The following is a 71,758-nucleotide window of genomic DNA, read 5'->3' on the forward strand; positions in this document are numbered from 1 at the left end:
GCAAGCACCTTGCTCTCCAAATTGGTCAGGGCCGTCTGCCACTGGAAGAGCGGAGATTGGCCCCCACTTCTTCTTACAGAAGCTGCTTTGGAGGGAGAGCCAGCACTGCGTGGGCCCTTGGTTCAGCTGGCCCTGGCTTTGCTCTCCTTTTCATACTCTCCAAGCTGCTGTCTTTAGCTCCCGGCCTTTCCTTCTGCCTTGCATGGCAGTCTTTGCCCTTGCTGGCCTCAAGGCTGACTTTCGGTGGGTTTTTTGTTGTGCTTGCAGTAAGAGAACTGTTGGACATGGCCAGCTCCCGTGGCATTCCCGGGGCAGCAGCTAACCTGGAGCGCGCCCTGCACTGCCTGCACCGGGCACGCGGCAGCGTTCCGGTAAGAAGCGGCTGTTTGGGCGCAGAGAAGAGGGCACAGGGAATGCAGAGGGCCCGGGCACTGGGACAGCCTTTCCTGGCTGCTCTTTGAAGAAGGGTCTTAACAGGGAGCAGAGCACTTGCTGCCTGCTGTGTCTCCTCCAGCTGCGTCAGGGCTGAGCCCAAAGGGCTCCAGCAGGGAGAATCTCCCTCCTGGAGGCGGCGGCGGCGGCGGAAGGTCCTGCTGCCTTGTAAATGGCCTGGAGAGCTGGCTTCTCTAAGACATTTGGAGGGGAAATTCCCAGAAGCCTCAGTCAGCTGAGGCCATTCTGGCTGCAGGAGCAGCAAAATCCTTAGGTTGGTGAGCAAAAGGCCACTCTCGGGGACCAGGATCAAAGGGTTGGGCAGCAAAAACCAGGGACTTGGAGCAAATGACAGTGTTTCACCCACATGGGATACAGTCGCTTGAATGTCTGGAGAGGCAAAGTAGCTGCAAGGCAGCACCTGTGATTTTTTGGCTCATTTTTAATGTGGTGGGGCGGCTAAAGCCTTTTCCCTCTTGATCTTGCAGGAGGCTCTGGAGATGCTGCTCTCAGAGGGGCCTGCAACACCTCAAGGCCACCCCATGGCTGATTATCATTACGCAGGTAAGCAAAGCAGAGCTTCTTGCGTCCCTGACAGATGCTGCCGTCCCCTTCATTGTTGTGGCAAGGGTTTCTGCTTAAAGCAATTGTGCTTAACACCAGCACAAGGTCTTGTCTCCTCTGCGGGTGGGGAAGCACCAGCATCTAGTCCTTCAGCTTTACTTCTTTTCCAATCCTTCTCCCCGGGCAATGCCTGCTCTTGTCTTCATGACCTTCTGAGGGAGCAGACACGTACACACACGTGAATGACGGCCTGCCACCATTTTCTTTCGGCAGCCAGTGGGATCTACTTGGTGTGGATCAAGGGATGCGTTTACTACCCGCTGCTTTTTCTTGCCAGGCTCTGATAGATGGACACCTGAGGAGAAGGAGTCCTTCCAAAAGGCTTTCCACACCTACGGCAAGGATTTTCATCTCATCCAGAAGCAGGTAAAGCCACGGGACATTCTTTACCCGAGCAGATCGTCAGGAGGAAAGCTTGGTTATTTCTGGGAACAAGCCCTGGGCTTCAGTCTCTCTCTTCTCAAGTACCAAGTATCTTCAAGAAGTAACAAAAGGGGACATCAAAAGCCTGTGTCAAAAGGATGATCCTGCCTCTCCAGCCCTTTTCTCCAAGCTCTTTTGGAAGATGAAGCTTTCTTCTGTCAGACTTGTCGCACAGGTCTGCTGCTGCTTCCACAAGACGGTGTGCTGGCATAACTGGAGGGAAGCGGGGAAAGAAGAACTGTGCTAGATGGATTTGTTGTTGATCTGTGCATTGCGTGTATTACCACCTAGCAGAATACACGGTTTAAGACATTGCATGATGCCTCTCTTTCCCCATGTTGATTTCATTTTACACCCTGCTCCATTTACTTCATGCTTTTCCTTCCTAGTTCACTCCATATTCTACTTTTTCCCCAGTGCACCCGACACCATTTTCGACTCCTTCTTTTTCTCTTCACAACAGATCCAGACTAAGACCGTGGCACAGTGTGTGGAGTACTACTACTCCTGGAAAAAGGAGCATAAACTTGCCAGCACTCTGGCTCAGGTGAGGGGCAAGAAAATCGAGACGTGCCAGGAAGGTCGAGAAACTGGCAGAAGGGGAGAAAGCTGCTGGCGAGCCATGCCAGACGCCCCTTTGCCAGGATCACATCGTCCCATGCGCTGGGAAAGGCACAGCAGATGCTGCCCGGGGCTTCCTTGTGCTGCTGCCCTGAAGTATGCAATTCTGGAGCCTAACTTTGACCCAAGGAAGCAGCAGCGCCACCAAAATGGGCTTTGACTCTCTACAGATGGGCTTCTCAAGGGCTGGCACCCTCGCTGACTCCAATCAGACCCTTAATTCCCCACTGCTTGCTGACATCAGCAATCCAGGCTGCCTTTGTGGATATGCTGCAGATTTTCAGGGAGTTTTTCTAGCATCGCAGCATACTCCCCAAGAAGGAGCTGCCGGTGCCGTGGCTCCCCTAAAACTTTCCTTACCGGCAAAGAGCAATTTGCTTCACATCATGTGAGAGAGAGAGAGAGAGAGACAGGGAGGGAGATTATTTTGGGGACTAGAAAATGGCTAACCATGTGTCTACCCTAATTGGACTGAATTTAAATGCCATTGCCTAGACATTTGTGGAGGAAAAGCAGAGAGAAATAGATGTTAGGCAGAAAGGTAGAAATAAGAAATGTAGAGCTCTAAATAGGCAGGTATTTATCCCACCCCTTTGGCCTGTAGAAAAGAGGAGTATTTTCCTCCAAGCTCTGGGTTGGCAGCCCGCCGCAGCCCATTGGCAAAGGCAGCCGTTTTCTCAGCTCTTGAGGGTCTGGAAGGATTTGCTTAGGCCGATAGATTTTTGTGCTGGATGCTCTGATTTCCAGCTTTGTGAGAGGAAGGAAGCATTGATAAGGACTCTTTGATTTCCAGAGTGTGGGCAAAGCAAAGAGGAGGAAAAGCCCTCCCAGAAAGGAGAACGGGGAGACAGGGAAGAGAAGCCGCAAGAGGGCTCGCAGCGCCGAGTGTCCCTGCTGCCAAGCGCGCCAGCCGCCCCGCTCGGCGGGAGGCCCCTTTCCCTGCGGGCAGTGCAAACGGTGCGTAAGTTCCTCCTCTTTCTGCTCAAAGCTGCGCCTTTGGACTAAAACGGGCTGACCCTTTTCAAAGGCACCGCAGGGGAAGCTGGGGGCACTTGCAGCATCGCCCCCGGCAGCCGTGGTCAAGCTTAACACCCACCTCAAACCCAAAGAGCTTAGGTAAAACCCAGCCTTCACAATGAAACCTTGCCGTGCCCCAACAAGACACAGTTCATACAAGTAGGAATAGATCCATCAAAGCTTGGTTTGATGCTGCTGGTCATATTCAAAAGAGGATGCAGCAAAAGGAGGAAGACATTTCAAGGCATTGAAAGTAGAACGATCAGACTCATGGTGCTGATCAATTCACAAATGTGCCACTGCCCGAAAAGACAGAAATTCCTACTCAAACGGAGATCTCGGCACTTGGTTTCATGGTGTGTACTAAAGTGAGCAATGGATGGTTTGTTTCCTATCTTGCAGGGTGTTTGAAACCGTGAAGGAAAGGAACAACCACAGGAGAAGACATCGGCCTCGGAAGGCAGCAGAGCCTCTCGCCAAGAAGAAAAGACCAAATTAGACAACCCTGCAGGTTGTCCAGGGCTAGCAAGAGTTAGGTATCAATAGGACTAGATAGGAATAGGACTGTTTTTTAAGCTTTTAGGGTAGTTTAATCTTCTACTTAGTTAGTTGACATGATAGGAATCTCCTCAATGTAGTCGTTAAGATCCATTAGTATTATTCAAGATTCATTAGTTTTATTAGATTTATCAATAAATTTCAAAGGTTGGGTGTTGTCTATGCTCTGCCTTTTGTCATTTTGCCTTTGTTGAGAGCCAATGGGTCTTTATCATTAAACCAAAGTTTGTTCCATTTTGTCTTTTTGTCTGTATGAAAACACTCTGGCAATGTTTGTTCCATTTGCCTGGTGTTGCAAAGACGGCACTTGCCCTGAGAGAAGAATCTGGGCAGGCGCCACCTCCCCCAGGCCCAGCCCCTTGCTCAGCTGGCAGGACTTACTGAGGTGTGTCTCCTTTACTGCCAGTGAAATAAGGCTGGGGCTTCAGCCTTTGATTCCTCAACATCTCAGCTGGGAGTGGAAAGGGAGGCTTTGTTTAATTCACGGAATTGGATCTAGATGAGTGGTCTGGTCTCACCATATTTTCTGGCATAAAAGCAGCGGCTTTAGTCCTTTTTGGAGCCCAGCAACATAACTTTGTTTCATTTTGGGGGACTGATGGAGCTGACCACCTTGGAGGACGTTTCTAAGCCCTCCGATTCTATCCAATTCCTATCGCATGCGCCACAAAGGCATGGCTAGTTCAGTTTCAGTTTCTCTCGAAAGGACCAGTGTCCCGCTCTGGGCCTCCAGCAATCTCCTTAGCTAAAGCAGAGCGGGTGTGATCATTATCCTCTGACTTCTCACAGCTCGGGCACTTGCGCCAAAGAAGAATCAAAGGCACTCTTTCTTCGAGGCCAGCAAATGGCCCTGCCTAGCAAGGCTTTGGTGGCAGGGGCTGTGGAGGGTGGAGAGGGGGCGAGGGAGGGGGCAATTGCCAGGCTGCTTCTGGGAAGCCGAGGGAAGCTTGCCCTTGTCTGATGGAGGCGGTGCAGGTGGGCTTTGGATGCTACAAAGTATCTGCCTTGCAGTGGGACTTGTTCCAGCTGCCCCCTCAGTTTGCTGGCCAGTGGCTAACGTGCAGGCTGGGAAGGAAGCAAGATTGGGACTGAAGCAAGATTTGCTTTTCCTTAACGACAGGCAGGAAAGCAGCAAAGCTGCCTGGGTTTTGTCATATCTGGGATCTAGGCATTAAAACCAATGTGAAGGCCAGCAGTGTGGAAAGGGAATTCTGTTAGTGTTGCTTTCTTAGAGGAATGGCAGAGTCTTTTGGGGACAAACACCGAGCTTCTCCAAGGGAGCTGGAAGAGGGCTATAGAAATTCTGCATGAATGTTTGCTAGAGAAATGCCCGTGTGCTGTCCCTGTGTGTGTGTGTGTGTGTCCCCATCAGTTGCCCTGAAAAACATCCTGTTTCTCCAAGTTTCAAGGGAGGAGTGATGAGGTGAGAGACCAGCTCAGAGGCCCAAAGGAGGGAAAACATGCAGTGACATTATTGGGCAGCAAAAGGAGACTTGAGAAAGGGGGCAGGATGAATGGCTCCACTTTGAGAGGAAGCTCTGGAGTTGGCTCTGCGCTGGACAACTTGCAAATTCCAGCTCCTCTCAGAGCTGGAGGAGAGCCAGTGGGAGGAGCCCTTCTGGTTCTCCAGGGCAGGAGATGAGGTCTGGGCCCTTGCACAGAGGCAGGCTCCTGTGCACGTTCAGCTGGAGGCACCTTGCAGAGAAGCACCGGGAAGACCCAGGGCTGTCCCTGCACTGCTTTTGCCCGTCTCATCAGACGACTGAGGAGAAAAGGCCCCATGGGAAGCTTCTCAGAGCAAACTTGCAGCAGAAGAAGTACAAGGGCCAGAGGCGGCCCATGCCTCTTTCTGTCCCATGGCTGCCCTGGGGTTCTAGATGGAATGTTGGGCTGTGCCCATAGCAACTGTCGTTGTCTCCTGCTCCTGCGGCCCTTGCTGGAACGCTGGTGGAGCAGCGCTGCAGCAGCAGCTGCAGGATCAGCTCCTGGGCTGTCCCTGACCAGCCGCCTTCTGCACTCAGCGCCAGACCCGGCCTCTGCACCGACGTCCTGGTCTCCTCGTCTGCCTCCGGGCATCCCCAGAGCACTTGGGAACCGTCCAAGGTAAGAAAATCCCCGTTTGCCCTCAAAGCACTAGCACAGGGGCAGGAGGCTCCAGCTGCCTCTCCCACCAAGCACGACACACAGGCTGCGTGCTCACTTTCCCCAGACGAGCTTCCACGTGAAAGCAGGCTGCAGCTTCTGAAGGAATCATGTTGCCTCCAGGGGAAACACAGACCTTTCCATAGAGGACCTAGAGAGGTGTCCCAGTGCAGTTGCAGATCCTCGTCCACGGATGACCTGATTAAAAGTTCTTGGCACCCATTTCAGTCCTCAAACTATCTTGTGCTGACCCCAAAACAAATTGTTTGTGGCTGAGCACTTCAGGGCTTCAGTGTCAACAAATCCCCTTATGCCCTGACTCTGCTCACACCCGCTCCAAAGCTTCAAACACCAGAATGATGGCACTTCTCCTCTGGCATCCCTGTCGTTCAGGGCATAGAAGCATTTGACTGGGCTTCTCCTCAAACACAGGCTTTCAACTTCAAAAACCATCTGGGATCAGCAATTCTTATATACTGACGTAGTTCCATGGCTTATAGATCCATGCTATTTTAATATCTTTATAGATTCTTTTTCCAGTGCACGTAGGGCTGGTTCTACCTCATGCTCAGGGGCGGCCGTCAAATGCCATCTCCTCAAGAGCACAATCACAGTAGCACAGAATTTCCTGGCTTGGAAGGGATTCTCAAAGATCACTGAGCCCAAGTCCAGGGCCTGCCCAGGGCAGCCTCAACAATCACAGCCTGTGCCCAAGAGCAGTGTCCAAACACTTTTGGAGCTCAGTCAGGCTTGGTGCTGTGCCCCCTTCCCTGGGGAGGCTGTTGCAGTGCCCAAGCAGCCTCTGGCTGAAGAACCTTTTCCTTCTATCCAACCTAAGCCTGCACTGGCACATCTCCCCTGCCATTGTCTGTGCTCTTCTCAGTGGCCCCGGGAGTGAAGAGAGTAGTGCATGGCCTTGTGCTTGCCCTCCTGAGGAAGCTGCTGACTGCTAGAGGGTCCTGCCTAGGACATTCCATGTCAAAAAGGCGGCAAAGAGAAAGGAGCTGGGACACAGGAGCTCGGGCTTTGCAATGATGAGGATGAGAAGGAAGGATTTTTAACTGGAGCATTGCTTTGATCTCTTTCAGGTGGAAAGGAGAGGCACAATGAAAAGGAAAGCAAGAGCCCAGATTCAGCCGTGAGTTTTGGCATAGGGTTAAAGGACAGCAAACTGGAGGAATGGCGAGGAGGAGAACTGCTCTTTCAGAGTCAGGGTGGCATTGGTTCAAGCCTGTGGGTGCACAGGAAGGCTCTCTTGACCACCTGCCTTTCTCACCTCCACCTCCTTCTTCCTTTAGACACATCAATGTTGGCAGCGACTTTCAGGCTGAGCTGCCAGAGCTGCAGAGCAGAGCACCAAGTGAGGATGAAGAGCCTGCAACCCTGGTCTGGAAGCCCTGGGGGGAGGATGACTCTGACATGGAAAAACCTGACAGAGGTAGCTTTGCTTCAAGCTTTTCTTCCACCCCTGAGCTACTTGGGTCTTTAAAAGGCTCCTTTTGCGTAAAAAGGCAGCCTTTTGCAGGCTCTGCTTCTCTCCTTGTCTCGCCCATCTTCCCATGTAGAAGTGTTAGAGGCAAGGAGCAAGAGCAAGCACCTTGCTCTCCAAATTGGTCAGGGCCGTCTGCCACTGGAAGAGCGGAGATTGGCCCCCACTTCTTCTTACAGAAGCTGCTTTGGAGGGAGAGCCAGCACTGCGTGGGCCCTTGGTTCAGCTGGCCCTGGCTTTGCTCTCCTTTTCATACTCTCCAAGCTGCTGTCTTTAGCTCCCGGCCTTTCCTTCTGCCTTGCATGGCAGTCTTTGCCCTTGCTGGCCTCAAGGCTGACTTTCGGTGGGTTTTTTGTTGTGCTTGCAGTAAGAGAACTGTTGGACATGGCCAGCTCCCGTGGCATTCCCGGGGCAGCAGCTAACCTGGAGCGCGCCCTGCACTGCCTGCACCGGGCACGCGGCAGCGTTCCGGTAAGAAGCGGCTGTTTGGGCGCAGAGAAGAGGGCACAGGGAATGCAGAGGGCCCGGGCACTGGGACAGCCTTTCCTGGCTGCTCTTTGAAGAAGGGTCTTAACAGGGAGCAGAGCACTTGCTGCCTGCTGTGTCTCCTCCAGCTGCGTCAGGGCTGAGCCCAAAGGGCTCCAGCAGGGAGAATCTCCCTCCTGGAGGCGGCGGCGGCGGCGGAAGGTCCTGCTGCCTTGTAAATGGCCTGGAGAGCTGGCTTCTCTAAGACATTTGGAGGGGAAATTCCCAGAAGCCTCAGTCAGCTGAGGCCATTCTGGCTGCAGGAGCAGCAAAATCCTTAGGTTGGTGAGCAAAAGGCCACTCTCGGGGACCAGGATCAAAGGGTTGGGCAGCAAAAACCAGGGACTTGGAGCAAATGACAGTGTTTCACCCACATGGGATACAGTCGCTTGAATGTCTGGAGAGGCAAAGTAGCTGCAAGGCAGCACCTGTGATTTTTTGGCTCATTTTTAATGTGGTGGGGCGGCTAAAGCCTCTTCCCTCTTGATCTTGCAGGAGGCTCTGGAGATGCTGCTCTCAGAGGGGCCTGCAACACCTCAAGGCCACCCCATGGCTGATTATCATTACGCAGGTAAGCAAAGCAGAGCTTCTTGCGTCCCTGACAGATGCTGCCGTCCCCTTCATTGTTGTGGCAAGGGTTTCTGCTTAAAGCAATTGTGCTTAACACCAGCACAAGGTCTTGTCTCCTCTGCGGGTGGGGAAGCACCAGCATCTAGTCCTTCAGCTTTACTTCTTTTCCAATCCTTCTCCCCGGGCAATGCCTGCTCTTGTCTTCATGACCTTCTGAGGGAGCAGACACGTACACACACGTGAATGACGGCCTGCCACCATTTTCTTTCGGCAGCCAGTGGGATCTACTTGGTGTGGATCAAGGGATGCGTTTACTACCCGCTGCTTTTTCTTGCCAGGCTCTGATAGATGGACACCTGAGGAGAAGGAGTCCTTCCAAAAGGCTTTCCACACCTACGGCAAGGATTTTCATCTCATCCAGAAGCAGGTAAAGCCACGGGACATTCTTTACCCGAGCAGATCGTCAGGAGGAAAGCTTGGTTATTTCTGGGAACAAGCCCTGGGCTTCAGTCTCTCTCTTCTCAAGTACCAAGTATCTTCAAGAAGTAACAAAAGGGGACATCAAAAGCCTGTGTCAAAAGGATGATCCTGCCTCTCCAGCCCTTTTCTCCAAGCTCTTTTGGAAGATGAAGCTTTCTTCTGTCCGACTTGTCGCACAGGTCTGCTGCTGCTTCCACAAGACGGTGTGCTGGCATAACTGGAGGGAAGCGGGGAAAGAAGAACTGTGCTAGATGGATTTGTTGTTGATCTGTGCATTGCGTGTATTACCACCTAGCAGAATACACGGTTTAAGACATTGCATGATGCCTCTCTTTCCCCATGTTGATTTCATTTTACACCCTACTCCATTTACTTCATGCTTTTCCTTCCTAGTTCACTCCATATTCTACTTTTTCCCCAGTGCACCCGACACCATTTTCGACTCCTTCTTTTTCTCTTCACAACAGATCCAGACTAAGACCGTGGCACAGTGTGTGGAGTACTACTACTCCTGGAAAAAGGAGCATAAACTTGCCAGCACTCTTGCTCAGGTGAGGGGCAAGAAAATCGAGACGTGCCAGGAAGGTCGAGAAACTGGCAGAAGGGGAGAAAAGCTGCTGGCGAGCCATGCCAGACGCCCCTTTGCCAGGATCACATCGTCCCATGCGCTGGGAAAGGCACAGCAGATGCTGCCCGGGGCTTCCTTGTGCTGCTGCCCTGAAGTATGCAATTCTGGAGCCTAACTTTGACCCAAGGAAGCAGCAGCGCCACCAAAATGGGCTTTGACTCTCTACAGATGGGCTTCTCAAGGGCTGGCACCCTCGCTGACTCCAATCAGACCCTTAATTCCCCACTGCTTGCTGACATCAGCAATCCAGGCTGCCTTTGTGGATATGCTGCAGATTTTCAGGGAGTTTTTCTAGCATCGCAGCATACTCCCCAAGAAGGAGCTGCCGGTGCCGTGGCTCCCCTAAAACTTTCCTTACCGGCAAAGAGCAATTTGCTTCACATCATGTGAGAGAGAGAGAGAGAGAGAGACAGGGAGGGAGATTATTTTGGGGACTAGAAAATGGCTAACCATGTGTCTACCCTAATTGGACTGAATTTAAATGCCATTGCCTAGACATTTGTGGAGGAAAAGCAGAGAGAAATAGATGTTAGGCAGAAAGGTAGAAATAAGAAATGTAGAGCTCTAAATAGGCAGGTATTTATCCCACCCCTTTGGCCTGTAGAAAAGAGGAGTATTTTCCTCCAAGCTCTGGGTTGGCAGCCCGCCGCAGCCCATTGGCAAAGGCAGCCGTTTTCTCAGCTCTTGAGGGTCTGGAAGGATTTGCTTAGGCCGATAGATTTTTGTGCTGGATGCTCTGATTTCCAGCTTTGTGAGAGGAAGGAAGCATTGATAAGGACTCTTTGATTTCCAGAGTGTGGGCAAAGCAAAGAGGAGGAAAAGCCCTCCCAGAAAGGAGAACGGGGAGACAGGGAAGAGAAGCCGCAAGAGGGCTCGCAGCGCCGAGTGTCCCTGCTGCCAAGCGCGCCAGCCGCCCCGCTCGGCGGGAGGCCCCTTTCCCTGCGGGCAGTGCAAACGGTGCGTAAGTTCCTCCTCTTTCTGCTCAAAGCTGCGCCTTTGGACTAAAACGGGCTGACCCTTTTCAAAGGCACCGCAGGGGAAGCTGGGGGCACTTGCAGCATCGCCCCCGGCAGCCGTGGTCAAGCTTAACACCCACCTCAAACCCAAAGAGCTTAGGTAAAACCCAGCCTTCACAATGAAACCTTGCCGTGCCCCAACAAGACACAGTTCATACAAGTAGGAATAGATCCATCAAAGCTTGGTTTGATGCTGCTGATCATATTCAAAAGAGGATGCAGCAAAAGGAGGAAGACATTTCAAGGCATTGAAAGTAGAACGATCAGACTCATGGTGCTGATCAATTCACAAATGTGCCACTGCCCGAAAAGACAGAAATTCCTACTCAAACGGAGATCTCGGCACTTGGTTTCATGGTGTGTACTAAAGTGAGCAATGGATGGTTTGTTTCCTATCTTGCAGGGTGTTTGAAACCGTGAAGGAAAGGAACAACCACAGGAGAAGACATCGGCCTCGGAAGGCAGCAGAGCCTCTCGCCAAGAAGAAAAGACCAAATTAGACAACCCTGCAGGTTGTCCAGGGCTAGCAAGAGTTAGGTATCAATAGGACTAGATAGGAATAGGACTGTTTTTTAAGCTTTTAGGGTAGTTTAATCTTCTACTTAGTTAGTTGACATGATAGGAATCTCCTCAATGTAGTCGTTAAGATCCATTAGTATTATTCAAGATTCATTAGTTTTATTAGATTTATCAATAAATTTCAAAGGTTGGGTGTTGTCTATGCTCTGCCTTTTGTCATTTTGCCTTTGTTGAGAGCCAATGGGTCTTTATCATTAAACCAAAGTTTGTTCCATTTTGTCTTTCTGTCTGTATGAAAACACTCCGGCAATGTTTGTTCCATTTGCCTGGTGTTGCAAAGACGGCACTTGCCCTGAGAGAAGAATCTGGGCAGGCGCCACCTCCCCCAGGCCCAGCCCCTTGCTCAGCTGGCAGGACTTACTGAGGTGTGTCTCCTTTACTGCCAGTGAAATAAGGCTGGGGCTTCAGCCTTTGATTCCTCAACATCTCAGCTGGGAGTGGAAAGGGAGGCTTTGTTTAATTCACGGAATTGGATCTAGATGAGTGGTCTGGTCTCACCATATTTTCTGGCATAAAAGCAGCGGCTTTAGTCCTTTTTGGAGCCCAGCAACATAACTTTGTTTCATTTTGGGGGACTGATGGAGCTGACCACCTTGGAGGACGTTTCTAAGCCCTCCGATTCTATCCAATTCCTATCGCATGCGCCACAAAGGCATGGCTAGTTCAGTTTCAGTTTCTCTCGAAAGGACCAGTGTCCCGCTCTGGGCCTCCAGCAATCTCCTTAGCTAAAGCAGAGCGGGTGTGATCATTATCCTCTGACTTCTCACAGCTCGGGCACTTGCGCCAAAGAAGAATCAAAGGCACTCTTTCTTCGAGGCCAGCAAATGGCCCTGCCTAGCAAGGCTTTGGTGGCAGGGGCTGTGGAGGGTGGAGAGGGGGCGAGGGAGGGGGCAATTGCCAGGCTGCTTCTGGGAAGCCGAGGGAAGCTTGCCCTTGTCTGATGGAGGCGGTGCAGGTGGGCTTTGGATGCTACAAAGTATCTGCCTTGCAGTGGGACTTGTTCCAGCTGCCCCCTCAGTTTGCTGGCCAGTGGCTAACGTGCAGGCTGGGAAGGAAGCAAGATTGGGACTGAAGCAAGATTTGCTTTTCCTTAACGACAGGCAGGAAAGCAGCAAAGCTGCCTGGGTTTTGTCATATCTGGGATCTAGGCATTAAAACCAATGTGAAGGCCAGCAGTGTGGAAAGGGAATTCTGTTAGTGTTGCTTTCTTAGAGGAATGGCAGAGTCTTTTGGGGACAAACACCGAGCTTCTCCAAGGGAGCTGGAAGAGGGCTATAGAAATTCTGCATGAATGTTTGCTAGAGAAATGCCCGTGTGCTGTCCCTGTGTGTGTGTGTGTGTCCCCATCAGTTGCCCTGAAAAACATCCTGTTTCTCCAAGTTTCAAGGGAGGAGTGATGAGGTGAGAGACCAGCTCAGAGGCCCAAAGGAGGGAAAACATGCAGTGACATTATTGGGCAGCAAAAGGAGAATTGAGAAAGGGGGCAGGATGAATGGCTCCACTTTGAGAGGAAGCTCTGGAGTTGGCTCTGCGCTGGACAACTTGCAAATTCCAGCTCCTCTCAGAGCTGGAGGAGAGCCAGTGGGAGGAGCCCTTCTGGTTCTCCAGGGCAGGAGATGAGGTCTGGGCCCTTGCACAGAGGCAGGCTCCTGTGCACGTTCAGCTGGAGGCACCTTGCAGAGAAGCACCGGGAAGACCCAGGGCTGTCCCTGCACTGCTTTTGCCCGTCTCATCAGACGACTGAGGAGAAAAGGCCCCATGGGAAGCTTCTCAGAGCAAACTTGCAGCAGAAGAAGTACAAGGGCCAGAGGCGGCCCATGCCTCTTTCTGTCCCATGGCTGCCCTGGGGTTCTAGATGGAATGTTGGGCTGTGCCCATAGCAACTGTCGTTGTCTCCTGCTCCTGCGGCCCTTGCTGGAACGCTGGTGGAGCAGCGCTGGAGCAGCAGCTGCAGGATCAGCTCCTGGGCTGTCCCTGACCAGCCGCCTTCTGCACTCAGCGCCAGACCCGGCCTCTGCACCGACATCCTGGTCTCCTCATCTGCCTCCGGGCATCCCCACAGCACTTGGGATCCAAGTGTCCAGAATCACTGGCAGGTCCACTGCCAGGGGCACAAAGTGTCTGATCCAGAGTAGGAGTAAGAAGGATAGCCAGAAAACGGCTGGGGTCAGAAGAGCTCCCTGGGGCCTAGTCACTAGCTTGGTGCCAGCCTTCTGCTGAAGCAGAAAATGCTCAGCTTTTGTCTTTGGCACAGTAGGCAGCCTAGGCAGAGCCAAGCCAGGCCCAGCCGCTCTCATAGGCAGCAGGAACTCCCTGAGCGCTGCCGCACTGCCTCAAAGCACAACAACAGCTTCTGCTGAGGGGCCTAAGTGCCTTTGAGTCCGAGGGGCAACTTCTGGCGCAGCCTACACCCAGACACGCACACAACACACTGCTCTGGCAGACAAGAAATGCACGGGACGTACTCAGTGTCTTCAGGCCCTGCTCCTCCCTCATCTCGAGCTGCTGGGCTGCGCTGCTGCAGGAAGTGCCAGCAGCGGGGGGCGAGCTGGCTGCTGCAGGCCATGCTGGTCCAGCGGCACCAGGTTGAATTGCAGAGCCCGTCTTGAGCTGGGACAAGAAAGGATTGCCCGTCAGAAGGGTGGCTGGCACAGATGCCCTGTGGAACGCACGGCAAAAGCAAGGCCTTGGCAAGGTGCTGTCAGCCACCGCCGGGCCTCTCCAGCTAGGGCGTTTCCCATGTCCCCTTCTCAAAGGCAACTTTGGGAAAAGCCCAAAGGCTACTTGGATCCAGCCCCTCAGGGACACTTCCATGCTCCACGATTGCAGCTTTTCTGCTAGACACTGGCAACAAGGTATCACTGAGGCTGCCAAGATCCAGCAAGAGATCAGAGCATGGCCCCAGAGCCTTGTTGCTTTCCTCCTCCTGTCTTTTCCTGGGCAATGAAATCACCCTGCAGCTTGCATGCAACGGTCCACTCAGAAGCCCGCAGCGTGTCCCTTCTCTGATCTGTTTCACGGATTTCCCCTCTCTATGACAGCCTTTAGGGAGCGGCCCTTTGGAGCCACCTTCCAGCCCCGCCCAGACCCACCCGCCTTTCACAACGCAGGGCTGACGAGGATTCTCCTCTCCAAACTCTGCTTTGACCGGCTGGAAGTGAAGCACAGCCTGAAGCTAATTAGTCCATTAGGAGAGGGCAGGTCCCTTCCAGGGCCCAGTGTGATCCCCTGCAAGGCTGTCAGCTGCGTCTCTGGGCCGCTCCGTCTGCTTACCGACCACGGGCAGCCTGCACTGACAGTGGGCACAAGGGGCTGACTCCTACGCTGGGAATCATGGAATGCTGCCTCTTGTCTGATCCCAAGAGACATTCTCGGGCCCTCTCAGCATCCCAGCTTAAATGTCAAACTTCAGAACCCACTGGCCAGCACTTCTTAGGCCCTCCTCAAGCAGCACTACGTCATGGCAGGCACACCGCCCCCAGCATCTTCGGCCACGAGCAACAAGGGCTGCTCCAAAACGGGAAGCCTGGCCCTGCACCAAAGGCAGTGCCAAGCTCAGCTGCCACTTACCGGCTCTGCGTGTTCAGGCTGTGGAGGGACAGCAGCTGGAGGCTTGATGTTCCTTTGCTCCTCTTCAGCCTCTTCCTCAATGACAGAGGCAGCTGGAGGAGCTGCTGAGCCAGCTGTTGAGCCCTGCAGACAGACAGAAGTGAGAGAGATGGGCAAAAGCCAATCCCTTAGGAGCTGCTTTCTATTGAGCTGGGAAAGGACCCAGAAGTAGGGGAAATCATAGACTTTGATACACGTGGGACTCTGAGTCGCGAAAACTCGAGGAAGATGGCTGCATGAGGTGCTACTCCATCTTGCTGTGCATTTGAGCTTCCCTGCTGGCTACAAGCAGAAAGACGCCTTGGAGCCGTCCCGTTTGCCTTTCGTCTCTTGAAAGGCTCTTCACTGGAAAATCAGCAAACAGCCAGGGCTCCCTTTGCTACTGCTGATGCCACCGGGCAGTTGGCCTTTCTTTCAGCCTCCCACGCTGGCACTCCACACTCAACTGCAACAGGCCAAGCTGGCAGAATTGCTGCACAATTCTCACACGCCAGCAACCTCTCAGCTTCCTTTGCCACTCACCAAAGGACTGGCTTGTCTCCACCCACGTGTCAGGTGACCTGCAGCGAGCAAGGCAAAAGTTACCAGAGGCCCTTAGAAAAGTGCCCGTGCTGGCGACTTTCACAGCACGAGGCAGTCCCAACACAGAGCCACTTTGCCAACGTGCCTCCAGGAGCAACAGCTCTTTCCCACAGCAAGCAAGAGAACCACAAGGGCGCTATAGTAGGCTCTGTCTACATTTGGGCCTCTTTTGCCAAGAGAGAAATAGAAACACGGTGGTGGAAATGCCCGTTGCTCTTCAAAAGTTGGAGCTCCTGTTGTGCCCAACAGCTCAAGCAGCATTTTCCTCTTCTCTTTCCTGCATTTTAGATCTCTATTCTTTTAAATGGCATGCCCTAATTCCCATTCGTTGGCTGAAGATGATAGCCCAGCAAAGCTTCCATAAAGGGCCCCTGGGCTGCGGCAGCTCCCTGCTGAAGCAGCCCAGGAACAGCTGCTGGGCTCAGCAGCAAACCCTCCATGCATTGGAGTTTGTGCTGCATCGCCAAGGGAATCACAGTCTTGGCACAGCATCAAAGGGTCAAGTCACGCAGCCAAGGCCTCTAAGGGGCAATGTTGGAGCAAAAGGCGCTTTCCTTCACTCCTGGAGAGAACCACTGAGTTGGTAGAAGTACTTCTACAAATCTCTCCTCAGAGTCTGCAATTTGCAGTTCGTCTTGCTTGAAGCAGCAAGCTGAGGAAATGACGGACTCCGCTGCCACGCACTCTCCCGGGGAGGGAAGGCAACCGCTGCAGGTTGCACTGCAAATACTCTGCACCTGCCACCCAGTACAGATGCCCCCTTTTTAGCTGATGCTGCTGGCAGGACATTGACCAAAGCGGTGGCATCTTCATGGCCATTTTGTTCCCAAATAAACTGGGTCACTAGTGCGGCATCAAGAGCAGAGTGAAGCAAAAGCTGGGCGATGCCAGCCCCAGGAGAAACCTTTACTTACGAGTCAGCTGGGTCAGGTAGTAGCCGGAATAGACAACAGAAAAGACAGTGCAAACCATGGCACAGACTTGCCTGATCATTTTGGCAGTGCTGCGTGGGTTTGCACGCTGAATGCCACCCAAGGGAAAGCCAAGACTCCTCTCGGGGTGCAGGCCATCCGCTGAGAACTCCTTGCGCACGAGGATCCTCCTGCAGGGAGCGAGCGGAAGAGCTGCTCTGGATGACCAGGCCTTGCGCGCACTGGGACAACGCTGGGCTGACAGCACTGTTGCACCGCTCCCTTGACCTCACAATAGCAGCTGCTCTGTGGCTTTCTTGTGCCCAGCAAGGCAACCTTCTGTACAGCTAATGCGAAAGAAAAGCCTGGGAAGTTCTCCTCATTCATAAAGCAGCAGAAAATGTCCTCCCAGCCCATAAGGCAGTGCTCAAGGCATCCCAGGGGAACTCAGAAAATGCGCCAACCCAAGTGGCATCCAAGGAAAACCCAAGCAAACCAGACTTTTGGTCTCAAAAGCTTTGACTGAAAGCAAGTCTGCTTCTTCTAGGTGGCATCCTAGCTGGTTCTGAAAAGCCTAACTTCTTCAATGAGATTTAGGGGGCAAAAGAAGCAAAGAGAATAAATTTCCAGGACTCTTGTAGGCTGCAGTTCCTTCTTTAGAATGCGGGTACATGCTTACCTTTGCTCTGACTCCATTTGCAGGCTGACCTCGTTTTGTGGCAGGGAGATGCAAAGCTCCTCTGGTCCTGCTTGCTGTTTCTCTGGCAACTGAATGTCTCCGAACATCCGGAAGATCCGTGCACTGATTCTTGGGCTGCCACACTTGTGTTGTGTTGGAGCTCTGGCAGCAGCCTGTGGCCCACTGCTCTGCAATGGCCTGCAGATGACAAACGCGAAGTAGACCCCTTTGGAACAGTCCAAAGCTGCAGTGGAATATTGGGGTGCATGAGACAGAGAGTACTTTGGACCTTATGAGCATAGGAGAATTGATAGATAAAATGCCTTGGCAAAAGCAAACGGAACTTTGAAAATTAGATCTAGATAGCAAGAAGATTTAATTAGACAGGTTTACCAGAAAAAGAAAATCCTATTAAACAACGTAAGCACGAGGTGGTGTTACATGAATAAGTTTGTGTATGTGATTTCAACCTAATCATTGTAGTATACATTACTAGTCTCCCTAAAATAGTATATAAGTGCTCAGTATCCCACAAGAAAATCGGATTCTGATCACCGAGTCAGTCTCCCTGTCTATCTCCATCGCCGACAATTGGTGCCCTGTGTGAGGAAATGAATCTGCCTGACAGGCGGGGAGTCGGCGAGCCCCTGGAACTGATGGTGACGGTTAGAGAACCGCGTTTGGGCCTGCAATCCCTGTCTGCTGCGCTTTGACAGGTGAGCCAGGGGAACTAAAGGAATGGGAAAGGAAATGTTCAAAGAGAGAGACGTCTATGAAACCGTGCTTGCCCTTCTGGGCAGGCGTCGCTCCCCCATCCCAAAGCACGACCTTAAGTCATTTTATGATGGGTGTCACACATGGTCCCCGACGCTACCCCTTCTTCTGTATTTAGTCTCCGCTTCCGGGACAAGGTCGGAGTAAAGCTCTATGACCTTGCGACACTGCCTGGCCACGAGCCAGAGCTCCGAATGCTTCCTGCTTGGAAGGCAGTCATGGGCGCAATTAAAAAAAGTGGGAGGCTGCGGGGAAGACTGTGAGGCTACAGCCTGTGAGGCTACCCTGAGACGGCCCCAGCCGGATTGAAACCTGCCCAGGTCCCACTCTCCATCTCCCGTCTGCACGCCCTCCCCAGCGAGTGCCAGGGATAGAGCCCGGTCGCCACCCCCAGTCCCACCGCCACACTGCCAGCCATCCCAGAGCCGCCGCACACTTATGGCTTATGCAGCAGACACTGACTCTAGCAGTGAAGGGGAGCTGGACTCTTTCAACCCTGGCCCTGAAAAAGATGCGAGCTTACTCCCTTTGGATACGTGTAACAATTGGTTACAGATAAAAAGGAAAGCCCTTAAGGACAGAGACCTTGACACTACTGCAGAAATCTTTGTGGCCCTTGTGCAATTCGGCCTGAAGGGGGAAAATCCACAATGGGAGCCCCTAGATCACTCGGAAGTTAAGGAACTGCACCATACGTACCGCTGCGCAGGAATATGGACTGGGGTCCCCCTACTTTAGTAATTTATTAAGAGCAAGCTTTACTACTCACCTCATGACTCCTCACGATGGTAAGTTTTTGGCAAATCTGTTGCTCACACCAACACAATATGCTATATTTATGCCACAATGGAAAAAAGGGCTGGAAAATTTAATTGCAATGTATGCATGGCATGCCAACCAAGCCCTGGCTGCCTTAACTATTGACCACCTTGTGGGGGAGGGGGCGCATACCAAGCCTAATGGCCAAGGCACCTTACGGAGAGAAGCCCTACAGGATATTAGGGCAGCTCACCTGGCATTCCTAAAGGTTCCTGATTGTGGGATCTCAGCACATCATTCCTGATGTTCAGAGATGCCAGGAGAACCCTTGGGGGTCTCGAAAATCCTGGAATGTTGCCAAGAGTGTCTGGTGGCTTGATTTTGATCCATCCAGAGAAATAACAAGAGTTTGAGGACAAGAGAATCACTCTAGAGTAAAAGGTGTAAAATAGACACATTTAGAAAGTGAAATATAGATTTTAAGGTTTTTGGGTACAGGGGGGTTATGGAGACAAGATGGAGGGATCAGGGCGTGTCTTGTCCTTCTTCTTCCTTCTTCTTGTCCTCCATCTCCTGTGGTGATGTTGGCATTTGGGGATTGGTTTATGGTGAAGGTGCACTTGCCAACATGGGTGAAAAGCATTGGGAAATAAAGGTAAATATTGTGTACGTAGATATTAGTATAAAAAGACATGACTGCCCCGTGGGTGGTCAGAGAGTGCCTGTGACTGCTTGCAGATCAGACCTCTGTTGGGCAGACAGAAAATTTTGTAGATAAGAAATAATAAACAACCTGAAGACCGAAAAGCTGAAGAGTCCAGACTCGTCCTTTAAAACGCGTGCCACCCAAGAACCACACTACCCGTGTCGGGGCAGAGACAGACAGCCGAACCCGACACCTGATGCCAAAACTACGCAACAGTCCTTCATGAATATCAAACAAGGTCCGCAAGAGCCTTACTTGCAGTTTGTGGACAAATTGACACAAACATTGGAGAGACAAATCAATAGCGAGCAAGCCAGGGAGATTATACTCCTCAAACTGGCCGTCGAGAACACCAACCTGGACTGTAAGCAGCTTTTAAAATCTTTACCCCCTGAACCTGAACCCACTTTACTCCAAATGATACAAGCGTGCCACCGCTTGGGGACATTAAAACACACCACAGCAGTCACATATCAAGCCGTGGGGCAAGGCATAGCGAACGCTTTTGCCACCGTGAAACTAACCCCTGGGAAACAGGTGGCTTGTTTTGGCTGCGAGAGATATGGGCAAATCTGGAGAAACTGCCAAAAACGCAAAAACCTAAAGGTCCGGGTGTATGCCCTTGCTGCTGGAAAGGCCCTCGCTTTGCTAATATATGTCGCTCCAAGTTCCACCACAATGGCCAGCCTTTGCAGGGAAACTTCTCTCGCAGCACGGGACGGCGATGCACGAGGATGCAAATTCCGCAGCCGACGCAGCAGCTGGGAGCAACCATGAACTTCCAATCGGCCCTGCCCTCGCCCGCCGAGCAATTGTCGCTGACTTACAACCAGCCACCCCAGGCAGCGCAGGAATGGACCTGGCAACCTCCGACACAGTAACATTGCTTGATTCATCTGTCCATTTGCTTCCCACAGGAGTTTTCGGACCGCCAGGACAGAATATGCATGCTTTGATTATAGGCAGATCTTCCACCTGGATAACAGGGTTGTTTGTTCTCCCTGGAGCTATAGACTCTGATTCCCTTGGGGAAATAAAGATCATGGCTTGGACCCCCCATCCGCCCTGTGTAGTCCCGGCCGGGAGCAATATAGCTCAACTTATAGCCTTTCATGCAGCACCCCTGCCTGCACCCCTGATAGATGAATAAAGGGAGGAGGGGTTCAGTTCCACAGGGGTGCCACAGATTTTATGGACACAAAATATTTCCTCTGAGCGTCCAACATGCCAATGCAATGGGACTCTGAAAGGCAGAGACACTCCTAACAGGACTCATTGATACAGGAGCCGGTGTGACTGTTATCTGAAGCAGCCAATAGCCCAATGAGCGGCGATTAACGACTCGGGGACTCTCCGGCGTGGATGGAAGGAGCGAAAGCCTGGAAAACCAACACTTGGTGCAAATAACAGGGCCTGATTGCCACAGTTAAACTTTTTGTGATGTCTGTGTCCCTGGTTTTGTGGGGGAAATATTTTTTAACAGAGTGGAGAATTTTGATGCATTTCAATTTTGTACACGAGTCATTTGGGACACTCGACACCCCCACAATGGTCCCCAGCTGAAGTGCCCCAGGCACTTTCAAGTATTGGAAGGAGCAGCCCAGCTATCAAAAGCCACAGTTCGTACAGATCTAAAGCCCTGAAGGACACCTAGCCCTGGTCAGTTTTCCAGTTACTTGCCTTTTTTTTAACAATGTATTTGTTAATCATTTTTTGGTACAGCTGTTTAGTACTGTATTGAAATAAACACAGGCAGGGGACCTTCCTCCTCCTTGATGCCTTTATTAAAACTGATCAGCTCTGGTGGGGAGAACCTCTGGGTGGGTCCATGCTCATAACACTAGTGTTCCCAGGAGCGACTCACAAAAGGAGGAAGAGCGCAACTTCGTCCACTGATCCGCAGACTAGAGCTAGAAGTTCCATCCTCAAGACAACATAAGGAAATCTGCTGCTTTTTACTTCAACATTTGAGGTCTTGTGTGTAGCTGACATCTTTGAGATCAGGGTGATGGGTAAAAAGGCCTTGGTGGATACTGGATTCTATCCTCACGTCTAGTCATCACTTTGATTCGTCAATTTTGTGTTGGCTCGTTGTTTTAGGGGTTTTTGGCTTTGTTTCGTGAGGGGTCCATCCCGTTGCATGCAGGAAATGAGGTCATTTGAATGCCGACTCGATGTCCCTTCCCCTCCAGCGTCTGGGTGCCCTCTTCCAGGGAGCAGCAGGGCGACGCTCGGCTAAGGGAGCCGTCCAGCAGCTGCTCCCGCGGGACACGGCGACCCGGGCCGGTACCCCCGGCACGACCGCGACCCGCGCCGAGGCGGGAGCGCCCCCCCGCTCCCCGGGGTCACCCCCGGCACGGGCGGGCCCACGCCGAAAGGTGGGGCCCCCGCCGGGGCAGCGGCGGGCTGGCTCGAGGCACTATTAAAAAGGAAACTGTTAACAGGAGATTACAACATGCAATTATTAACAAGAAATAGCTACAACTCACACTTGGCAGCAATTGCTTTAACTTGAGAACTCTGCAACCTTTTAAAAAATGGGCAGCTTTTTCTGCTCAGAACAATAGAACTAAATCTCTTTTAGTTTAGCCTTCAATGTTTATCTGCCATTACTCTTACGAAGCCAAACTTACATCAATCCTACAAGCAGTCTTTAAAAGCTGCTGCAGGGGGTGCAGCCCCACCTGCCTGGCACCAGCCAGTGTTGAGATTTACCTTCTAACTTGTGATCTGTGATTTTTAACAGGGTTGTTACTAGAACAATTCTAGTGTTGGTATAGAGGTGGTGTCTTTTTACCTATTAATAACATAGCAAAACTGCATGGTTCACTGAGAGTAATTAGATAAGTCATAAATTCAAGATTCTTTAGCTCACATTCAAGACAAATCTTGAACTTTATCTGTAGTAATTTTTTGAGATTTAATTCCACTGTCGGCTTTTTTAGGTGCTTGCTTTTTACTCCATAGTTCTAACAAGGTAATTTTATTGTAAAGATTTCAGTACAGTTGTTTACTTGCATGTTGTTTACTTTGATGTTTAACCGTTATATGACAAATTTTCAGTAACATTTTTGTAATAATAGAGTTTAAATAAGTTAATTCTTGTTAAGATTGAGTTTTGTTTAGTCTGAGCAATGTTAACTTTAAGTTCTTTTAGAGATACTTTATTAAGGTTAAGTTTTAGTGAAGTTGATTTTAAGTTTTGTTGAAGTATACCTGTTTGAGTTATAAGACATAATTCCTTTGCTATAACAAGTGAAGGACATAAAGTCTGAATGAATTTTTGTCAAAATTTACTCCTTTAAATTACAAGATAAGATATTTTGCTCTAGAAATAAGAACAGTTTTTGCTATTTTATTTTTTATAAGTAATACTGAAGAATGAGAAATAATTCCATATTAGGACTGTAATTAGTTATGAGTTATTTATTGCCTTCTTTTACTTTTTTGCTTTAATGTCATATATGTCTAGGGAAATAGAACCTCAATTTCTTAAGACCATTTTTACTGATATATTAGGTAACCCTGATTATGGTGTTGATTTTGTGATGTGAATTTGCTGTCTTTTTATAACCAACATTCCTTTTTTCATTTGCTATTTGTCTATGGTACCATTAACTAACTATTTAACTAACGATAAATGAGAAAACCAGCTACTTTTCAAACCTTCACTTATTGTTCTAGAACTATTTATAAGACATCTATTATTTTTCTAACTACTAAGAGGTTTCTAAAATATATTAAAAAGACTCTTCCGGTTAAAAGCCGTGACCCTAGCCAAGTCCTAGCTTTAACTAGTAGAGAAAATTTTCTGCACGAAAATTATATTCAAGTCATTTTGGCTTACCAAATTTAGACGTAGAACAGCTAAACCTCCGTTTAAGATGAACTTAGAAATTTTACCCGAGAATGATTTTTCAAGCCCTCACTTTAAAAAAATAAAGCTTGCCGATTACTACAGACTCTAAGTAATGGTACAATATTCAAGAAATTGATCATGTATTGTTTTAAAACACCATTCTATTTCTCATGTGCTATAATTGTATCTATTATCTGATTAATTTTTACTTAGTAAAAGTTTATCGTTATGTTACATACTGTTTTGCTTTGATGTTACCTTCTTATGTTCATCATGAGAAACACACATGTTATTAAAAAGCAAAAAAAAACAGGGGGGAATATAGCTCCTCCAGAACTTTACACTATTTTTTTTTTTTCTTTTGAAAGCAGATCAAATCACATCAAATTGGATCCCTTAACCTCATGAACCACCATTGGTGGAACCCCAAGGATTAGAATTCCTGGGTTCTGTGAAATTGGATTTTTGTGTTCATTTTAAATACATGGGAAGGAATCAGTCTAAAAATGCTTCTCCCTATCACCCTATCTATAAGAATTAAACTTTCAGTACAATTACACTTCTGGCAGACTTTCTAAATCCAGTAATGCAGCTGCCAGCAGGAATGTTTTTAGTTTATAAAGATCAAGCCTGAGATTTTAGTGGCTGGAGTTTTTAACTAAAAGATTCTTTTTAGGATGGGTATGTATGTGGTAATTTTGATAATAATTATATTAATCATGATACCTTGCTTGCTTCAATGTGTGCAGAGATTAATTAATAAGACCATTAAAGGAGTGGTTTTGGTTGACACAGAAGGGGGAGATATGATATTGGGGTGCACAAGACAGAGAGTACTTTGGACCTTATTAGGATAAGAGAATTGATAGATAAAATGCCTTGGCAAAAGCAAACGGAACTTTGAAAATTAGATCTAGATAGCAAGAAGATTTAATTAGACAGGTTTACCAGAAAAAGAAAATCCTATTAAATAATGCAAGCAAGAGATGCTGTTATATGCATAAGTTCGTGTAAGTGACTTCAACCTAATCATTGTAGTACACAGTACTAGTCTCCCTAAAATAGTATATAAATGCTTGTATCCCACAAGAAAATCGGATTCTGATCACCGAGTCAGTCTTCCTGTCTCTCTCCATCGATGACAAGCAGCCATCTCAAAAGGCAAACAAATGAGGCTCTCCTGCACTTAAGCTGTGCCACGCAGCTACACAGCCCTGGGCAGACATCGCGGAGCACAGGGACAACAGAAGGCACAGTAAGAGGGACAAAGCCACTCAAGCACACAGACTTTCCATCATTGCTGAGCCCCAGACAACCTCAAGTGCAGCATCACCCACCAGTCCTGTACTGTTGACAAAGAGCAGGTACAGCGGGTGCTGGCCAGGGTCCTGCCAGGCACTTTCTCTCTGCTCTCCTGCACTGCCAGCAGACGTGCCTGCCTTCTTCGGTGCACTCTCAGAGCCTCATACCTATTAGCCACGGCCACCTGGGAGGCGGGAGCAGTCACAGGGGAGACGTGCCGGCTACACCGAGCAGGAACCAAAAGCATCCATGGGCACAGCTGAAAGCCTGGATCTGCACAGGATGTTCTGGCTGTGTCATGATCCGCTCACGCGAGCAGGGAGCTGTGATGGTTCGTTTTCCTGATCTCAGAGTGCAAAACACAACACAGTGGGGATTTCAGTATTAATCCAAACAAATGCACCTTTATTGAATGAGCACAGCAAATGCCATAGAGGGATTAAGGGAGAGGAAAAAGACAAAAGAGGAGAGAGAGAGAGAGAGAGAGAGAGGGGATATAGCTAGCAAACGTAGAAAGACAAAGTCCTTGTAATCCAGCTGATGGAGTTCACCAAGTCATGTTGGGAAGCTCTCAAAGGTTCTGGTTAACTCAAGATTCTGTTATAGTCCATTGCTGAGGGGGGGAAAACAGATCTGGAAGAAAGTCTATTGAAACCGCTGAGGGGGACAAAGATCCAATAAAGAATAGATGTAACAGGTAGTCCATGTTCTCAGCAGTAGGCGAGGACCAATGTCTTCTTGGTCCAATGGCCACACTTGCAGGCAAATATCTTGCTGTGGTCAGGTCGGCTCCCCCACACAGCTCCCCCGTGTTGGGGCTTTCAGTCTCAGTCCTTGGGAGGGGGGAGCTTCTCATGTCTCAGTCCTTGAGAGAGAGGCTTCTTCCATCTCAGTCTGTCTGTCACGGTGGTTGAAAAGCAGATGAGGGGTCTTCTTTGGACCACCAAAGGTTACCCCAGAAAAGTCCAACCGGGCCAAGAGGTGGGAAAATTCCTGGGCTATTGTCGCCAAGCAGGTGCAAGCACATGGGGCGCCTCGCCCCCTGGCAGGCCCTGCTGGAAGCAGTCACTGTAGACACAGCTGTGAACAATTGCTTGGCAGGCCAGAACTCTGCTCAGGGGCCTCAGGATTTCTGGCCTTTATCCAGCACCGCAGACCAGGATTCCAATCAGGCTCCTCAGGGTCCCAAAGTCGGTCCTTGAGACAGTCATGAGGCAAATGAGGGGAACTTCAGACTGTCTCTCACAGGCTGCCCTGCTCTTCACTGGCTTTTGGCTGGAAATGCATTTGCATATTCTTCCTCATCCCAAAGTCCTCGGCTGGGCAAAAACTGGCCAATGGGCAGCATTCCAAAGGCAGGGTAGGTTGGAGCTGATAAAGGAACGGAGACTGTTCCCAATTCCAAACCACACCAGAATGCCCTTAGGAAGGACTTTCCATCTTTAAGAAAGAATGGCCAATTCAGAAGTGAATGTAGAGCCTTATTCCCTGGCTGACAAGGAAGGGAATCTTCCAACAGGCTTGAGGGTGTGTAGGACTATTATTGTGAGTCCAGCTCCAAGCTGCCATTGCAGAAAGTAATCCTGAAGTGGTCCTGATCATCTCTTCTGCTTCCTCCATTGCTTCGCTGCACGTTTCCTTCGTTTTCATTTGAAAAGCTCTTAGAGTGGGTGTTGTGGTTTGTTTCTAGAATGTTCTCTCTCCCCCATGTTATGGTGTTAAAGGTTCTGCCTTTTTCCACAGTTACTTGTCAATCTCCCAAGCCCTTCCCAGTTGCCCCAGTTACCGATGTATCATTTTAATTCCCCACCCCCGGCTGCCTGCCAGTCACCTGGCACTCCTGCCTCCATCTCTAGAACCTTCTAGCCAGGGCGTCAGGTGATTGGTTCAGGGGCCGGGGCCCCTCCCTCAGTTAAAAACTGAGGGCCCCTCCCTCAGTTTGTCCCTTTATGTCTGTCACCTATGTATCACCCTTCCCCAGACTCTGATTTCTTCATGTGTTGTTACCACCCCTACCTCCCACTCCCTTTAAAACCCAGTGTTTCCCCACCCTCGAGGCTCTCTTATTCCTGGATCCCTTGGGTGCACTTGGTCCCTCCGGGGGCTCAAAAAACCCAAATTTGCCACTAACTAGAGAGTTGCCTCTTCCTCCTGCGGAGTGGAAGTCCTGCATGGCAACATCCCTTTGGCTGAAGGCGGGCTGGCCAGCTAGCCTGCACGTTTCACCATCCCATTCCCAATCTCCCAGGGGTTGGGAGATTGACAAGTAACTGTGGAAGGGAGGGGAACAAAGGCAGAACCATTAACACCATAACATGGGGGAAGCAGAACATTCTAGAAACAAACCACAACACGTGGGGATTTAGATGGCGGGGCCCATGCAGCCTGCAGAGGGAATAACAGAAGTACAAACAGTCATAGAGACAACACCAGCATTAAACCAGCCCCACAGCCAAGCAATTTCTCTGAAGTATTTTGTCTCCAATGACTGGTTACCAGTCAGGAGTCTAAAAGGAATCTAGGAAGCCAAGTGTTCTCATCAGTTTGGCTGGACTAGCACACACACCTTCACTGAGTCATTGGCTAGGCTGCAGCCTTCTGCTGCTTGCAAAACAATCCCAGCTTTTGTCTTTACTGCACAGGGAAGCTCAGGCAAAGCCCACCCACTCCCACCTTTTGCCTCAATGGCAAAAGCAACGCCCCGAGTGCTCCCTGCCAGCTTCCAAGCACCACAATGGCTTCTGTAGGGAGTCCAAATGTCTGTCCAGCACCAAGTGAGGAGGAACATGTGCTACAGTTCATGCTGAGGCACCCACACAGTACACTGCTCGATCAGACAAAGGATGCACAGGACGTACTCAGCAGCTTCAGGCACCTCCTCAGCAGCCTGACTGGCAGCCCACTCCCACAGCTCTAGCCTGGCTCTGCAGGGGGCTTCCTGTGGGACCTCCCACCTTCTGAGACAAAGCTCTGGCTTTCCCATTCTCTGGCCCTGCAACGCCATTGCTGCCTTCCTCAAACCTGTGCTCTGGTAGCCTCTCACCTGACCGGTCCTTGCCCTCTTGGCACCAGCACTGTTTACCAAGGGACAATGCCACCCAGACAGACAGTGTCCAGAGAAACAGTGCCCATAAGGAGCGCAGAGCAGTCCAAAACAACACACAAGCTCTCTTTTCACAGCCTTTGCCTTTTGACTGGCTCTGCTTCGCACCTCTTCTTGTTCAGCTTGCATGGTGGCAACTTCTTGCTTCATCTCAAGCAGCCTTTTCTCCTGCTCCTTCTCTACCTCTGCCAGGAGGTTTGCCCCTTGTGCCAGCAGCTGCTGTGCCACCAAACGCTGCCCTTCCAGCTCCTGGTGAGGGGAGAAAGACACTTCCACATGAAGTCCCAGCCATCTCCCCCAAGAATCAGTGGAAGCTTCATGCCTCACACCACCCCCCAACTGAAAAGTGCATATCAGTAGTGACTTTGTGCCCTCCAGCAATGCTGTTCTAATCCAAAAGTTAGAGGGAGTGTCAGCAGCTGGGAGAAAAGGAGATGCCACCATGCTTTCCTGCTCTGATGGCTGCCTGTTTCCTGGCCCCTCTCTCCTCAGGATTTCTACCTGCTCTCAGAGGCTCTGTTCTCCAAGTGCTGAAGTTGTCCTTGTCATCTCCTTTGCTTCCTGCATTTCCTTGCTGCAGGAATGACAGCAATCAGCCTGTCAGAAGAGGCTTAAGAGAGGCTCCGCTGATTGGAGAAATGGATGCTGCCCAAAGGGAAAAAGAAACAAAACAAACCAAATTAAGAGAGACAAAGGAAAAAGGAGCCATTCTTTTCCAAACTGAGTTCCTAACAGGGTCAGGCTGGATTCCTCTAGTGCCCAGAAATACACAGACATCGGACTGAGGGCACCAGCAGCACATCTGCCTTCATGTCCAGGATGCTGCTATTGCAGGAAACATGGCCCAGAACTGCACTAGTCCATTCCTCAAGGTGGCGTCACTCTCTGGGATTTTGGTCCTGATATCACTGTGGGATTGCTGCTTGCTGTCCAAAGGTTTTTTCTTTTTAGGAAAGTCAACAGACCTACTCAAGATCCTATTTGCTATAGACATGGCCTATTTGAGTGACCAAGAGAGATCTGGGGCATAAGGCATTCCTCAAGAGACTCCCAAGAGCTCTGAAAATTATTGATCCCACATGTTGTTCTCAGAACCGCTGGACATGCAGGTTTTCAGCAGCAAGCCAGGAGCAAGGACACAAGCAGCAGGGCACAGATGTGCTCAGCTCTGGCTTGCAGGAAGAGCAGTGTCTGCCTCGGCATGCACCCCCTATCCTGTGCCGGCTGGCATCTTCCTTCACAGCAGGCACAGCCAAGGAAGTGGCCCGGTCAGCAGCTCCTTGTCTGCCACAAGACCTGGCAGCAAAGCCACAGCGATTCTCATCTACTTGACCGGGCCAGGCAGCACATGGGGCTGGCACAAATCCTGCACAGCTGTCCCCGTTTGCCTGGCAGAAACCTCTAAGAGTGCAACAGGAGAGACAAGCTGGGTGCCCTCAGATGCTCCCAGTGAGCTCCCCCACAGCCCCCGCCTTCCCACAGACCAATCTAAAACCGCTTGGCAGGGATTGTTTTCATTGTGTTCCTCAAACCCCGTCCCTGGCATTGCAATACTTCGGTTCCTTTGCTACCAGGTAAACCTGAATACACCAGCCGAGAGCAAAAGAGGGCCACAGAAATTACCAGAAGGTGGGAATTCTCCTCTAAGGAACAGCAGTGAGAGTTGTGCTTGTTAAGCCTTGTTTAGCTTGTTTAGAAGAGGAAGCCCCATGGAGACCTTTCCATAGCTGTAGGGCCTTCCAAGAAAGATGGGGACATCTCTTTTAGCAGGGCCAATTGCAAGAGGACAAGGGGCAACGGTTTGAAGCTAAAAGACACTCAATTCACATTGGCTCTAAGGAAGAAGCTGTTTATGAGGAGAATGCTGGAACACTGGCCCAGCCTGCCAAGAGAGCTGGGAGAAGCCCCAAGCCTGGCAACATTCAAGGTTGGATGGCACTCTGAGCAATCTGATCTACTTGAAGATGTCCTTGCCAGGGGCCGTGGTTTTGGAGTAGATGACATTCACAGATCCCTTCTAACCTCAAGCAGTCTTGGATCCTACTTGGTTTCCATTTGAAAAGCATGCAGAGCAGAGATTACTATGTGGGGGCCCATCTGATTGCCTGGAGTTTGGCCGAGGAGCAAACCCTGACAGGGAACAGCTGTTTGGCCTGCAGCCCCTTTGCCTTGTACCTGCAGAAGTTCCTTGGCAGAGCCTCGCCTGTCCACATCCATCTGCAGGCAGCAGCCCAGAAATTCACACAAGCCACGGGGTAGCCTGAGCTGGTGCAGATTTGGTACCCCTTGCTTGCCTATCAGGTAGTTAGCCTGAAGTGAAAGGAAACAGGAGACTCTACGTGATTCTTCCATAGCCTTCAGTGCTCACCTAGACCCCATCTTTTAAGCTGCAGTCTACAGTGGCAATTTCTTGCCTTAGCAGACGGTTAGACATGAGCCTTCTCTCCCAAAGGAAGAAAGGTGCCAGTGCAGCCCCAGCTATTCCAAGCTGCACCAGGTCTAGCCTTGACAGCTGATGTGAGTCCCAGGGACGGTTTTAGAAGTGGGCCTTGCTGGAAGCACTTCAAGCTGTGGGAATGGGATTTTGTCTAATAGACAGGGACCAGAAGGACACAGCTAACTGAGCGTATTTGCACCTTACCCTGTCACTGGTTTCCCGAAGATAAGGAGCCTCTCCTTTGGCCATTTCAATTCCCACGATGCCAAGGGACCAGGTGTCCACTTTGGGGCCGTAGGGCTCTCCTCTCACCACCTCGGGTGCCATCCAGCAGGTGGTGCCGACCATTGACCTCCGTTTACTCTGCTCAGGGCTGAGCAGAGCACAGAGGCCAAAATCAGCTGAGGAGAAAAACAAACACTGCTTCAAGTAGGAGACCAAGGAAAAGGGTTCTTCACTCTAAGTCCCAGAATGCAGTGCTGAATCGTGCTGGAAAAGCAGCTGGGCTCTCTTTCCTCAGGGCTGCAGCCAAGGACATGGGCAATTGTCCACTTAACAACCCTCCCACCATGGCTTTTCCTCATTCCCCTGATGTTTACATTGCAACTCTCTCCTTTTGGAAGGAACACACACAGAAACCAGAGTTACTCTTGGCACCTTGTTGCCCTCTAGACCACCCGGCACCCTCCAGCTGCGCCCTGGGCTTACAGAGTGCTCCCTGCACTCTCACCAGCGCCACTGCTGGGCACCCGGCAGCCACTCCCAAGCAGCCCCACACCGCCTCCCCGGAGCGCTGCGCCTGACCAGGAATACCCACCCAACTTGACGGAGCCATCCCGGCCCAGAAGGATGTTGTCACTTTTGATGTCTCTGTGGATCACCTGGTCGGCATGAAGGAAAGCCAAGCCTTGCAGGCACTGCGAGAGAAAAAAGAAACAGGAAGCCAAAAGTCAGCCTGATCTGATTGCATCAGACGCAAATGGAGGCTGCTCCTGAAGGTTCACAGATCTCAAAGGAGCAGCGAGTGCAGGAAAGAGGAAGAGCTTGCTGCTGCAAGACTCGGAGAGCAGGATCTTTCCAAAGGAGGCATATTAGCTATTGACGGGGAAATGTCAGTCGTTGCTGGAGACTGTCCCCTGCAAAGGCAGTCAGAATGACCACTGCTGCAGCGGATGCTCTCTCCCTGTCTGGAGGACAAACAAGGGTTTGCCAAAAGAGAAAAAGTCCCTGCCTTGGGTACCAAGGGGATCACTGACAGGTGGGAGACTGCAGGACGAGGGTTATACGTCTGCCTCGACAGAACCTGGAAGCAGCTCATTGGTCAGTTTTCAGCGGCAAGCACCATGCTAGGTGCTATGCCATCCTTTGAAGCGGAGACCTGTGACAGGTGAGTCTCTCTTTGGCTTTGCCGCTGGTTGAAAACTCGCACACCAGCACCTTTGCACTTACGGGCAAAGAAGGCAATGCAGAAAGGTTTGGGGCAAAGGCTTGGAGAGGAAAAGGGCAGAACAGAAAATAAAAATGAAAAAGAGACAGGGAGTTCAACAACGGTAACTCAGAGTAAAGAACAGACTACAGTAAGGGCAGGGACACTGGCAGGCAGTTCAGTGCAGATGCCCCTTCTTCTCTGAAGCATGAGAGCAACACAGAAAGAATGCTCTGAACATGGAATCGCTCACTTAGCATCTCTTTCGAACTACGAGCCCGTCCAAGCCATCCCAAGCACAAGCAGGACCCCTTACCTCCCGACACACTGTTGCCATGTGTCCTACAGCCATCCTTCTTAGGCTGACTACATCAGCTAAGGAGCCTCCATCCATATATTCCAACACCAGCAGGACAGCCTCATTGACAAGGTAGCTGCAAGATGAAAGCAACAGCGTGGAGCTGAATGTGCACAGCTAAATTGCCGTATGGAAGAAAAGACTGCAGCTGAGTTTTGTTTCCAGGTCACTGGGAAATGAAGATGGAATCAAATGAAGACACACTCCACCCAGGCTATCCAGTGCCCCGTCATCTGTGCTGCCTCAATGAGGAAGGCACACCCGTGGAAAACGAGATGGCTTAGGTGGCAAGAAGGGGAAAAAGGCAGTTTGGTGAGGGCAAAGATCAATCTGGAAGCAGACGCATCCCAGCAGCTGCTTCATCATCTTCATACACAAACTGCACCATTAACTCCAGCAGCAAGGAGACACAGTTTTCACAGCTTTCACTCAGGGCATGTGGGTGTCCAGCACTGCCAACACCCTTTGGGAAACTTTGCAGAAAGGAAAGTACAAACAGGAAAAACAATTTCAAACCTGGCAAATTATGTGCCTCCTAGCCTAGTCTTTTGGCATGCAAGGCAATGAAAAATAGTGGGAATGGTGCAAGGGAAATCATCTCTGGGATGCTTTCTCAGCACTTCTCCTCCAACCCTTGGAAAAAACCACGCCCCAAACCAGCAAAACGTGCAGCCAGTGAACATACAGGCTGCTGGCTTAGTAAGAGAGCCAGGTTTCTGAGATCAATCTTCAAGGAAAGAGACTATATAACTTGTCCCAGACACATGGATTTGCAGCCATTAATCCCAAACAGAAGACAATACCTCTCTCTAGTCTATGGCTAGACCTGTGAAATTTCTTTCTGAGTGGGATTACAGTCTCTTTCTTAGCATGTCCAACACATTTAAGGAGCAGATTGAATCCCTGTATTGATTTCAATAGTGTTTTATGCTATAAATTCTACCTATATATGACATAAAAGGAACATAAAAGAAACTGGGCACTAGCCATCTATGAGCTGGATATTACAATGCCTAAATTCCACTTGCAAAACTAGCCTATAAGCTTGAATAAGATATTTTGACCTACTGAATGTTATGTCTCTTCAGACATATTGCAGATCTTCATAATTAATCTTACATTAAGCATGACATTTACCTTCTGACTGCTTTTTTCCTTCTAAGTGATGATTTTTGTCCTGAAATTATATTAACTATCTTTGTGTGTTCTTTAGTAGTGTTTAAAAAAACTAAAATAGAATATTTTTTCTCTACTTGTTGAGAGCACCATAAAAAACCACCATGTCAATATATAATTTCATTATGATTCCATATCATGAAAGCTGCAGTTGAGACAAAAGGGAAGATTTGGACAACACAAAAACAAAATCAACAATGATGAACAAAGGCAGAGTGTTGCTTCTGTTCATGAAGAAAGTAAAAAGCTGGTAGGGAGATAGAGGCCAGTAAAATAATGAGTTAATATGAAAAGATGTGAATACTACCTATTTCACATAATGAAGAACCCTAAGGGCATCAAATTAAACTACAAAGTGTCAGGTTCTAAAAGTTTAACAAGGGGGGTTAATTGTTTATTAGAGGTATTTTACCATCTACTTAGCAGACTTGTGTCTTTGTATTTTGACTTTGGGAGAGGTTAAGAAACAAATTAAAGGCTATGAATTGGCATAGCATCATTTCTCATTACATATGCTTTTGCATTCAAGAATTGTAAAAGACTGAAACAACAATGAAGTGAAGCTTTGCACACATTTAAGTGCAGTAGCCAAACTGTTGAAGTGGCTTTAGGCAAGATCCTGAAACTTCTTATATTTGTTCAAGATTTGCTTTTCCTCCCTTATATGAAGGAAGTTAAATACTCAACTGCATGCTTTTGTAAAATTCCGAAATCTTGTCCCTGGGGACATTACCACTAGTACCTAAACTCTACAGCAAAGTGGTTCTTTTGAGTTTGGCCTTTATATGCTTTGTCCATTCATTTCACTGCTTGCAGTGAGTTGCAGGTTTTCCATTGACTCATTTGCTTTTAGACCTTCCGGCTGTGAACTTACAGAGTTGCAATCTGCAACTGAAAGGTAACCAAAACCACCTAGAAAATGCAAAATGTGTCTTAGAGTCACAAAATCTTGGATTCACTGTAGTGCTTCATCTTTAGGTAGAAGTGAAGGAACTTCTTGCTGCAAATCAAGAAACTATTATTATGGAAAGAAAAGGTAGTGTGTACGCATGCTGGTAAATTTTGCTTCCCTGTTGCAGGGATGGTGGTCCAGTCCTGTGTTTGCTGCCAGGACTGGCTTTAGGTCAGCTCCTAGTGTGTTGGACAGTCTTCCTGGTTTTGTATGGGAGTGGTGTGGAAACAGAAAAATCACTATGATAAGCTATTGCTTTTTCTGATTTCACTTTTTTAGTCTGTGTAAATGCATTTATTTCCTATGATCCAAAACCTGCAATATAGAATGTAGATACTATAAATACTGTGCTCAATTTTCTTTTGTTACATGTTAGGTCTTTGGAGTATGACTTGTGTACTCCTGTGTTTTATCAATCTCCATGTATAGTCACAGTGATACAGAAATCCTATGAAGGATTTCTATATCACTGTGGAAGAGGAAACTGTGAAAAAGAGCCATGAGAAGATCTGTGCACCTGGAAGCACTAACTTTGGCAAAATTCCCAACGGCATTAACATTCCTAATACCTAGAGTTAATGTTCTTGCTCAACGTGGGTTTCAGCTGATGTTTTCTGGTGCTCACTTTCCAAAATGAATAATCTTTGGGGATTGAAAGACAATTACTTTCTTTTTAATGAGAAGTCTAAATATCTCAAAAACAACTTTACATACAGAATAGATCTATTGATACATGGCTATGGATCAGTTTAATTTTCTCTACTGTATGTTTCTTTTTGCAACTGCAAAGAATGCTGGTCTGCTCCAAAGTAACTTGATTTTTAATGATCTTAAAACATTATAATTGTAAAAAAGCAGCTGTATTCTTTAGAACTCTCAAATTAGCTTAAGCTTTACTGTGCTTAAAAGCTGCATGTTCATCTAGTCTGCAGAAATCTGCCCTTTTTCTCTCTGTGTCTTCCAAGAAAAAGTGTGTCTACTGAAGAAGGTAGCGACAACATCTGCTGCTTCAGCTAGATAGAAAGTGGGAAAGACACATGAGCTGTGGAGTCTGCTTTACTCTTGGGTTGATTACATCTTCCTGTAAATCAGAAGTCCTTTAAGGGCCTTTAGAAAGTGCTGTACAATCTGGCTGTCTCTCAGCACGTAAAGTAATTCCCTGTTGTTTGGGCAAGTGTAAGGAGAAAGTTGCCAGCATGCATATGCCTGACAGGCATGTGTCTGTCTCGGGGATTGACTGTTAACTTGTAGGCTCTAAAGCTGTGGAGAAATACTAAAGAACAATACTCTTTCAAGTATACTGTGAGATCTCTGTAAAATAACCTGGTTGTCTTCTTTAGGTGTGCTACAGAAATATATATAGCAGGTAAAACAATATTCTGTTGGAAGGCTCTACATTTTGACACCACTCTGTAGATACAATGCCATATAGGGGGTGACATTTATTTAGGCTGCCTTTGATCTCATTGATTCTGGGATTTTTCATTGCCAAAGACAAAATATCCAAATATATTTTTCAGTTGCATTTATTCTCTAAACACTGTCTTTCTTTGGGCCTATGTATACTGAATTTTTAGTCTTACAATTTGGAAAGCAAGAAATTCTCCCTGTTGAAAGAATCCTTTACATGATGGTGAATACAGTGCTATTAGTGTATAATTATACATGCATCTATCAGCTTTGACAACAAAACTTTCACCAATTCTGATTTTAGTAAGCTAAGTCCCTTTGTTATAACCTCAATGGTGGCGTGGTTTTATGTTAAGCTGGTATCAAACCCCAGCAGCTGATGGTGAATACAACTGATAAAGTAACTTAAAATATCTTTAAAAGTAACATTAAATAAAACATGAAATGATTTTAAACTTCTGTTTTCTATTTACTCTTGCTTTTGGGTGGCAGTGACTTACGTATTAATGTCCATGAGACCTAAGATGAGACTGGAAGTTAACAGGCGCCTGTGAACCAGTAGTAGAATCTCATTGAAGTGTAAGTGTAAAGATAATTGGTAGTTCTTTTTCCTAGTAATAAACAGAAATTTGTATGCATCATTTGTTACATGCCCAGTTTTCCTACTGGTTTTATTTACTGTTCAAATTTCCCTGCTTCTGTAGAGCTTAGCAATGTTTTTGGTTACATCAGAACTTCTGCAGATCTTATGGGTGCTTTCATGTGGGGTTTTGGTCAAGATCCATCTGTCTTCCAAAAGCTGCTGTGATTCTTGATTGTTGAGGTACTGCTTTGTTTCCAAGGCACTATCAGCTATGAGAGACCTTAAAATGGTAAGGTGTTGCATGAGGAAGAACTCCAAATGAGAAGGGACTACTTGTGTGGGGATCACAGGCACTTCCTTGTGTCAGAAAGAGTTCAGCATGCTGTCTAGCTCCAATTATTGTAAGAAAAGGATTAAAGGATTGCCTTTCTTTTGCTTGTGCCTATTTAATCTTTAGACATCTAGAAACCAGATGGACTCCAAGAAAAAAGCCTTTTCTTCCTTACTGGTCTTTGAGCATCAGATGCTTGCCAATCCTTTCCAAGAAAAAAAAAAATTCCAGTCTAAACACCCCTGGTGCAACTAGAGGCTGTTTTCTCTCATCCTGTCACTTGTGACTGAGGAAAAGAGAATGACCCTCATGTCACTATGACCTCCTTTCAGATAGTTGTAGAGAGGGGTAAGGTCTCTTCTGAGTTTCCTTTTCTCCAGAATAAACACCCCCCAACTCCCTCAGCTGGTTCTCATAAGATTTGTGCTCCAGATCCTTTACCAGCTCTGTTGAACTTGTCTGGACTTATTTCAGCACCTCAATGTTTTTCTTGTTGTGAAGGGCCCAAAAGACATTCAACACATCATGGATCCAGGCTTGATCTAAGGTTCTTATGGAAAACAAATGTTTTTGTCCTCCAGAGTCAGCTCTGCTCTTGCTGCATGAATGTACAAGACAGTTTTTGAGCTGCTATAGTGTACATAGCATGATGTTTGTTTCCAGGTAAACTTCAACTTCTGGTTGCCTTTCCATCTGCTGTTTTAGCATCTGATTGGTGAGCAATGTGGTTTAGACAGAGAGGGAAACATCCTAATCAACTTTCAGAGGCTTAAGTACTCTCCTCTTGTCATCATAAATCTCATAAATCCCTGTGAATACCAGCTGAAACTGTATTTATTGTCTGTGTATATAATAGCACCCCCATTCTCTGTACTGGATGAGATGATGTAGACTTGCAAATCTGTGCCCTCCTGTGGCTTGTTTCTCTCAATGTCTAAATTTACAGAGACTGGTATGTGGCTAGGAAAACTCACAAAGAAACCATGGGCTAGATATTGGAAGCAAGGAGACTAAGGCACTCGTTCCCTTGCAGTTTGTCATGTGAGGGGTACGTGTTTCTTTGGGGTAAAATGCTGTCCAGGGAGGTGTTCAATTCCTATGTCCAGGCTGTTCATCACTACCTCTCCTGGGCTGAAGTCTGCACCACAATTTCACTAGGGCTGTGTAGCTCTGGTATTCAGGCTTTAGGAACTGGAAAGACCCATGACAATGTAGGGGGAATAAGACATAAGGGTTTGAGAGAGAGTAAAACTCTCTTTGTTTACATAAGTGAAGGACATAATTGTTGGAGCTGGAGGAACAGGTGAGTGAGAAATGACTGGCTTCTTCAGCAAGCCATATCAGCGTGACTGAAAAAATCATCCAGGAAAAGGATCCCATCCCAAAGGTCCTTTATTTTGGTATGTCATTTACCACTGTGATTGTGACATGAAATAATTTTTCCATGCCAATAGGCATGTGAAAACTTACCATCTCAAAAGCATATAGAACTGTAGTGTGCCTTCTACTAAGACACAAGATCATACCATGAAGGGACTGGGCAAAAGGAAAAGATATCCCAAAATGGAGTAGAGAACTTGGGAGTTTCCTAACGGTTTCTTTAGCTCACTGTATCAGACCAGTAGCAGAGAAATAGCTGGTTTGTCTTTAGAGACTGTGACTCAGTGAAGTGAGTGAACAGATTAGTGTATGGATGGTTCTGCTGTGCCTGTCATGAGTATTTACGATTTAAAGTGGTAAAAAACAGGAGTCATGAATGGGTTAAAGAAAGAAATCACCTGTGAATGGCATACTACCAGATCTCTTAGAATTTTTATCAGTGAAACTGTGCTTGTGCTTGTGAATGCTTCTTAGCTGATTTTGGAAAGAGAGTTGTAATAATGACTGTAAACCAACATCTGTCTGGTATCTAATGATATGTATGTATTTTTGCCTTATTTTTAGGAATGTTTTTATTGCTATGGTATCATGGCAGATAGAAAAAAAATCTTAGTGAAGTTTACCTTGAGTTGTCTACTGACATGCGGCAACCTTTAACTATCTTTAGACTCCCTTAGACTATCCTTAGTATTTTTTAAGACTACTTTAATGCTGAGATCACTGAAAAAATGTAGATTTGGGCAGTGAAATTACAGACCGTGCAGATACCTCAAGGGATACTTAATATTTGACTGTATCTAATTATTAATTTTAGTAATTTCTTTAAGGTCTGCCACAAGAGACATGGATTTGGTCCTTGCCTTTAGCCGCTTGTTTCTAGAAGGATAAAGGTCAGATGAGTGTAACCCAAGAGATACAAAGGGTAATGATAACTTAAGGCATTTAATATGTATTTTAGAATGAGTACCGTTTTTTTTTATTTTGTTCTTTGAAATACTCTAAATTTTCCTTTGCACTGAAAAGTAATATGTCATGTGAGTGAAATCCAGGTTTCTAATGTAATCTTCATTATGCAATATGACTTTCTCTTGTTGATGTTCATAATAGTATTTCTATATATGTTGGAAAAACAAGGGCATATGTCCTGGTTTTTCTAGATACCATTTTCTAGAACAAGGTTTAGTATGGCAATTGTGTGGAGAGCATTGACTGATCATACAAATATATATCAAACCACAGCTACTTTTGATACAGAATACATCGTTGTAGAAGAACTACCTGTAGGGCAAAATTGCAAGCATTGAACAAATTTGTGAAATTGTCAGTTGCATCACCAACAGTACTGCCAACTCTTCTCCCTTTGCTCATAAATTACGTGATTGAGCACTTTCTTCCAGTAAAGATGTATGTGTAATCCAGGTTTTGAATGGCATTAAATTTTTTCCTTTTCTGAACCTATAGTTATGATCTAGATTTCTTTTAATAAATAGCTTTACTGGGAGCCTTAAAAAAGCATGGTACTTGAGCAGTGTAAAATAGTTTAGCCCTTTAAATTTTACAATAATATCAACTGTAGAGCATAATTCTGACAAACACAGCCATTCTACAATAAATGCAATCAATAAAACTAAACTTTAAAATTAAAATTATTCAGGAGAATACTTATCTCTGAATGAAGCACAAGGAGACAAGCCTATTCTTTCTCCTCAAAAAGCCTCATACTAGTGTGGATAATACATTTTTATGATTACTCCTTAATTGTAATATAAGAATAATTATAATTCACAGTGGTTTCCTCATCATGCGGTGACAATAGAAACGTTACATGAAGCATTGCACCTTCACAGTCCAATTCGGGATGTTTTTGGAATTTAGTACTGAGTGATGATTACTGCAATGACTCAGAAAATGAAGGGGCTAAATTTTGCCCAGCAGGTTTTCCACTGCAAACACAAAGATCCATCTGTGAATCCTAAGTAAGCTTTTTCCATTTTACCATCTTATGAGGTTAAGTAGCCAAACCACTGGTGTGTTATCGAAACCTTTCTAGCTACCAATGCAAAGCACAGCACCAAGAGGTCTGCTATGGGAAAATTAACTCAGTCTCTGGAAGATTTAATGTACTATACTGGGTAGAAGAAGAAAATACAACTTTGTCCTTGTTTTTAATGGGTAATATTTTCAAGTGTTTTGACAGTTTATTATAAAAAAGAGAAGGCTCATCAATCCATTCATGTATATGCCCAAAAATAGACTTCTTGCAGAGAAGGACATTGTAACAGTTGTTATGTGTATGGAATTCCTGGTCAGAAAAAATGATCATGTCAATTTGCATATTACAAATGCTGTAATTTGAAAATCTCAAAGGAACTTTATTATCTGTTCTATTTTTTCAGTTTACATAGTTTCCTCTGAAAAAGATGATGAAAAGAGCGAGCAACTTTCTTTTAAAGTAACTGTATTTTCAGTGGGGTAGTGCTGGAATGGGAAAGGTTATGTGCCTTATGCATTTATACAGGAATGATGTACACTTTCTCATGATGGGTACCTCATGAGGGTTTCTTTCATCTTTCTCTCAAATTGTGAAAATTTTGAATGAAAGGGTAAGTAGAATCCTACTTTCTTGTAATCTTGAAATTAAAAAATGAGGAAAGATATTTTGCAGTATTGTGCAAAATTTCACATTTTCTATAACTTGACTCTTGAGGCACTATGTTGACTAGCTCATCAAAGTGATTTTCTTCTGTCTGTATCCTTACTTTAAAATTACTCATTCACTATTGAATTTTAATGCAAAATGCAACTGAAGTTCAGTATGAAATCAAAGGGAAAACCAAGTCTTCACTGACTTTGTGTGTGGAAAAATTTAAGAATCTATGACTTGAGAACAAAGAAAATATTCAGCAGTCAGACACAGAACTGTACTGTCCCAGTTTTCTCATACCAGTCCCAACCCAGTATTCCAAATAGCCTCCCCACTCTTTTTGGTGCACACTCTGTTGCCAAACTAAGTTAGGACTTACTTGTTTCTACCATTCTCTTTCTCACCATACTCTGTATTCTCTTGCAATGCATCCCTGTGCTTTTGGACCACATTTACTGCATGACTGGGGAGCACAGAGTCTGATACCCATTCCTGCAAGTGTGGTTGCATCAAGGAGAGATGCTGAATCAACCACCCTGCCAAACATAAGAAAAACCCACGCCCAATATCAGTGAGTGTGTAAGTAACAGGAGCTGGAAGACAGTTATAAATATCCCTCCCCCTATCTTTCAGGTGGAATGTGTGACTTTGAAGCCTGGGAGCCTCTGAGCTGGAGATTAATTTTAAGAAAAAACTTGCTCATTATTCCCCATCTGGACTATTTTTAAAATAGTCTTCCTTTAAAATTACCTACTTAGAGTGCTTTCATATGGGTTATTGTCACATGTTTCCAAAGCAGATGTTACAGTGCATTAGAGTGTGAACTTGAGAAATGCAGCAGAAAATATGAAGACATTTGAGTGTCCGAAGTAGCATTGGTTCAAGAAAGAAAGTAAGTTCTAACTGCAGCTGTTAATGATTTTTCAAGGCAGTGATATTCCCTCTGTGACTGGAAATTCAGTAACCTCCTAGAAACAGCTCTCAAGACTTTCTACGAAACAACTGCAGAATCCTGAGGTTTCTGGCAAGATTTATCATCAAAAGCATCTCTAGGACTCTCTTGGTAGCCACTGGAATAGACCTGCTGCTGGTATTTGTGAACTTATGCTCCTTGAGATTTATGCTGCTAATGACACAATGGTGTGCTGTGATTGTGATGATACATAAGTAGAAGTAAGTTGCCTTTATGGATTTGCAGTGAAGTAGCTGATCAGGCCAGCATATGTTTGGTTTTGAATGATTTAGAATGCAGAGCTGTCTCAGAGATGTCTCTTCAATGCAAGATCATGAAAGTATAAACAGAAATATACTTCACTGCTGAAAATAGCTTTGAATCAGTATCTGCTTCCTATAAACTGAATATAACAGGTTTATTTTTCCTGAAAAAGGACTTTAGGAGAAGTCCAAAAAGTGTCAGATTTTTAAGTAGTGAACAAATTGCAGGCAACTGCAAGAAGGAAAAGCCCTGAGAGAGGGCAAAGAAAGACAGTGGCTGATGTAACACAGGTCCAAAACAGCAGAGGAAAAAATAGTTTGGAAGAATATGGAAGAATATCCTGTACATGCCACGTGTGACAGTACTCTTGCAGAACGGAATGTTGGCTTATTTAGATGACAGATGAAGCAACATTACCATTAAAGAAGATCCTGATCCTGCACAGTATGGAACTAAACTTTCAGAAAGATAACTCAGCCTTTTGAATTGATATAAAACTGAAATAGGATTATGTTTCTGCAGCATCTTTATGAAGCTAAAGTTTCTTCTTTCCACTGCTGTTACTAAAGAAAAAACTTGTGTGCTGACCAGAGTTTCCTGGTTTCGATGCATGGAACTTCAGCATGCTTCCCTGTTAACTAGAAGGGGGATATCAGCATTGCTATCTCCTGTGGGATATTCTTCTCTAGAGGACTAATTTGATCACTCTTCTTTTCATTGTCTAGCTGCCAAATGCCCCCAGAAGTTAACAGTATTTAAATACTTTCCTAATACCATTTTCCTACATACAAGACTTGCAGTTGCTGGAGTATTGTTTGGACACAGGGATTGTTCATCTATGAAAAAGAAGGGAAGCAGTCACCAAGGAATCTTTCCATTAAGAACTGCTTCTCTTCACTAGCACAAGGAACCTTAAACAAATTAATTGATTGTCTCCCCCAATAGGCCATGCACGGAATTACTTCAGACAATTTGACTAGGAAAATGGGCACAAAGAGGTGCATGGGTTTTTTAGGTGTAGCTTTGCTGTTCCTATATAGTGAAAACCAGAAAGGAATATGATTTCTGAGGTGCTGTGGTAGTTCTTGATTCCATCCAATATATGGTAGTAGGGAGGTTTTAAAATTGCAGTTGCACTTTTTTCCCCACTTCATATATCTTCAATAGTGAAGTTATAGAGAGCATCCTGATTTCAGTCCTTTCCCTTGCATGTAACAATCAATATGAGTAAACTGCAGCTGTAATCTATACAGTCTGTATTGAAGATTATAAAATGTTACAGTTATAAAATGGAATTTTACAGAACCTCTAAGTAAAACCTGCCTTCTGTCATAGAAGAGCAAAACCTCTGACACACCTACGAATAGTTTAATGAATATTGTTAGAAAGATTGGTTGCCTTTAGTGTTCACAGAGGGTTGTTAAGTAGTTAGATTGTTTTGGCATTATTATTTATGACATGAGTAAATGCACTTCAAATTATTTGAAAGAAATCCAGCAAAAAAATGAAGGCTTGTTTATTCCTTGATGTTCTGCCACATGAACAGGCATGCAATTTACAAAAATCCCTCCAGATTGCTCTTGGAGCAGGTTGGACCAATTTGCTGAGGAGAGTGTGTGAAGTACTGCCTGATGGTGATGAGATCAACTCAGGTCTAGTGACCTAAGCTGTGCTCAGGTATTGAAGTAAATGCATGGCAGAACTTGCAAAATTTTATAGCTTAGTGCTGCAAAAGGGCATGAAGGCAAAGAGTTTCTCTCAGTAGTTAACCAGTGCTGCAGATACTGTGGTGCTTTGGTCTGATCCAATAAAGAAAACAGCCGGTTTACCACTGTTGGATACATTTTTCATTCCAGTGGTTTTCAAAGACCTTTCTGTGGCCAGAAGATCCCCATATTTTTTTTGCAAAACTTGTATTAATCTCTGTGCAGTTGTAAGTCAGCAAGTAATTAGTTTGGATAATTGTACTCTTCTTGATTTTTGCCATCTTTTGATAGAATTTATTTTTGGGCTTTTCCTGAAATGTTTTGGGGATATGTGATTTTTTCCTTGGACAGGGTTTGTGTTAATCTTCTAAAGTGTTTTGGAATTGAAGAAATGTCAGTGGAACATAAAAGAATGATGTAATGATAATAGCGGTATGGGTCAAGGATTTAATAAGATAAGAAATAGCAGTTTTTCTTTTGTTATTTCCAAAGTGTTGCATTAAGAACTTAATGCTGTGTAGAGAGAATGCCCATGTAAGCCCTAGCAGAAATGTCTGCCCATGTGCATTCCTGCTGGTGTAAATCCTCTGACAGCTACCATGTGCAAATTTTGCACAGCTTGTAATTATCTGTGCAGCTGGAGTAGCTTTGTGCGGGGTCTGAATCTTGATCTTAGGCAGAATGTTCTTTTCAGGTTTATGGATAATGTAATCATGAGCATGTTTGCCTTGGCAAAGTATTCCTTCTGCTATGGGAATACATCACACTAACAAAACAAACTACTGTTATAAGAATTGAGGGGTTTTCAGTAAAGGGAAAATATCTTTTAAGGCTTTTAAAAGGTACTGTAAATCTATGTACCTTTTAAACATGTGTTGTGAAGAAAGAGGTTCTTAAAAGATCTTTATTTGGGAATGCAAAGGTGTTGGCAGTTTTTAACTGACCCTTGCTATTTTAGTTTTTCTCTAAATTTGACAGATACATGCTGAGGCACTGCTGTATCAAATTTCAAACCATTCTCAGTTTAGGTTTCATCTCACAAATAGTCACATTAATATCATAAAAGCCTGACTATTTAATGGAACCTGCTGGGGCTGCAGATAGTGCTCACATGAGTCACCTTGTACTGACTCACTTTTCTTTGCTGGACATTTACTTACTGAATATGAACAGCATTAATACCTGCACAATAGGGTGGCTGGTTTGAAAAATTAAAATGGCATTAAGTGGCAGCCATTTAGAAATGGGGTAGAAATACCATTGCCTTCTTTTGTCTTTCTCTCCTGTACAAGCAGCACTCAGGGCACTCAGTGTGATCTTGCTCCCTTGATGGGCTGCAGCCATATATTTGTCCTGTTCTCTCTTCTATTCCACTTTGACCTTTCTGGACTGTTTACAGGCTTCTCAGCAATGTCAATGTGAATCTGGCCAAACCAAGAATAAAGACCAAACAACAAAAAAGCTGTATCAAAACAAGTATTTGGGACAAATGGCCAGCTGAGAGCTCAGAAACTGGGCTTCCTGCTTCAGATGCTGCTGAGGAGGATGTGAAAGACAGCTTTTCTTCTTTGAGAGACTGTGGTCTCATCCACCTTGATCCTTCTCATGAATGTTGAGGTGCTAGCAGCAGCTCTACCCATGTCCTCTGTACTTAGCTGTGCAGATAGGAGGCAGAGAATTAAGTGCAGCATATGTTGTCTGGTTGTGCCTGGTAAGACAAAGACCCAGGTGTCTGAAATAAGCAGAGTAGTTATTACAGAGGTGCATTGAAGCAGTCTTTAAGTTTGAATTTGCCTGTGCTTAAGTGTATTTTGAAGCTCTATTGCAGCTTACCAAATACAGAAACAGGCTCCTTGAAAATAATTTTTTTTTGTGACACCAGGTCAAGTAGTGCATTTTGGACAGTTTTGAAAGTTAATATAGCATTGTTGATGTACTGCATAATAAAGGAATAATGTAGCTATGTTGGCTGGATTGTATGTTATGCCAGAAACTTCAGCTCTGCAGCAACACACACCTGTAAGTTGGCAGAGGAGGCAAAGAACTTAGCAGATTTTGGTGTGGGGCATGTAAATTCCTTGTTTTGAGCATATGCTGGAGTATCATAAATACTAAACTACAGTGTTCAGTAATCTATCTTATGGAAGGTGGATTTACTTATGGATAATGAGGAGGAACACAGTCTCAAAAACAACCTCTCCTTCAGCCAAAAATGGGAGCTTATGAGGTTCTTTTTCATTCATAGGGTGGGTGTATTAGAGTGTTGGGAAAAAATGAAATACTTTTTTATATGAGGATATGCATGCATACTTTCTCATTTCTCTCTAGATACCATTGAAAAATTAACATTTGGTAGAGAGTGACAGTAGGACATTGCTAAGGCCATCTTTGCAATGAAAAACTGTCAAGGATTTCTAACTCACACCGCTGCCAGCTGCATGTGTGTGGTCAGACTAGGAAATCCCAATTACCTTCAAAATAATTTTTCTGAGTGAGAAAATTTGTATTCAGTTCTGGAGCTACTAAACATGACGATGTAAAGGTTTGAGAGTCACAGCTACATGAAGGTCTTCTTATATTACTTAAACACCAAAGTGAATATAACTGTAATTGATTAACTATATTTAAGTACATAAAGGAGAGAAAAAGGCAGGCATGTCTGTCATTATAGGTTTGGGTTTTTTTTAATTTTGGCCGCCTTTTTGCATTTCATCCCATCTCAAGTCCTTCTAATTTTCAGCATTTTTAGATTATAACTAGTTCTGTTCTACCTAACTGAAGTGTTTTCTGGTTATCTGACGTTAGAATATTCTTTGATAATCCTCTCACACCTTTCTTAAATAATGTGCCTGAATCAGGTTTGTTCACATGGAGATGTTTTGCAGAACCCTTTTAACACATTGATATATACATGCCAGTGGTTCTGAATATCTTTATATGTATTTGTGAGTGTTTATGTAGCTTTTGCCACTATCTGGAGCCAACAATTTAAGCCATTATTAGAGTTTCAGATAAACTTCTTTGGCTGTGGTACATAAGACATGCAGATCTGAGTGGTTTAGTTACAGTGCCCATCCTCCTGTGACCAGGTCCAGCAGAGAGACAGATGAATGACCCATAAGGCAGCTCTGGAATAGGATGCTGGCTTTGCTCCAGTTGCTATGACTCTGTGAAGTCAACACCAGGCTGGTGTTGCTCTGAGGCTGAGGTGTGAGCTGGGGCAGTATCAGCAGGTGGGGCTGCCAGCTGAAGCTGCTGACCTGACACACCCACCTAACATCCATCCTGTGCTCTTACATCATCTGTCTCACATTCAGCTTGTTCACATGAACCCCCAGCCTGCACCAGTTTCACAGCTGGATATCCAAAACAGATGGAGAACACTGCAGTCTTGTTTTCTCATTTTGCTTTAAATAGCATGTACTGTTAGCACCTTGGGGAATACTAGATAGAGACATCAACATTTTCTAAGGGTGTTTCTAAAGACTTGTCCTTGGCTTCTTCCTATGACTCTTATCTACTGCAAGATGCTGAGGGATTGATTGCACACTTGCAGTATGATTGCTTTAGGTCCTATCATCCTTTTGAAGAATGAGAGAATACCTCATCTGCTTTCTGAATAAGTATTTTACTATTAGAGGTGAAACAAAGGCTTTCTTTGTAGCTCAAATTCTGCTGCCCAGTTAGAAGATGATTTCACTGTATTAACAGCAACATTTTTTCACCTGAAATCCCCCATTTTGTTATAGCATGCAGACCAAGGAAATTATGCTAATTCAGAAGTATTGAGAATACCATTTGAAAGAATCACAGAAGTTGGAACCAGGATGCTCAAAAACATAATACTTACTCTTTGTAAGGTGCTCTTCATTTAATGAGCAGGATTTTTACCTCTAGAATTATTCAAAGAACAAAGTTCATGGACCTGAGCCTCTAATGTTTTCAGTCATTGTGATTTAAAAGGTTACACACACCCTTGAGAGTTCTCAAGCTAAAGATAATCTCTCTTCCAATTCATATTTCCTTGCATTTGATGATGGTGATGTGCATGCTACAATAAATAGCAACAAAATAATTTGGTGTATAGCTTATCCAGTTTTTGCATTTTCTTGCCATTTAGACAGGACATGCCATACCTTAAATGTGCTTTATTTTAGTTAATACATCCTGAAAATTTTTTTTACTCCTTCCAGATTGCAATTTAGGTAAGTTATGGATAACAATATAAATAAAATTAGTGTTATAATTTATAAAATGCCCCTATTCCTAATATAAGTTTACATGACAGCAGGTGAAAAATTATGAATGGGAATATTTTCAGAATTCACAAACAGGGCTAATCTGGCTGTATATTAGAATCTCAGAATCATAGAATGGTTTGAATTGGAAGGGACCTTAAAAATCATTTAATTCCAATGCTCAAAACACCATCCAACCTGGCTACAAACACTTTGAAGAAAGCGCTTTCAAGATTCACAAAATCTCTCAGCAACCTGTTCCAGTGTCTTACTAACATCACTGTAAATAATTTCTTCATAATACCTAATCTAAAACCTATCCTCTGTCAGTTTAAAGCCATTCCACCTTGTCCTGTCATACATGCCATTGTATAAAGCCCCTCTCCGGCTCTTTTGTAGGCCCCCTTTGGATTCTTCAGTCCTGCTGTGAGAACTTCCCAGAGTCTTCTCTTCCCAGGTGGAACAACCCCAAGTATCTCAGCCTGTGTTCATAGGAGAGGTGCTCTACCCCTCTGATCATCTTTGTGGCGTCCTGTGTACTCACTCCAACATGGTCACATCCTTCTTATGCCGGGAACCCCAGAGCTGGATGTAGTTGTCCAAGTGGGATCTCATGAAAGAGGAGTAGAAAGGGACAATCATGTCCCTGACCTGCTGGTCCCATTTCTTTTCAATACCCCCAAGTCCTTCTCCTCAGCACTGCTCTCAATTTGTTCTCCACCCAGACTGTATTTGTGTTTGGACTTGCACTGACCCAGGTACAGGACCTTACACTTGGCCATGTTCAACTTCATGACATTCACACAACCACACCTTTCCTGGTCCAGGTCCCTCTGGATGGCATCACCCCCCCACAGCCTGGTGTCACCAGCAAACTTGCTGAGGGTGCCCTTGATCCTGCCGTCCATGTCTCTGTTAAGCAGTTCTGGTCTCAGTGCCAAGCCCTGGGGACAGCACTCACCACTGGTCTCCTCTTGCTCATTGAGGTCCTTGTGCATGACCATCCAACCAATTCCTTATTCACTGAGTGGTCAATCTCTCAAATCCTTTTTAGAGACAAGGATGTTGTGTGGATCAATGTCAAATGCTTTGCAAAGGTCAGTCACTCTTCCCTTGTCCAGCAATGCTGTAACTCTGTCATTGAAAGCCACCAAATTTGTCAGGCACAATTTGCCCTTAGTGAAGCTGTGTTAGCTGCCACTCCTTGTTTTCCATAGGCCTTAGCATAGTTTCCAAGAGGATCTGCACCTTGATCTGGCTTGGCACAGAAGTGAGCCTGGCTGGCCTGTAGTTACTCAGATCTTTTTGTTCCCCTTTTAAAAATGAGGGTTTTTGTTTCTTCTTTTCCAGTCTGTGATACCCTCACCAGACTGTCACTACACAAATATGATGATGGTGGCTTAGACACTTCTTCTCGCAGTTCCCTCAGGATTCATGAATTCTTCTTATCAAGTCCCATGGACTTTTGCACCTTCAGACCTCTTAGATGAGGTTTTGAATCAGATCTGCTCTATTTGCCCATTCCCACCTTTGCCTTCTGCAGTTTGGTGTGGCTAGATGTGAGGACCAGCCACATCTCAGATTCTGACTGTTGTGAAAGAAAAGTTGTGATTGGAAGAAAGATCCTGTGGAGGTGGGACAACCCTGTTCTAAGCCAACTTCCCTTTCCACCTAGAGATGCCCATCCTGACTCACCTCCTAGAGGTCTGGATGCTCATGGGTGACCGAACTGGTACAAAAAATTTAGTTTACATAAGAGGCATACGCAGGCTAACTATAAAAATTTGGTCCTGCCTGCAATTCTTTTCCCTCTTTTTCTGTTTGTCTGGCTATCCCAGATCCAGACTATCTGTGCAGCAGGATCAATGTGGAACTACTGGTAAACTTATTTCTTCTCTTTGTCTCCTTTATGTCTTTATTTCTCTCCTTCCTTGCTTTGTCTGGGCAAAGTGCACCTATCATATTCTACCACTTATTCTGTATTGGAGTTTGTTCCAGGAATTGGAAACTTGTGGAAATATGTTGTAAAAGTTAAGAGCTTGCTAACCAGCACTTTTGAAACTAAATGGAGGAATAATTTCCAGAGTTGAGATGACTATATAATAAAACCATAAGAGTTCTCTATCACTGGTGTCTTTGAACAGCCTGATGAGAATTTATAACAAACATCACCTTCCTTACTGGTGGGTCATGACACAGAGTACTCGCCAGTACTGAAGAAAAAAAAGTCTTTGAGTACTGCAGTCTTACCCAAATCCTGGATAGCCAGGTCTCCCATTTTCCTCTGGAGAGGTCCACATTTCCCCTGGTCATCCTTTTATCATGGACATATCTGTAGAATATTTTCTTGTTGTCTTTGATGTCTGTGGCCAGATTTAACTAAGCTGATCCCTGGCTCCTCAGACAATCTCTCTGTACTCCTCCCAGGCTATCTGTCCTTGCTTCCACCCTCTGTGTCCTTCCTTTTTGCATTTGAGATTTTCCAGAATCTTCTTCTTCATCTATCCAGGCCTCCCAGAGTTTTTGCCTGGCTTTCTGTTTTCAGGATGCATTACTCTTGAGCTTAGAGGAGGTGGTCCTTTAATTTTAACTGGCTTTCTTAGGCCCCTCTTCTCTCTAGGAGAAGAAATTATCCCATGGTACTCTACCAAGCAGATCCCTGAAGAGGTCAATATCTGCTTTCCTGAGCTCAAGGGTAGTGAGCTTGCTGTGTGCCCTCCTTGCTGCCCTAAGTATCTTGAATTCCACAGGTAAAAGGTCACTGCAGCCAAGGCTGTATTTGGACTTCACATACCAGACCAGCCTCTTCCTTGTTGGTGCGAACAAGGTCCAGCATAGCATTTCTCCTTGTTGGCTCCTCTGTCACTTGGAGATGGAAATTATTATCAGTGCATTCCAAGGACTTCCTGGTTAATTATTTTCCCTCCACCAGCTATTGGGGTGTTGGAAGTTCCCCATGAGGACCAGGGCTTGTGAATGTCTGGTTGCTCTTATGTATCTATAGAGGTTCTCATCTGCTTGTTCTTTCTGCATAATTCTCTGTAATTGGAAGCTGCATGGAAATTTCTGTTAGGCAAGTCAGTTAGCAGCTGCCTCCAAAGATGTAAAAGAGAATAGAAAAACAACCAACCATGCCCTCCTCCAACACTGCTTTAGACAAGAGTTGTGATCTGCAAAGTGAGTATCTAAGGTAACAGTGTCCTTCAGGACTGCAGATAAAACCTGTGGTAGCACTTTGGGACCACAGTTATTATCTCCAATTAATGGGGAGGTAGATAGGAATAAGTCGGTGGTATGGATCAGCTGTTGCATAAATAGATATTTTGAATTGCGTTTGTAATTTGGTGTATTATGAATATGGCATAAGAAGATTTTGTGTGTAATGTAATAGTTGGTGTGAAGTCGGCTTAGGAAAGCAACGAATGTGAGAGAGGAGATTAAATAATTCCTTGCTTGCACACAGTCTAGAGAAGTGGGAATAGATTTACATTTAAACTGTAGCCTAAATGTCAGGTGTGGGAGTAGTTTTTGCAGAACTTTCTCCTGGTATGTTAAGTAGATATTTGAAGTTCATACCAAAAAGGAATTATACCTTCATCGTGGGATACAGAAATATGTTAAAGTAAAGGTGGATATAGCTTTTGGCACTTGAGGTGAATTAGTGTAAAGATCAATTTATTGTGAAGAGCTGTGCTCTACTGGGATGTTGGTTATGTCTTGAATACTTTGTTTCTCCAAAATCTGTAAATTTTATCTACTCTGCCTCAATAAGCTTTTTCCAGTAAATAATTGTGTATATATATGTATTTTCAAGTTAATCTTAACAACAGAAAAGCTTAGTCCTTCACTGTTTTCCTACCGGACTGAGTGCTGATAATGAGTCAAGTACAAAACCATACTTCATTTTTGTTTTATAAATGTAGATCATTCCAGAAAAATGCTCCAAGTATAGCTTCTAAATTTAGTCATTTTTTTTCTTAATAAAACATGTGCTAGAGCTGCAGGGAGATATCCGAGTCAAGATGTCATAGGAAGCCTTCTACCAGCTTAAGCACTATCCTGTGAATGTTCATATGTTGTGTAATTTTATGCACATATAGAATAGAATTGCTTCTGTGTGTGGAAAACTTAAGACAGTGAAGAACCTCTTAAATCATGATGATTTAAGAAAATTATACCTACAGCATGACCTGAAGTGGATGTCACTTACAATTCATGAAGGGTCACTCAGAAATATACTATTGTTCTAAAACAGAAAAATAGAGTAAAAATAATGCTAGATCTGGCTCTTATCTGCTAGCAAAATCCATGTACTTTTTTTGCCTGTCTCAAATCAGCATAAATTGCCTTTAATTCCTCAAGTCTGCATGATCCTGGAAACATCTCTGCATCTTACCTAACATTGACAGGAAATTATTTTCTGAGCTTCTTAATATTTCCTCTCAGCTGAAGGACAGAGCTCTCTTTTCATGCTTTCAGAACCATTCAGAGATACAGAAGTGCATCCTGTCTCTTCCATGCTGACCACCAACCCTTACCAAATGCTCTTTTCAGTTTAGTTTCTTCATTTTTTTTAGCCGTCTACTGAATTAGGCATAAAACTACAAGGAATCTCAAGTAGAACCTAATTATTAGTAAGGAAAAGCTGACCATAGTTTTGGACTTGCAGAAATGTTGAAAAATGTGCACCTGATATTTTTTTAAGTTTTGGGACTAATTATCATCTCTGTATCCTTGCATTATTCTGTAAAAGGATTTTGCTTTTGAAAGGGAAAGGGCTTAGCTTTTAGAAAGAAAAATGTGTAAAAAGTCCTGCTTGGACAGGGAAGCCTTTTAGATATACTTTCAATGATAAAAGTGACTTTGTAATCGTAAGGGAAGCAGATAATCAGGATCCATTGTGCAGTGTGAAAGAAAATATTTCGTTCACATGTGAAAATAATTTTGAGCTATTGAACTGGATAAAAATAGTGTATTTTCATATTTTTTTACCATGCCACTCTAAACCTTAGAAAAAGGTAGAGAATTTCTGGTCTAGCTGAAGCTTTGCTGCTTGTGAACTTCCAGCCTGATGCTATTTTATGTAAGGGTTTGGTAATGAGGATCTATCCTGTCACTTTCTTTCTTCTCAGCTTCCTACCCTTTTCCCTGTCACCTGGTTTGAGCATGCTGTGAGTCCTATCCTTTATAGAGGAAAGAAGTGTGAAACAGTAAAGTGCAGAGTCACTGATGTTGGAAGGCACCTCTGGAAATTGTCTATGACAATCCTCCAGCATGAGGAAAAGGCCAACTAAGGCAGGTTGCCCCTAGCCATCTCTAGCTGAGTGTGGGATATCATCAAGGATAGAGATTCCACATCATCTCTGGGCAACCTGTGACAGTGTTTGATCCCCTCTATAATAAAAAGGGGGGTTTGTTACACCTATTGGGAATTTCCTGTGTTTTGGATTATTCTCATTGCTCCTCATCCTGTCACAGGACACTGCTTAGATGATTTTGGCTTTATCATCCTTACGTCCTTCTATCAAGTATTTTTACAAATGCACAAGATCTTTCTGAGCTTTGTCTTCACCATGCTATAGAAGACCCAGCTCCTTCAGCCTGGTGTTCTGTGAAAGATACCCCGGTATTTTGAGGTTTTTGTGGTCCTGCAATGGACTCTCTCTAGTATTTCCTTGTCTCTTGTACTGGAGTGCCCAAATCTTCACCCAGAACTACAGAAGTATCTTACCAGCTCTGTGAAAAGAGGAGAGACAATTTGCTTGACCTGCTGGCAAATTGACTTGCTGGTGCAGCCCAGGAAATTGCTGCCCATCTTTCCCATGAAGATGCACAACATTGCTCATTTTCAGCTTGTTCCCTAGGACTGAGATCCTTCTTCACAAAGCTACTTTCCAGCTGTCCAGCCCCCAGTGTATTCTGTGTCTGCAGTTATTTCTTCTCAGGGACAGGACCTTAAATTTCCCTTTGCTGCATTTCATGAAGTCTACCCTTTTCTCCAGCTTGTAGAGTCCCTCTGGATGGCAGCACTCAGGAACATCAATTATTTCTTGTAATTTTCTGTCCCCTGAAAACTCTCTGAGAGTGCATTCAGTCCTGGCATTAATGATGATTTCAAGCAGTATTGGTCCCAGAATCAATGCCTGGAATACACTGTGGACAGCTGGCCTTCAGCTGCTTTTTGTGACACTTACTGCAGTTCTCTGAGCCTGTCAATCTGTCAGTTTTCAGTCCACCTTGTTTGCCACTTACTTAGTCTGTACTTCATCTGTTTGTCTGGGATGTGAGACATTGTGGAACACTCTGTTAAAGTTAAGATGAAGCAACCTCTCTCATTCTCCTCTCTCTCCATGCACCAGGCTGCTCATCTCATCATAGAAGGCTATGAGGTTGTTCACTAATGATTCGCCTTCAATAATCCATGCTGACTGCTCCAAAATAACCTTCTTGTCCTTTATATGTTTGGTCTGTCTAGGCCATCATCTTCCCAGAAGAAACAGCAAAGCTGATCAGCATGTAGTTCTCCAGATCCTCCTTCTTCCTCTTCTTGTAAATAGGAATAATAGCTTTCTTTCTTTCAGTGCTTAGGAACACCCTCTCTAATTTCTGCAATGACTGAGAGAGTGGCATTGTCCAGTTCCCCCAGCACCACTTGGTGCTTCCTGTCAGTTCCCATGGACTTGTGTATATCTAGGCTGTTGAAATGTTCCCTGTCCTAGTCAGCCCCTACATGTTCTAAGTTTTCTTGTGCTGCACTTTACTGCTCGTGTCCCCACAACCTTCAAACTGCCAGATTTCCACAAGGTAGTAAACCAGCTTATTCCAGCGCTAGGAAAATTTTATCTGGGGTACTTCACTGGCCATGGTATGAGGGCTATCCGCATATCTCACCATGAAACTAGGAACATGTTTGCTGCTTCTTCATAGTGTAAGAGCCTTAAAACTCATATTTGTCTTAAAGACTACAAAGACCACTGAAGGGCTTTACCCACTATGGCAAACTGCATAAAGATTCTGTGACCACCAATACTCAACACTGCCCAAATATGCCTTTTGGGTTCTGGGAACTTGATATAAGATAAAGGTGGTACTATTGTTCAATTATCTCAGGTTTAAGGAGAAGTAAACACAACTGGAGGAGAAAAATGTATTCACAAGGAAAACCAGCTCATAAGCTGTGGTAAAAATCATCTCTTGCTGGGCCCGGCAGGGGGAGACCTTAGCCCACCAACCCATTTGCTGAGGCCAGGTTTGCACACTAGAGTTTGGGGATTTTTTAAAGTCCTCCACTATGAGGAAAATGCAACTGTACTGGATTTGTCACTGGGGCAGAAAATTAATTTTGGTGTTGCTTCTGTTTGTAAGTGGAAAAAAGGTACTTAGAAAAGCAGTGGAAAATACTCTTGGAGGTACGCCTAGGAGATTTGCGTGTTAAGAAAAAATATTTTATGGGATCTCAATTTTTAGAAAAATTGTTCCCAGTGGCAGCCTTTATATGACTTACTGTGTTGTCTGTTTCCCTGGAGCAAATCAGTATTTTCACCACAGGTGAGAAATCTGGCACTGAGTTGACCACCCAGAGATTGCAAGGAGACTGCATTGGCAAGGGGACCACCCAAATACTGACATTCCACTGTCCTCAAATCAGCAGCAAGAAACGTCTGTGGCATGCACTCAGAAGTACATGCTGGGAATATGAATCTTTCTGGAGAAAGAGAAGGAGAGAACTTGTAGTTTGTAGAAGAAATCTAGTAAAAATATGTGACTGTTGACTAACATAAAGAATACGACATATTTTTATCCTGTACATGTGTGAATGAATGAATGAATGAAATGGAAGTCAGGACAGCACACAAAGATTGTACACCAAAGAGCTGCCAGTTCTGTTTCTAAAGGCACTATGAAAATATGACAAAATGAGTTCTTTGCAGAATAATCATACACGCAAAGGAGAGACTGCTGCTATGGTAGTACTGGCACAGAGCAAAAGGGCCTGCTTCCTACTATGTGTTGCTCATTGGTTTAGAGCTCAGTAAAATTGATTTATACAAGAAGTAATTTTTCCCTGTTCAAACCCCATACCTCTGTGTTTTAGGTGTGTCCATCTCTAGTTACTATAATGTGGATTCTCTTCCCATTGCAGTTATTGTGTTCACTTGTGTGTGCAGTAGAAGACTGAGACTGAAAATTTTAAGCCAGACCACTGTGGATGAATCAGCATAATGAAAATTTGTGACCAAAATTTTATTGTGGCTGCTAAGGAATAGTAGATGCTATGCCTTTTAATCATCTAAGTAAATTTCGACATTTAATTTACCCCCAGAAACATCATACTATTTAATAACATAATTCTCCTTTGTCTCTGTGTATGCCTTCTTCTATTATGTATAAAACTTTACAAGTTTACTGTAAGTTTACTGTATTCCTGCTGTTAAAGATTGTGAAATGCTCATGTCTGAAATATTTTAACTGAGAGATAAATTGGTCTTAAAAACCCTTACTGAGAAAAAAGTGCTACCTGGGACTTAGAAGAAACTGATATTCTTCCGGTCATGGACAATTATTTCCTGTATTAGCATCCTACTAAGTGCAGTGACTGTTTTTGGTGTATTTTTGAGGATCTGGACTTTAAATATTTCCCAGAGAAAAGTCTTGTGGTGTTAAGTGAAGAACACCAGTGCAGTGCCCAAATGGTAGAGAATTTCTGCAGGGTGTTTATGGGAGAACTGTATGGTATTTTTGCAGTTTTGATTATGACTTGTCCATACCACATGTGCTATGATAAACAATATGAAGGTAAGTAAACTAATATTCACAGATTTATGAAGGTTCACTTCATTTTTTCCTGCATTAGTGTCTTGTCTGCATTAAGAATATTCATAGATAGTTTATGTATACATACACACACACACACACACATACATATATATATATATATATATATATATATATATATATATATATATATATACACTATAATAAACTAAACTATTCAAGATAGTTTATCTTATGAAATTTCCTGAATTGTCCTGTCTTGGGGCATCATGGATGCTTTTAGGATTTCTTTTTCCTCAAGGATATATGCTGATGGAAATCCACACAGGGTATGTCATGTCTAAGTGTTTCTAGGCTGTAGCAGGTGTGGACTGTCTGGACTTACAAGAGTTTTGAGTGTCTGGGAGGGCGTCTGGGCATGTACTTTCAGAGCTCTCAGCCTCTGGATTTAACTCCTGTTTACTATCTGTCATGGTTTGACACTGGCACAATGCCAGTGCCCCCATGAGGATACCCTCTCCCTGGTTTCTGCTGTGAGATGTGACCAGGAATAAGCAAAGCAGGCTCCTACTCAGGGAAGAAAGAAAACAAAACTTTATTAACTACACTACAACTATGGATAAAAAGGAACATACACAGGGAAAATGAAAACCTTACAAATACATTTCCTCCTCCCCCCACCAAATTTCCAACCCAATACATCTATTCCTCAAATCACCAACTCTTAGTCCAGCACCACTCTTCAATCAATCCTCAGTTCATCAAGAGGAGAGGGTCCTTCTTGTACCATGGGCTTCCCCTGGAAACACAGTTGAAGCTTCGTGTGTTCCTGTGTCACTCATGGCACCGCCCAGAGTACATCTGCCGTCGTGACTTCTTCCTTTCCATGTCCAGTGCTCTCACCACTGAACACGGACCAGAGCTGCTTCTAGGGTTGTCTTTTTTTAAGGATGCTCTGTCCCGATCCAAAAAAGGCACAGTCTCTCCTTTGGGACACCTGTCCCCCCCATATTTTTTCACCCCCTGGGGCCGAGGGGCACCAACACTGAACCCTCTTGGTTCTGAGGCATTTCCTCCCCCTAGAATGCAGTCTCTGTGTCACAAGGAACATGGGTCTGTCCATGGCTGTACAAAAAGAGTCCAGCAAAAGCCACTCCATCATCTCTTCCCACTAGGATTCTTCTCTATTCTTCCACTATTTCTCACTCGCCCAGACCTCTCTCACACTTGCACATTTCCTTCCTCATCTTCCACTCTATCTCTCTTCTAGGAAGGGTCAATGATCTGTAAAGTTCTCATTCTCCAAAAAGGGGTTAAAAGCTCCTACAAGCCGCCGGCTGAACCCCCCCTCTTCTCCGTCCCAGCCCTGCTGCCGGCACAGGCCCATGTTTATCAAGCTTCAAGGTCACAGTCTCAGGCAGCGGCTCTCTTTCTCTCTCTCTCTCTGTGTCTCTCAGGGGGGGCTGCCCGATGGCTCCCGGTGTCTCTCTCTCTCTCTCTTCCACCCTTCCACCCCCGGGCTCAGGCCTACCTCTCCCGGCCACATGGCTTTTCCCCTCCCCCTGCCCAGCCAGCAGCTGGGCCAGGGGAGAGACCCGAACTCTTTCCCGCCGGAAACCCAAGAGAACCCTCCCAGGGGAGAGCTCTGCTTTTAACCCCATGTTCTCAGAGGCATGTCCATGTCCCAATGGCCAGGTTAAATGCCAGTATTAAAGTCTGAATATCCATTGGCCAAAAACACAGCATCCCAAAAAACACATTTCCTGTCAAACCACCACACTAACAAATACAGTTACATTTTTTTGTGCTGTGTTGGACTTACAGGCACATCCACAAATGTTTGTGGTCTCACTGGATTTTCTCCTTCCTGTAAGTCAAGATGAGAACTTGAGTGTCTCTGGACACTTACATAACACAGGGGAAAAATAGGCATAGCTTTGTATTTGACCGGTCTGTTTTACAACAGAATCTATGCTTAGTTGTAATGCAGTCAGCCAGTGAACAGTTTTGTCTCCAGCACTGACATAAATAGAGGAATGGAAACCTTATGTACATTGGTGAAAGACAGTTTGCTGCCTTCATCATTAATACTGAACAGATACCATGCACTCTGTGAGAATGACTGTGAAAGTCAGGTAGAATGCCTTTTGGAATCTGATGCAAATTTAGATTATGGACTGCAGTTCTGCATCTCTTGGAGCAAATGTGAGTAAAGTTACAGGAGAACTAGTTGAGTGTTTGGTTTGCCGAGCCTGATTTTCTTTCCAGTATCAGCCTTCTTTGAGATATTAGATTAGGAATTACCTAATGCGCAGTGAAAGTGGCCCTAATTCTGTTTTTCGTTACTAATGTCAGCCCATTACTTTATAAATCTCTTCTCTCGCTCTCTTTTTTTTTTTTTAATCTGTTGGGGTTTACTTTCATATTCTCTTTTTCAATTTTTCACACTTTATCTTTACAGCTTCCTGATTTTCTTTCATGGATTCTTTCTGGCAGTGCTATAATTTATGTATCTTATAATATTTTAACAGATGCTGTTTTGGAGATATCCAGACTTATCTAAACAGAGCTGGAATTTAACCTCTTGGCATCATAATTTCACTTGTGTTTGAATTGCAGAAACTGTTTGAAGACTCCAATTGAATTACGACCTTATTGTCCAAAGCAGCCTATGTACTTCTCCTAAGAGACAGATCAAAAAGTAAGAGGTTGACTTTGCTCATTTATCATTTTTTGGTATAAGGCAGTATGATGCATACAGACTGGCAGGAAAGATATTGAGAATACTGAATTATTAGAAAGGAAATAACAAGTTGCAGTTTCCTTTATGTCTCTTACATTTTGGTTAAATTTCTGTCTCTTGTAGGCTAGTAGGTAATAACATTGTCATGAGATTGTTGACAAAAGACCATTTTTATATGTTTTGCAATAAACAAGTATAGATTTGTGGGTATTTTGTCTTTTGCATATCCTGAGGTTCTTATTAATTTGTTTAATTGAAATGATTTGTCCTGAAGGTTTTCTTAGCCACCAAAAATGTATCAAGATAGCCATTCTATTAAGAGAACTAATGTTCAGAAACATGTGGCAATGTCAAATGAAGAAATACAGCTCCTGTAGTTTTTTTTTCAGGAATCTTTTTTGGTTTGGGTCTAAATGGTGTTCATAGGTCATTAAACATTGTATAACCTTACCAGTATAGAGTTTGTGAATATAGTTCAGAAGCATGGTACAGAACATACAGAACAGCGTGATAAATAGTGTTGAGGAAGCAGACTTTTCTACTCATCTACATGCCATGTACAAGTTCTCTTTTTCTCTTAGTATGAGAATAGAACCTGATAAAAATTTTATGTCAATATATATTGCCATTTCTGGTAAAATATTATTGCAATTTTTTGCCTCTTTCCAGTCAGCATACTGAGAACTCTGAAAAATATGATGCTATTTTTAATGATCCTAAGATTTACTTCTGATTTTTTCCTCAACTGAAACTTCTCATGTGGTTATTTTTGCTACTTTCCCTGAAGAAAATACAAAATCATGGTGGAGCTGAGGTTGGAAGGGATCTCAGGAGGTCATCTGGTTCAACTTCCCTGTTCCAGTAAGGAGACTTGGAACATGTGCCCAAGACCACGTCTCTCAAGGATGGAGATTCCACCACATCTCTGGGCAATCTTTGCCAGAGCTCGGTCACCTTTCCAGTAAAAAAGCATTTTCCACTGTTCAAATGGAACCTCCAGTCTTTCAATTTGGGCCTGTTGCCTCTGGTTCTGTCATGGGGAACCACTGGAAAGAGACTATGTCTTGTTAGTGCCCTCCCTTCAGGAGTGTGTACAATATCAGGGGATTCCTCTGAGCCTTTTCTTCTACAGCCTGAACCACCTCAGTCTCTCAGTCTTTCTTCAAAGGAGACATATTCTAGTATTTTCAGTAGCTCCATGTCGCTCTCACAGCTGGGCACAGAACTCCAAGTGTGGCTTCACTGGTGCTGAATGGAGGGTCAGGGTCAGGATTACCTGCCCCACAACCTGCTAGCCACTCTTCTCTTCATGCAGCCCAGGATTCCAGTAGCCTTCTTTGCCACAAGGGCACAATGTTGGCCTGTGTTCCAGCGGTACATCCATGGTGATGTGATGTTACAAACTGGGTCATTTCAGATAGGCTGCTTTCAGATATACATGTCCATGGGATGAAGTAATTTGAGTATAAATTTCATATGGTATTTTAGTCTGCATTGTTTTTAAGCGTATGTAGCAGCCTTATTAACCAGCTGAGGTACTGAATATTGGCACCTTTTGTTTTTGAAATCACCCAGTCTTCCACTGGAGTCCTCTGATCTCATGACAGCAAGCTGAGAATTTACCTCTGCAGCAATGGAAGTGGCTATATGGAGATCCTGAAAACTCCCACTCTGCTCTCAGCAGAGATGAATCTCAGCTCTGTGAGGGGTTAGATTCAAACCTAAATGGGGTTCAAATTCCTGTCTTGGCTTTAGGGCGTGTTGTGTTCATGCCAGCTGAAGAACTGTTTGCACACCTGGTGGCTTAATATAATGCTCATTCATCAGAAACCACCAGCCTAAGGAACCACACAATGCTTATTCTGTAGGAGTGTGTTAAACATTAACCAAGAAGAAGAATGGGAGAGTTATCAGCCCATTTACTGGTAACAGTGCGAATGAATAATGAAACAAAACTGTATCATAAATTTCTGGTCAACCGCTGAAATCTACATACACTATTTAATACTTTTCCCTATTGTATATTCTTTATAAGAAATGGCAGATTCCTTATGGCAGTTCTACACTAATGTGAATTAGCATTTTCCGTTTCTGTGACTAGCAGCAGATACTTTGGTTCCTATGGAGATACTTAGGAGAAGAGGGCTCTGAATGTCCTCTGAAAGACCTGCAGGTTGTTCTGCTTTCTGACAGAACAAAATCATAATTTCAAAATTTCTATTTCTAGCTCTTCAACACAATGTCATAACAGAAATCAAGAATTTTGCATATTGAAGATCCTTTTCTTCTTTGGGACTGTATCTTACACCTTTTTGGTACCCATAAGTGATATAAATTTTTGAAATTTTGTCCTGCTATACAAGTAATGAAAAATACTTCACATTTGATTAAAAAAAAAGTGACAAGCGTGTGTAGTTTCCATGAGTTTTGAATCTACTATAAAAAGATTGAGAGACATATGATAATCTTTTTCTTTTGATTGTGCAAGGATTTTACCTCCAAATCTCCAAATTACATTTAATTAAAAAAAAAATTTAAACTTGCACATATATTTTATATAGAGGTCTGCAGACATGAAATTTGAAAACTTCACCTTCAGCTGAATAGTATATTCCTATGAAGAGTTACATTCTGTGTGCATGTCTACAGGGCATGAAGTTTTCTATCTACAAGACTGCATTCATATATTAAATCTTTTAATATAGGTATGTATATAGATACATCAGTTTATAAATATATATGTGTACATAGGTATGTATATGAATATATATATGTAACACTTGTTTACTTTTCTTGAACTGTAAAGACAGCAAGCTATAGAGTCATAAAGAACAAATTGTGCTTACATCAGTGTCTCATCATAGATATAGCACAGAAGGCATGAGAGAATGTTTCTTCATAGACCTTCTGTGTAAGCCTCCATTTGCTAATGCATCTCTAACAAAAATTCCGAGATTCATGGCCCCCTTATTAGAACCCCCTCTGCTTGATATTGCTTCCATTTCTGTTGGAAGCTGAGATCCTTGTTGCTGCCAGCTTTTATTTAAGAATGAGCATGCTGAGGAATCAGTGCTGCTTTATGAAGAAAGCCTAGGTGAGTACTAGCTTTTATCTTTGAACTCAGATGGCTCAGCAGGTAGTTGACTGCTCCTCCTGCTCACTTTAAATTTTAAGTGCATCTTATCTCCCAAAATGATTTGTCTTTTCTTTGCAACAGTTTCTTTACTGAATCCACAAGAGAACAAAATCTTGGATGGAGCTGGAAAATGAGGGCATCTTTTCCTCGGGGTAATGTACATTTGCAGCTTTGTGAAACACTGTTCCATCTATTCCAACACAGTATTTTCTAATAAAAACATCCAATGAATGGTCTGAAGCCTACCTTGGTGGTTTCTTTTTCCCCCCTAGGGACAAACTTCTTTGTTGTGTATAAAGGTATAAAGATTTCAAATGTGCATGAGGATCACAAAGTGCAGCACAGCATTGTTTGGGCATAGTGTCTTGTTCCTGAAAGCATAAAATGTCTTTCATGTAAAACCTTGTTCCTATTCATGTGTTACCATGGCACTGTGCCCAAGCTAATGGCTCTTGCATCTTGTGGAATAAAATGTGCTACAGCAGCTATCCTGTATTGGCCTCTGAAGCCAGTGTGGTTTTCACTCAATGTTGTCTTGCTTGGTGTCATGTAGATATGGCTTACACAATTCTCTTGGTTTTGGAGGCTTCTAGCTAAAGCTGTTTTTCTACATATTGAGGAAAAACCAGTAATTTAACATAATATAAATGCAGTAAGCCTGTTGTTTTTTTAAAAATTCTGCTTGTCTATCATGCTATTTTAATAAGAACATAGTATATTGCAGTCTCCTTTTACTAAGCCTTTGTTATGCCTTAAATACAGAATTGTTTTGAATTTAAACACTGAATGTACTCCAGAGCACATCAGATTCACACAGCTAAGGTCTTAGACTGAAATGAGGCAAAAATTTTAATTTCATTAGAAACCAAATCCACATCATAGCTTTGAAGGATGAAATCTCATAAACTAGTCCCAAAAAACAGAGAACATCTTTCTGAGTTCATGATAAACAGTTTTAAATGGACTTCTGGAATATTGCAATGTGTAATATCAATGTTTTCTGATACTCAGTGAATAAGCATTTCTAGTATTTTTGTTCTAGCACCTCACCTGTCAGGAGATTCAATCACGTATGTCAAATGCTAAGAAGGCTGGCAATTCTGTAAGCATCAGTATTCCTGCAAGAAGAATGGAAAAACTCATGGCAGACAAACTCAGTGTTGTGCTCAGGATTTTACTTACACATTGTGGAGCTAACAACATCTGCACTTAACACAAAATTCTCCAATATTTCTGCCTGCTTCAAGTGGCTTATGTTACTTTCTCTTGAGGAAAGTCATTGATAGAAAATGTATTTCTTCAGATGTACTGCTACAGTCTTATTAAAGCAAGTAATATTGGAAAATTTGCACTAAATCAATGGAGGGGTTTTTTTTCTTTGTAGAACTTTGCCAGTCCTGTTGCTATCCTGTGGACTATAAGTATCTCCAAATTGAAAATGGCTGTTTGTGCCATTTTTACTTTTACTCTGTTCATACCAGTCAGTTTCCTTGCCTGTGAGAATTGAAACTTGAAATCAGGTTGTTACTTGAACAAGGTTCTCTTAATGTGCACTTTCCTTGCTTGGCAAACTTGCTTGCTGATAAGCAAGCAGACAGCACAGTAGGATGAGATTATGAGTATTGTATAACACAGTTCTCTTTCTCCCCATTTTCCTTTTTTTTTGTTTTGTTTTTTCTCATTCTCTGGAAACAGTGCTCCCAGGCACTCTTGTAAAGCTGACAGTCCAGAAATATAAACACTTCTGAAATTTTTCCCAGTCTGAGATTTCTGACTTGCTTCTTGTGGCATAGCCAAATCAGAAAGGATACCCAAGTAATTTTTGTGGAGGATGTCACTGGAGAAGGGAAGGCAGAGTCAGTCTGAAGATCCCAGAGACATGAACCCAGGAGATAAAAGAGCTAAAGCCATTAGCACTTTGTGTGACTGCTGTGGTTACTTAAAGCTGCACAAAAGACAGAGAACAATGGTAATCGTTCAAGTACATGTTTACTACCTCTTTACTATGCCTCTTCTGTGCTTTGATGGGCTTTACATGTTTTTCACCTGTTCAGTGTTATCAGCTGCTAGTAAAAGCTATCTACTTAACACACATAATTTAGATTGCCTGAAAATAAACTACATGTAAGGTCTGTTGGATGTTGTGTTTGTTGAGGACTTCAAATTTACCAGCACGTTGTAACAATTGTGGAGAGACATGGGAACCTACCCCAGTGCTCCCACAGAAAAAGTTCTTGTTTGGAGGGCAGTTGAACCTGACATGCCTTGGGAAAATGGCTTAAGACTACTGCACTGGAAGTGTAAGAATAAAATCCTTTGCAAATCGATGGTGTGGCAGTTTGTGTTGGCCCCCAGAGCACCTTGTCATGAGGGAAAACACATATTAAGATATAAAGGCAATACACACCCAACCTGTGCCAAAAGAATATTTTGCTCCTTATTTGCATAACAGAATTAAATTTTATTTTTCCATTTGCAGGGATTGTGAGCAAAGAAGATACTCTAGAGTCCTGCTATAATGTAGAAATCACAATGGGCAGAAAATACTGTCTCCTGCCTTAGTATATAGTCCAGTTCAGGCCCTAAAAAAATCATCTGAAGGCTATATGTCCAGGCAGTTGTTCTTCCTGGGTGACACAGAGCAACCCCAATGGACACAGGAGTGCTTTTAACATCATGAGTCAATCCTCAGTTTTCATTTGTGTAGGGCTGAAGTCATATGAGATCTGGCTTTTTGAAATGTTTAAATATAGATGCAGTAACTGCTTGTTTGGTCTTTTCTCACATATAAGCCTGTGAGCTCACTGAGACTTTTGTCTGACTCTGTTTTTTATATAGTAAATAGTTGAGTATGCCTTGCCATTAAACCAGTGTTGCATTTAACCTTGCATTTTGTAAACTCACAGCTTTATATCAATTAAGTATATTGTTGCTTCTCTTTTATGAGTGCAGTGCATAATTCCCTCTGTGACAAGGCCTGTCCTAGATACAGTGAGCAATCACCATGTGCATTCAGAACATCCTGATCCAGGAGAGAACATTATCCAAATTATCCTGAAGATAAAGGGAACTTTTGTCTCCTTCCTACAGACTTATTTGTTACAGCAGTCTCACTTGACTGCTATGGGAGCACTTTGAAGATGTTCCTGGATAAGGATGGGGGACTTCTGCTTCAGCTGCAAATTAGATTAGGAAATCTGGCTCTTTTCCTGGCACGTGGGGGTGATTATGAAATGGATGATAGACATTCTCAATGCAAGGGCAGGCAGTGCCAAGCCTGTGCCTTCTTTCCTCCCTTTCTGTCTGCTTTCATCTAGAAGGTACATGCAAGCCAGTGCTTGGCCCCAAGAAGTTGTCTCAATGAGAGTGGCTGCCTGCATACTCACTAGTACTGGCTGTGGACCTTGGATGATGGAGATGGACAAACACCAAGTGAAACTGCAAGAGGAATGTGCCATGTGTGTGAACTTCAGGTTTTTGTTCATGAAATGGATAGGATGGTCTGAGGAGCACTGAAGGTAAGATGCTGACATCCCATGGACCTATTATCCTTATTTTTGAACAGTGAAAGAAGAACTTTGTGAGACGAGGGCAATGGTGGTGGCTCTGTTTCTGTGGGCTCAGATGTACCACCTGCTCCAGTTGTGCAATAGCCCTCCATGGGGTCTACCAGGCAATATGCCAACCTTTGCCCTTGATGCTCCCTGTCAAAGATGTAGCTTGGTGAAGTTAGATTTCATATGTCAAGGCTTTCCCATGTTGTCTTAATTGTTGTCACTGTTCAATAATGAGCTGAAGTGGTCTATATGCACCTCAGTGGTTCTCAGAGCAACCTGGTTGGAGCATTGTTGTCCCAGACACCTGGTGAATTCCAGTGCCATGACAATGTGAGTGAGGATTTTGCTTTGGGAGTCCTCAATGACTGCTTATAGTGCAGTAGATGCATGGCACAGACATACCCATATGGGTCCCAGTGCTAGATAAGGGTCATTTGAGCTCTGATAGCTCCATTTAGCTTTTGGAAAACTATTTTGAGATCACCATGTAGTGTAACAGAGAGAATGGGCAAGTGGGTTCAACTAAACATGCAAGAAACTGCACTGTTCCTGCAGTGCAGTTTCCTGTATGTTTATTCTGCTGGTAAAAACATAGAAATGGGCTAAGATTTGTCTCTAAATGAATAAATGTGAATTCAAAATGCATTTTGGAGGCAATGTGTCCTTAAACTGCTAGCAGTTCATGAGAAAACATGTCACCTCCAGCTGTCAGTGAGTGCCCTGTTAGTTCAGGACTGTGTTTGCCTGGTTTGCCCCTGCCCCCTTACTGGCTGAACTGGTGACACCATCACCTCGTCTCCTCCATCACAGTCCTCTAAGGGAACAGTGGCACTGCTCAGCTGTCAGCTCACCATAGAGCAGCTGCAGGCGCAGAGAGGGTAAGGCAACATGCCTGCCAATCTTGTTGCTTTTCTTCCCCTCAGATTTACAGCTGGTTTGGGGTGGATTTTTATTTTGGTAATTGGGAAATCTAATTAGATATCCTGGAGTCCTGATTAAGTGGCTTTTGTGGTTATAAGATATTTTGAGAATAATCATCTGTGAAGACTAGGGACCCGTGTTCCATTTGCATGTGCAATTTTTATGACTGTGTGAATAAGTTCTATGATTGCCTGTAGGAATTTAGAGTGTTTGCCCAAATGGAAGAAATTACAAATACTTCCTAGTATTCAGTTTTTAAGTCTCTGATTTTAGAATTAGGGAAAAAAACTGACAGAAAATACTATAATTGAATAGAAATGCAAGAACAGAAATCACATTCTGTTCACATAAACTGTCTTTTTTGGCAATTTGTGTTATCAGCTCGTGGAAAGTTAAAATTTTGCAGTGATTTTAACACCTGGTTAACCACCACAGAATGTCCTTGGTAATGAGTAAGTACCATGGTATGGAACATATGCTAATTGTGTTCCAATTAAACAGCATTCACTGCAATTACATCTCATTAGGTAAATAATTTCTGAGGGAGATATACTAATTAAGTGGTTTTACTCATTATGTATTTCATGATTATGATGTGTTTACTAAATTTACAGCTGTGCAACTAAAGCTATTTAGAACTAAACATGCCAATATTTACAAAATACACAGAAATTGCTTATGATCTGTTTTCTTTGTTGCTATTTATGAAGGGTATGAGTTTTCCTTGGAGCTGCTGTAACAAACAAATGCTCTCCAAGTGTTTTGAGACCCTCTGGAACATAAATGATTTTATAAATTTAAAATGCCATTGTTATTTAGTTCTCTGACGTGCCTTCTACTGTTGAGCAGCTGATTTATTTATTTAAAATAATACTAAGTTGTCTGTTTTAACAATATTTTGTCATGTATGTAGTGGATTGGCCCTGGCTAGTCACCAGCACACTCTATCCCTCTGCTCCTTGGCTGGACAGGGTACAGAAAATAGAGCCAAAGGCTTGTGGATTGTGATAAGGACAGGGAGGGATCACTCACCACTTACCATTGGTGCAAAACAGGCTGAACTTGGAGAAATTAGTTTATTTTATTTCAAATCAAATCAGAGGATAATGAGAAGTATAAACTAAGTCTTAAAGCACCTTCTCCCCACCCTTCCCTTCTTCCCAGATTCAGCTTCATTCATGCTTTTCTCTACCTTGACACAGGGGGAAAGCAATGGGGGTGGTAGTCAGTTCATCACACATTGTCTCTGCTGCTCTTCCCTCATCAGGGGAAGGATTCTTAACAGTCTTCCCTTGCTCCAGTGTGGGGCCCCTCCCACAGGAGACAGTCTTCCATGAACTTCTCCAGTGTGAGCTGCTCCCACAGGCTGCAGTTCTCCACAAATTGCTCCAGTGTGAATCCCTTCCACAGCATGGATCCCTTCCTTCAGGATCAGGCTGCTCTGTAGTGGGTCTCCTGTGGGGTCACAAGTCCTGCCAGCAAACCTGCTCCCATCTGGGCTCCTCTCTTCACAGGTCCTGCCAAGAGCCTGCTCCAGCACAGGTTTCCCACAGGGTCACAGTCTCCTTCAAGCACATTTATCTTCTCCAGAGTGGGGTCCTCCATGTGCTGCAGGTGGATCTCTGCTCTACTGTGGAACCACATGGGCTGCAGGGGCACAGCTGCTTCACCTTGGTCTGCACCAGGGGCTGCAGGGGAATCCCAGCTCCAGCCCTGGAGCACCTCCTGCCCTTCTTTCTCACTGACTTTGGTGTCTGCAGGGCTCTTGCTGTCATGTGTACTCACTCACTCCTCTGTTCTCTGGCTGTGACTGCTGCTGCACACATTTTTTCCCCCTTCGTAAGTACATTGTTCTGGAGGCACTGCCACCATTGCTGATGGGCTTGACCTTGGCCAGTGATGGGTCCATCTTGGACACAGGGGAAGCTTCTGGAAACTTCTCACAGAATCCATGTCTATAGCCCCCCTACTACAAAAGATTTGCCACAAAAACCCAGTACACCATGTAAAGCTGTTTAATACAAGATTGCAATCAGCTGGAACACTTAGGCTCAGAAAAGATTATTTTTTATATCTTACAACAATTTATCCCCTGTTTGAATTATGAGCATTTTGTTCCTTTTTGAGCAGAGACCATTTTGTTAATTTCTTGATTGCACTTTCCCAGAAGCCACAATGTATTAATAGTCTATATGTAGCTAGGAGAACTTTATTAAATGTTAGCTTTTATACAGCTTTACTTCCAGCAAATTAGGCTTCCATATCACACACATGAGCCTATCAGAGTGAAGATGTTTTGATGGTTATCATTTGTGCCTCGGTAAACACAGCATCAATTCAAGAAACCCATGTTAGAAGCCAAGAGGGGTAGAAAATTAACAGAGACTCTTGACCTTACCAGGTGACAGGCCAGGATTATGATGGATCATATATTTGGAATCAAGAGACAAAGTTCAATTCCCATTCATCATGGCAGTTTGACAGACTCCTCCTGCAGAGTTTTCTGAGCTATGCCATCTTTCATGGTTTTCATACTCTTTGGTAGCTTAATTCAATTTAAATGCCTCCTTTTTTCCTGATTTCTCCTTTTGCATTTCAAAATAATTTAAGATAAAATGGTGGATCTGCAGAACTTTTGAACCAATTAAATTACTTTCATTGGTTTTCTGTCCTGTAGGCTCTTTATTTCACCTGTTCTCCTCAGTGAGATCTCTGTATCTTGGGAAACACTCAGAAGCTCAGAGGCCAGAAGGCTTGTTCTGCTTTTGTTCATCTCTTGAAAACATAAAGCTATCACTATCCAGCCTCCTCTTCTCTTTGTAGCCTTCCTTTGCTGTTAGCAGACAAGCAATTAAATTGTTCTCTTTTGCCTTCACTGCAGTTTTATTCACAGAAGAATCTGGCCAGGTGTTTGTATAACTAACATTTCTGTGCAGTCTTGAGGGACACCTGAGCTGTTTCTCAAGGCAGTGAAGCTGAGACTGTATAAGGTTTCTGAAAGGCACATACAGTTTTGCAAAGAATATCTTTTCCGAGGTATTCCTCTGTGGTTGCCAAAGCCCTCATGGGTGAGAGCTCCTGACTGTGACCTCTGGAAGGAAACTGGAAGGTCTAAACAGACAATTTTGAATCGTGGGCTTTTTCCTGAAGGTGCCTCTGAAAGCTTCATTACAGCTGGATACAAATTCAGGAGAAATGCAATCATCCTTAGTTTGATATTTCTCACTCTGATACTTCAGACTTCCTAGGGAGGTTGCAGAAATTTGAAAACCATCCTAGTCTAAATCTAATGTTCCTCATCTCCAGTCCATACACAGCACCTTTGCCCTCAAGTTCTAGAATTTTCAAGCAGACTTCTGAAACATACATGCAGGTGATGACATGTGCCTTACTATGAGGAGATTATCCAGAGATTGAGGGTTAATAACTCCCACTTGTGCTGTCAAGATCAGCCTCAAGCACCCTCTGTGCCAGTGTACCATGTGCACCTTCACTGTTACTATTAATCTACTTTTCTTCCTCCCCCACTCTTTTATAAGTGAGTAGTGAAAATGTTTAGAATATTTCCAAGAAGGGATTTGTCTTATCTGAGCAGAAAATGACATGAAAGTCAGATCTGCCTGTATTAATTTATATAACTAGGTGACACAGAGAGAAACAAAGATTAGATATATCACAGATTAGCAAATTGACTTTGGGCATAGTTTTGTAAATTTTTTTCTTTTCATACCATTCTCAATAAGTTGGAAATAACATTCTGAAACGATTTTAATATTTTTAAAAGTGGTCTCAAAAATTCTCAAGCTTGTTTTTTTTCTCTCACCTCAGAAGTTTGCCTCTTTACAGGGTTTGCAATGAAAAAGGCTAGATTACATTTAGTGTAGTCTCTATGCATGTACAAGAAAATAGGAATAGCAAAGCAAATAAAAATTAATCCATGTGTGTAGGCAGGTGGAGAAGGCATTTTGTGAGTTTACTTGGTAAGTCATTGACTTTCTAATGCATCTTGATTTTTTCCTACCAAAAATCCTATTGCAACTTGGAGCAGCAACAGGAAATGGCATTCTTGAAATTTCAGACATACTGCTATATAAATTGGAAAGAGATACTGTGGCTTAAGCATAAACTGACTAATTAAAAATTAGGGCTAGTGAAACTGTGCAAAGAACTGCAGAGTAATTTCCATCCTTGTTTTTGACCGGGAGGAAGGTGTTTAATATGCAGTCATAAGTTTTTATTTCTCCTCTTTTTTTTTTTTTATTGCCTTTTAAATTTGTTTGCCTACACAAGCAAATTTGTATTTAGGTGTTTGTTAGTAATAAAGCCCAATGAACCAATTCATTTAATTGAGCTTAAAATTTAGATTTGCAAATATTCTCTAACCTTTTCAGTTCTTCACCATTTGGAATTACATTTACAGTCTTATTGTGTCACAGAGAATGGTCTTAGGAATCATGCAAAAAAATCGTTGGTGAAAAAGGCCTGAACCTTTCCCTTTACCTGTTGGAGTGTTAAAACTCTTAAGCTGAGATTTGAAATGCTGCTGCAAAGTAGGTAAGAAGTTAACTAGTGACTACATTGATGCAATGATTTATTGCCACCATGTAACTGTGCAAAAACAGTCATGGTCACAGTTCACAGATGCCTTGTTGGCTATTTTATTTCCTAGGTGACTTTTGTCATGTTCATCAGAAGCTTACCAGGCCCTTTATGCAATAGAGAAGTCAGTTGAACCTCAGCCCAAGGAACTCTCAGATGGCAACTCCATGATGGGTCTGCTCTTGGATTTTTTCTAGCACTTGGATTTTTCTTAGACTGATTGGAGTAGTTCAACTACTCCAATCATAATTTCTTTCAATCAGCAGCATACAGATCCCTGATATCAAGATCCCTTACTGATGATCCCCTGTGACACAAAGAATAGTTTGCCACAAATTTAATCTAATTCCAACTCTTGTTAGACTTTTCATATGCTTTATCTTTTCACAAAGTTTCCTATAGGTTTTTCCATATTGCCTTATTGAGGAGTATACCCCTTTTCAGTTACGGCGGCTTGGTACTGTCCAAAAGTTTTAGTCAGGATTGAGGCTACCACTGAAAGATGTTTGATGCTGTGTGAGCTTCTGTTGAGCTGCTATTTTTGGTGCCAGATATTCTGGGTTTGATTTCCTAGAAATGACTCAGTCAGCATTGTGTGCAGTGCAGCATCTTCTGCAGTGCTGAAAACTAGAGCTATTCTTTTACCTCTGAGGTGGTTTTCCCAACTGCTTGGTTGAAATACTCCAGTAACATCCCCAGAAATGTATCATAGAGACATTAATTTGCTGTGGGAACTGAGTCCTGTGCTTCTCCAGGCTATCTGCCAAGGAAAACTTGAATTA

The 71,758-nt window shown here is 44.3% G+C and overlaps 1 protein-coding gene across 1 annotated transcript; it reads right to left on the reverse strand.

The window, feature by feature from the left end:
- Nucleotides 1–21,359: 21,359 nt before the first annotated feature.
- LOC129047033 (uncharacterized) lies at nucleotides 21,360–48,249 on the reverse strand. The gene is made up of 7 exons (XM_054517976.1): nucleotides 47,897–48,249; nucleotides 31,568–31,685; nucleotides 30,534–30,742; nucleotides 30,030–30,198; nucleotides 29,564–29,698; nucleotides 24,321–24,469; nucleotides 21,360–21,543 (listed from the first exon to the last, which is right to left on the reverse strand). Exons 1-7 carry the CDS (start codon nucleotides 48,247–48,249, stop codon nucleotides 21,360–21,362), a joined length of 1,317 nt encoding a protein of 438 aa, XP_054373951.1.
- Between the last annotated feature and the right edge of the window lie 23,509 nt (nucleotides 48,250–71,758).

This window comes from Molothrus ater, chromosome Z (genome assembly GCF_012460135.2).
Source record: "Molothrus ater isolate BHLD 08-10-18 breed brown headed cowbird chromosome Z, BPBGC_Mater_1.1, whole genome shotgun sequence".
NCBI classification, from domain to species: Eukaryota; Metazoa; Chordata; class Aves; order Passeriformes; family Icteridae; genus Molothrus; species Molothrus ater.

Excerpts from the sequence above, each read along its gene's own strand:
- LOC129047033 (XM_054517976.1), bottom strand. The coding sequence starts at position 48,249 with ATGGTCATGCACAAGGACCTCAATGAGCAAGAGGAGACCAGTGGTGAG. Across the intron at positions 30,743-31,567 it reads TGGCAACAGTGTGTCGGGAG|TGCCTGCAAGGCTTGGCTTT; the intron begins GTAAGGGGTCCT and ends TTTCTCTCGCAG. Across the intron at positions 21,544-24,320 it reads TTGTCAACAGTACAGGACTG|TGCCTCGAGCCAGCCCGCCG; the intron begins GTGGGTGATGCT and ends CCTTTTTAATAG.